This window comes from Ictidomys tridecemlineatus, chromosome 1, assembly GCF_052094955.1.
Source record: "Ictidomys tridecemlineatus isolate mIctTri1 chromosome 1, mIctTri1.hap1, whole genome shotgun sequence".
Lineage (NCBI taxonomy): Eukaryota > Metazoa > Chordata > Mammalia > Rodentia > Sciuridae > Ictidomys > Ictidomys tridecemlineatus.
Window position 1 is genome coordinate 203,768,400 of NC_135477.1, and position 72,089 is coordinate 203,840,488.

A 72,089-nucleotide genomic window follows, 5' to 3' on the forward strand; every position below is an offset into this window, starting at 1 on the left:
TTCTGCTATCTTCTCTGCCAGTGGCCAAATAAAACAGGGCAACAAGAATATAGGAAGTTTATACATTGAACTCTTTTGCAGAGACTCTTTTGCTGACAGTCTTAAAATCAGCCATGGTAAAGATTTCTGGAGAATCCCAGTTAAGACCTTCCTGTGGAGAGAGGGAGTACCACTTCAATGCTTCAGGGTCTGAGCTGTGGTCTTATTAGAAAACCTATGGGTATTCTGGCTGTTCTGGGAAAATCCCGTCTCCCCCCTAGATTGTGACCAGTGCTTCAACTCCTGTTGGACTGGGTGGCATCTTTGGAAATTTTTATACTATGCTGAGCACTCTCTTCAGGTCCTAGGTGTCTTGTTGCTAAATTTAGCAGCCCACTCTTTCTTTCCTTTGTCTTTTTTATCTTGTGAAGAAGAATTAGAATTCTTTGGTTGCCCACTCAACCCCTCCCTACCTCTCCTGATTCTAATTGGTCTGTGGTTCTCTGAACTGTCCTGCTCTGCCCAGGATCTGTTAAGGTATCTGCTTCTATTGCCCCTTGCTGTTTGGATTTTTCTGTGGGTGACCCTCAACTGACCTAAGGTCTGCAGCTTTAATCTTTTTTATTTGACCCCTTATAGTTCTTTTTTGCTTTTTGGTATTGGGGATTAAATATGCCTCACACTTATAGGCAAGCACCCTACCACTGAGCTATGCCCCTAGCACCTAAGTAGAGCTTCTTAATGTTTGTTCTTCTGTATCATTTAGAAAATGAAATAATTTTATTTTACTATATTGTGAAAACAAAGAGTTTATTTTAAAATTCAAGTGATGTAGAAAGATCTCATTAGGAAGTACTCGAGAAAATAATATCTAATGTGATTCTAGTATTAATATTTTCATAGTTAATTTGAGGATATCACCCTGGATTTGTGTTTACCATGCATATATAACACATAAACTTACCTGAATGAACTCACATTTTTTTCCCTGGTATTTTAAAATTTTGATTCTTATTTATTTATTTATTGGCACCAGGAATTGAACCCAGGGGCACCTAACCACTGAGCCACATCCCCAGACAATTTTTAATTTTTTATTTAGAAACAGTGTCTTACCAAGTTGGTAAGGGCCTCATAAATTGTTGAGATGTTAGACCAGGATGCAAGAAAAGACCACTGACTCCAATTAAAATCAAATTAAAGCAAGCTTATTATTTTGACCGGCCGGACTGCCTTTTCCTCCCAAAACGGTGGGAACAAGACAGCAGCCCCACCTTTCCTACAGCCCAGCTTTATAGCCCAGAAAGTTACACAAAAGGGGGGTTACAGATAACAGAACTCCGACAAGCATCACACTAATGGTAGTTTACATTTTTTGCTGGCCCCAACATCAGAATTTATGAGGACCATTAGAGTCTCAGAGAGGGTCGTTGTCTGGCCAGGGAAGGCCAATATTTATGAAGTGTCACTAAAGTTTCAGAGAGGGCTGCTCTCTGGTCAGAGAGCCAGGCATGGGTGAGTTCAAGGCACGGGCAGGCATTCCAAGCAGGTTCAGAATTTGCAGTAATTTATAGTAAAGCCAAAATTAGCTTTTCATGGCTTTGTGGCAAGATGGCTCCCAATTTAATAAAAGATCAGGTTGGGTTTATCAGAGACTGGCACTTAATTCTCAGTCCTCCTGCCTCTGCTCCCCTAGAGGTTGACCTTCAAACATGAGCCTCTGCTCTTGGCCTGTGGGTGACCTTCTATGAATGGCTTTAAAGTCCAGTGTGGAGACAGATGCTGAATCTAGCACAAACTGCTGACCTTTCATTCCCTTGTGAACACAAGGGTGGTGGTACCTCCATCATGTACTTCTTCAGTGGAGTAAAGGGATTATAATTTTAAAATTTTAGCATCAGATTGATCTCTTTTTAGAAGCAAAGGGATGGAAACTATCCTTAAGCCTCAAGGTCTGAGCTGTCTTATTAGAAAACCTGTGGGTGTTCTGGCTGTTCTGGGAACATTCCTTCTCCCCCTAGATTGTGATCTGTGCTTCAACTCCTGTAGGACTTGGGGGCGCATCTGGAAATTTACATTATTTGCATAGAATACTATGCTGAGCACTCCCTTTAGGTCCTCAATATCTTGTTGCTAAATTTAGCAGCCTGCTCTTTCTTTCCTTTGTCTTTTTTGTCTTGTGAAGGAGAATCAGAATTCTTTGGTTGCCCACACAACCCCTCCATACCTCTCCTGACTCTGATCTGTCTGTTGTTCTCTGAACTTTCCTGCTCTGCCCACTGTTTGTTAAGGTATCTGCTTCTATTGCCCCATGCTGTTTGGATTTTTCTGTGGGTGACCCTCAACTGACCTAAGGTCTGCAGCTTTAATCTCCTCCTTGTTGGCCCCTTATAGTTCTTTTTTGCTTTTTGGTATTGGGGATCAAATATGACTCATAATCCTAGGCAAGCACCCTACCACTGAGCTATGCCCCTAGGACCTTAGTAGAGCTTCTTAATGTTTGTGCCTGTGTATCATTTAGAAAATGAAATAATTTTATTTTACTAAATTGTGAAAACAGAGTTTATTTTAAAACTCAAGTCATGCAGAAATGTCTCATTAGGAAGTAGTCATGGAAATCATAGTCTAATGTGACTTCAGTATTAATATTTTCATAGTTAATTTGAGGTTATCACCCTGGATTTGTGTTTACCATGCACATATAACACATAAATTTACCTGAATGAACTCAAATTTTGTTCCCTGGTATTTTAAAATTTTGATTCTTATTTATTTATTTATTGGCACCAATAAATAAATTAAAATTGAAGCCAGGGGCAATTAACTACTGAGCCACATCCCCGGCCATTTTAAAATTTTTATTTAGAGATAGAGTCTTGCAAAGTTGCTTAGGGCCTCACTATGTTGCTGAGGCTAGCTTTGAAATTACAGTCCTGCAGCCTCAGCCTCCAGAGCCATTGGGATTACATGCCTTTGCCTTTGCCTTTGCACCTGGCTTGTTTCCTGCTGCCTTATGTGACAGTTTGTCTTAAGGTTTTTCATATCAGTAAATGGAACTATGAATAACTTAAAAAAAATAGTGGAGCATTTTCTTTCTTTTGTATTTATTTATTTATTTATTTATTTATTTAATTTATGTTTAGTTTTGATGGACATAGTACCTTTATTTTCTTTATTCATTTCTATGTGGTGCTGAGGATGGAACCCAGTGCCTCATATCATGATGGGAGCAGGAGCAGGAGCAGAAGCGCTCCTTCACTGAGAAGGAAGCCCTGGAGCATTTTCAATATTCACAAAAGTTGAGAGATTGTGCTTTTGCCACTTTTCACCTCTTCAATAGTTCTCCATGCATGGCCAGCAAAACCATTGCATTGAATGTTCTATTGTATATCTCTCAATGCTAAGTTTTCACAAATAGTTAAGACTATCAACAGTAATTCATTACTATTGTCACACTGGTGGTGTTTGGATTTCCTTAGTTGTCTCAAAACATGAAAAGTTTGTTTGCCTCATGGTCTAAATAGTTTCCCAAAGACTGAGTGATATTTTTTTTGGATGCACTCTAATTTACTCCACCCTATTGAGGGAGTGGTGATGCCAGAAGTGTACCATTAGTGTGCTGAAACTTATCTCCTAGGGGGAGGACCCTTCCACCTTTTGACCCTGGGGGTGGAGTCCACAACCCAGGATATAGCTGTGGCTATGTAAAGCAAGTCCCAAAGTGATTCTTCCTTTTGTGAGGAGCCTGCAGGAAGGTGTCTTAAGCAATTTGGAAGCAGTCTTAAATCTCCAACATCTACCCCTGCAAAACGGTAAGAAATAAATGGTTGTTTGCAAGGTAGAGATGCGATGGGGTCTTGTTTTATAAGCCTGAATGAGCCAAAGCTCTGATATTTCCTCATAGTAGTCTGCCGTTGTTTGTTTAAACTAGTTTTGCTAATGGGGATTGAGCCTAGGACTACTTTATTGCTGAGCTACATCTCCAAAATATATTTTTAGTTGTCATGAATCTTATTTTACTTTTTTATATGTGGTGCTGAGAATTGAACTCCACATCTCACACATGGTAGGCAAGTGCTCTACCACTGAGCCACAATCCCAGCCCCCTCAGTCTATTTTTGTTATTTATTTTACTTTTTGAGTCAATAGGGTCTCACTGACTTGCTTGAGATTGGCCTAAAATTGGTATCCTCTAGGCTCGTATTTTGGAATACTTGGGATCTACTCAGGCACTAGTTTGCCCACATTATTTGCCCTTATTTAAGCGAGTTTGTGGAATATATTTGTTGAATTGGCCCTAAATCTTCAAAATGAGTTTGTGGAAGTGAAATCGCTGGGTCAGTACCCAAGGTCCAGCAACAGGGTTGAGTCTTTGCATTTCTGTAGGTTCGGTAGGTAGACTTCCTTTGCATTTTGTTCAGCACCTGTGTGGTAGAACATTTTTGTCTTTTTACAGTTTGGGGGGTCCCGGGGTTGGAACCCCAGGGAGATTAATTTCTGAACCACTTTTCCAGGTGGTTTTTTATATTTTATTTAGAGACAGGGTATGGCTAAGTTGCTTAGGGCCTTGCTAAATTGCTGAGACTGGCTTTGAATTTGTACTCCTGCCTCAACATCCTGAGCTCTGCTGAGATTATGGAGTGTGTGCCACCTTGCCCAGCCAGTCTTTTGTTATAATTGATTTTGGTTCTTTTTTTTTTTTTCTGCCAGTACTAGGAATTAGACCCAGAGGTGTTCTACCACTGAGCTTTATCCCTAGCCTTTTAAAATTTTTTAGAGGCAGGCTAGCTTGAAACTTTTCATCCTACTGCCTCACCTCCAAAAGTAGAGTTATTTCATATTTGTTGTTGTTGTTTGTTTTTTTTTTCTGGAAGAGGGTCTTTCTATGTTGTCCTAAAGTTCGGGGTTCAAGTTGTCCTCCTGCCTCAGCTTTCTGAGTAGCTGAGACTACAGGCTGGTACTTTCTGGGTCCAGGTTTAGGTGTTTGTTTTTTATTTTCCTTATGATTTTCATGCAAATAGAGGTTTGACTCTAGTTGGGTGAAGTTTTCATCATTTCAGGAAAGTTTTGCAGTTTTATAATTGTAGAGCTTGCATGAGAGTTAATTCCTAAGTGTTTTATTATATATATTTGAGAGAGAGAGAGAGAGAGAGAGAGAGAGAGAGAATTTTGTAATATTTATCTTTTACTTCTCGGCGGACACAACATCTTTGTTTGTATGTGTTACTGAGGATTTAACCCGGGCTGCATGCATGCCAGGCTTGAGTCACATCCCCAGCCCAGTGTTATATATTTTTAACAATTACTGATTTCTGTGCTGAGGGTATAGGGTGAATGTTGATCCTGTGTGGAAGTCCTGGGTTTTAATGTCTAGTGTTCACCTGCAGTGGCTCGCCAGCCACCCCCCAACCCTTCAACCCCTCATTTGTTCCTAATGAGTTTTCCCCATTGTATTCTAACTGGTTATTTTTTTAATAAAGATATTTGTTTTCTAGTATTTTTATGAGTTAATTAATGATAATATACATGCTCTATTTTTGGCAGAACTGGAGATTAAATTGAGAGATGCACTGATATGTCAGCTTTCCCCCCCCCCTTTTGGGGATTTAGAGGTTAATCGCAGATATTTTTTTCTATGGAGATACATCTCAAACCCTTTTACATTTTTTGAGTTTTTTTTTTTTTTTTTAGTTGTAGTTGGACCCACTGCCTGTATTTTATTTTTATGTGGTGCTGAGGATGGAACTCAGCATCTCGCACCTGCTAGGCAGCAACCCCAGCCCCCCTTTTTACTTTTTAAGACAATGTCTCCCTCAGTGGCTGAAGCTGGCTTAAAACTGGGATTCCTCTTTCCTCAGTTTGAAGAGTTGTTGGGATTAAAGGAGTGTACCACTGTAACCAGCTCGACATTAATTCCCTTGTGTGTGTGTTTGTGAGTGCATCCTGTGTGTGTGTGCGTGCATTGTGTGTGTGTCCTGTGTGTGAGTGTGTGTGAATGAGTGTGTGTGTGTGTTTGATACTGCGGATTCAAACCATGGGAGTTTCAACATTAAGCTACAGCTATGCATTTTGTTGTTGTTGTTGTTTTTCCCTAGTGTTTGAATCCAGGGCTCTTAAGCACTGAGCCACATTTTCAGCCTTTTTGAAATATTTTACTTAGAGACAGGGTCTCACTGAGTTGCTTAGTGCCTTGCTAAGTTGCTGAGGCTGGCTTTGAACTCACAATCCTCCTGCCTCGCCTCTGGAGCCACTGGGATTATAGGTGTACACCACCTTGCCTGGTTTAGCCATGACAATTTTATTGCTTATTTTGGCACAAGGTTTGAATTTCCAGGCTGCTCTCTAACTTTCATTCCTCCTGCCTTAGTGCCTTAGTTTCCCTCTCAGAGACTGAGAGGGAATTATAAATGGTCATCTCTATGCCTGGCTCTCACATTTTCTAATGAAGACTTTTCCTTTAAAGTGTTTATGATAATCAATGGTAATCATATGTATACTAAGTGTATTTGTGATTGGTGCTGGTAGTAATGTTTCCACAGGAGTGTCACTATTGTACATATATCTTTTGTTTGTGAGCTTCTTTATAGTTCTATTATTATTTATTTTGTCTCCAGGAACTAGAAATGAGACCTAGGGGTGATCTACCACTGAGCTTTATCCCTGGCCCTTTTTATTTTTTATTTAGAAGCAGGCCACCCTGCAACTTTTCATCCTACTGCCTTACCTCTGAAGTATTTATTTCATATTTATTGTTGTTGTTTGTTTTCTTTTTCTGGAAAAGGGTCTTTCTATGTTGTCCAGGTTAGCCTTAAAGTTCAGGGCTTAAGTTGACCTCATGTGCCATCTTTCTGAGCAGCTGGGACCATAGGCTGGTACCTTTTGAGTCCAGTTTAGGCATTTGTCTTTGTTTTCCTTATGAATTTTATCCAAATATAGGTTTGACTCCATTTGGGTGAAGTTTTTTTTATCATTTCAGTAAAGTTTTGCAGTTTTATAACTGTAGAGCTTGCATGAGAGTTTATTCCTAGGTGTTACATATTTTTAACAATTGCTGATTTCTGTGCTGAGAGTATAGGTGAATACTGAGCATGTGTGGAGGCCCGGTGTTCATCACCCCCCAACCCTTCAACCCCTCATTCATTCCTAATGAGTTTTCCCCCATTGTGTTCTAACTGGCTATTCTTGTTTATAAAGATATTTGTTTTCTAGCATTTTTATGACTTAATGAATGATAATATACATCCTCTATTTTTGGCAGAACTGGGGATTAAATTGAGAGATTCACTGATGGGCCAGCCTTTTTTTTTTTTATTAGGGATATAGGGGTTGATCACAGATATTTTTCTGCTATGGAGATACATCTCAAAGTCTTTTTATGTTTTTTTAAGTTTTTTCTTTTTCTCTTTTCCAGTTGTAGTTGGACCCACTGTCTTTAATTTATTTATTTTTTTATGTGGTGCTGAGGATGGAATTCAGTGCCTTGCCACAAACCAGCCCCTTTTGTAGTTTTTAAGACAATGTCTTTGTCAGTTGCTGAAGCTGGCCTCAAACTGGGATTCCTGTTTCCTCAGTTTGAAGAGTTGTTTGGATTAAAGGAGTGTATCTCTGTAAGCAGGTGGACATTAATTCCCTTGTGTGTGCTTGTGTGTGTGTGTGTGTATGTGTATGTATTGTGTGTTTTTGACACTGGAGATTCAAACCAGGGAAATTTCACCATTAAGCTATAGCTATGCATTTTTGTTTGTTTGTTTGTTGTTATTTTTCCCTAGGAATTGAATCCAGGGCACTTAAGCACTGAGCCACATCTTCAGCCTTTTTAAAATATTTTATTTAGAGACAGGGTCTCACTGAGTTGTTTAGTGCCTTGCTAAGTTGCTGAGGCTAGCTTAGAACTCACATTCATTCTGCCTCATCCCTGGAGCCTTTGGGGTAACAGGTGTGCACCACCTTGCCTGGTTTAGCCATTACACTTTTTATTGTTTATTTTGGCAGAAGGTCTAAATTCCTAGGCCGCTCTCTAACTTCAGCAACTGAGGGGGGATTATAGATAGTCACCTCTATGCGTGGCTCTCACATTTTGTAATGAAGAGTTTTCCTTTGAAATTGTTTATGATAATAAGTGGTAATCTTATGTATAGTAAGTGTATTGGTGATTGGTGCTGGTAGTAATGTTTCCATAGGAGTGTTTCTATTGTACATATGTCTTTTGTTTGTTTGTTTTGAGGCCTATCCGGTTGTTTGTGAACTGCTTTTTGGTTCGTTTATTTATTTATTTAGGTACTGGAAGTGGACCCAGGGGTGATCTACCACCAAGATTTATCCCTGACCTTTTTTTTTTTTTTTTTTAGATCAGGCTAGTTTGCAACTTTTCATCCTACTGCCTCACCTCTGGAGTAGAGTTATTTCATATTTGTTGTTGTTTGTTTTCTTTTTCTGGAAGAGGGTTTTCCTATATTTTCCAGTGCAGTGTTAAAGTTGGGGGCTCAAAGTGTCCTCCTGTCTCAGCTTTCTGAGAAGCCGGGAGTACAGGCTGGTACATTCTGGGTCCAGGTTTAGGCGTTTGTCTTTTGTTTTCCTCATTTCAGGAAAATTTTGCAGTTTTATAATTGTAGAGCTTGCATAAGAGTTTATTCCTAGGTGTTACATATTTTTAACAATTGCTGATTTCTGTACTGAGGTTGTAGGGTGAATGTTGAGCATGTGTGGATGCCTGGAGTTTAATGCCTAGCATTCACCTGCGTCATCACATCAACCTTCCCCCAACTCTTCAAACCCTCATTTATTCCTAATGAGTTTTTCCCCATTGTGTTCTAATTGGTTATTCTTGTTTATAAAGATATTTGTTTTCTAGCATTCTGATGCCTTTATTTAAAGGATCATAATATTACATGCTCTATTTTTTGCGGAACTGGGGATTAAATTCAGAGCTACTCTCATCGGCCAACTTTTTTTTTAAGTTGGTAGTTTAGGCATTGAATCCAGAGATTCTCTGCCACTGTGCTAAATCCCAAGCCCTTTTTACTTTTTATTTTAAGACAGTGGCTTCCTCAGTTACCAAGGCTGGCTTCAAATTTGGTTCCTCCTTCCTTATTTTGCAGAGTTGCTGGGATTAATTAAAGGAGTGTACCTTTTTAACAGCTGGACATTCACTGTGTTGTGTTTGTGTGTGTGTGTTTGATACTGGGGATTGAACCCAGGGGAATTTAACCACTGAGCCACATCCTCAGCCAGTTTTTTTATTTTTATTTAGAGAGAGGGTCTTGCTGAGTTGCTTAAGGCTTCACTAAATTGCTGACACTGATTTTGAATTTGTGCTCCTCCTGCCTCAGCCTCCCAAGCTCATGTGTGCCACTATGCCAGCCTGTCCAGTTCTTTGTGAACTGCTCTATGGTTTTATTAGTATTATTATTTTTATTATTTTCTGGAACTAGGGAATTGACCCAGGGGTGATCTCCCACTGAGCTTTATCCCTGGCACTTTTCATTTTTTATTTAGAAACAGGCTAGCCTGCAACTTTTCTTCCTTGGCCTCAGCTCCAGAGTAGAGTTATTTCATATTTGTTGCTTGTTTTCTTTCTTTCTTTCTTCTTTCCTTCCTTTTTTCCTTCTTTCTTTCAGAGTGTCTTCCTATGTTGCGCAGGTTTGCGATAAAGTTTGGGGCTCAAGTTGTCCTCCTGTCTCAGCTTTCTGAGCACCTGGGACTACAGGCTGGTATCCCCTGCGTCCAGGTTTAGGCTTTTGTCTTTTGTGTTTTTTTTTTTAATTTTAATATTTATTGTTTAGTTTTCGGCGGACACAACATGTTTGTTTGTATGTGGTGCTGAGGATCGAATCCGGGCTGCACGCATGCCAGGCAAGTGCGCTACAGCTTGAGCCACATCCCCAGCCCTCTTTTGTGTTTCTCATGTTTTTCATCGAAATAGAGGTTTGACTCAAGTTGGGTGATGTTTTTTCTCATTTCAAGAAAGTTTTGCAGTTTTATAATTGTAGAACTTGCATGTGAGTTTATTCCTAAATGGGTGAAACTGGCTTTGAATTGTTAATATTTTTAACAATTGCTGATTTCTGTGCTGAGGTATATGTTCAATGTTGAGCATTCGTGGAGGCCCTGGGTTTAATGTCTAGTGTTCTTGTTCAGGGAGGCACCAACCACCAACCTGTCTATTTCTAATGAATTTTCCCCCATTGTGTTCTAACTGGCTATTCTTGTTTGTAAAGATATTTGTTTACTAGTATTCTTATAACTCAAACAAGAACTTTTAATACTTTTTTAGATTATAGATGGAAACAATATCTCTGTTTTGTTTTTGTATATTTTTATGTGGTGCTGAAGATCAAACCCAGTGCCTCACATAGGCTAGGCAAGGACTCTTTAACTGAGTTACATCCCCAGCCCACATAAGCAATTTAATGAATGATAATATATGTACTCTGGTTTTGGCGGGAGTGGGGGTTAAATTCAGAGCTGCACTCATGGGCCAACATTCTTTTTTTTCTTGTGGGCGTTTAGGGGTAGAACCCAGATATTCTCTGTAACTAAGCTACATTCAAGGCTTTTTTGCTTTCTATTTATTTTATTTTTTTCATATTTTTTTAAATTATAAGTGAACACAATAACTTTATTTCATTTTATGTGGTGCTGAGGATCGAACCCAGTGCCTGACACATGCCAGCTGAGTGCTCTGCCTCTGAGCCGCAGCCCCAGTCCTTTTTTGCTTTATATTTTAAGAAAGTGTCTCCCTCAGTTGCTAAGAATGGTTTCAAACTTTGATTCCTCCTTCCTCAGTTTGCAGAGTTGCTAGAAAAGTGTGTACTTTATAAACAAGTTGGACATTCATTCTTATGTTGGGTGTGTGTGTGTGTGTGTGTGTGTGTGTGTGTGTGTGTGTGTGTTTGACACTGGGGATTGAATCCAGGGGAGTTTTACTACAGAGCTACAGCCATTGAGTTTTTTTGTTTTGTTATGTACAGGTCATTGAACCCCTGGGCACTTAAGAACTGAATCACATCCTCAGCCCTTTTTAAATATTTTTTTACAGACGGTCTCACTGATTTGCTTACTGCCTAGTTAAATGGGTGAAACTGGCTTTGAATTGTTAGTCCTCCTGCCTCAGCTTCTGGAGCCACTGGGACTATAGGTGTGCACTACCTCGCCTGGCTTAGCCACAGCAGATTTTATTGCTTATTCTGGCACAAGGCTTAAATTGCCCAGGCTGCTCACTAACTTTCTGTATTTCTTCCTTATTACCCAAATGACTGAGAGAGAATTACAAATGGTTACCACTGTGCCTGGCTTTCATGTTTTTTGTTTGTTTTTAGTATATATATAGTTGTCAATGGACATTTTTAAAAATTTATTTATTTATAGGTGATGCTGAGAATCCAACCCAGTATCTCAACTGCCAGGCAAGCTCACTACCACTTAGCCACAACCCCAGTCTTCTCCTGTTTTTAATTAAGACTTTTCAAGTGTTTAGAATAATCAGTGGTGATCTTCTGTATAATAAGATGTATTGGTGATCTTTGCTGGTAGTAATGTTTTCACAGGAGTGTAGCTATTGTATGTATATCTTTGTTTGTTTGGTTGGTTTTGGTACTGGAGATTGAACCCAGAAACACTGCATCACATACCCAGCTAGTTTCTTATATTTTATTTAGAGACAGGGTTTTGGTGATTGCTTAGGGCCTCAGTGAGTTGCTTAAGGATTTGGTGAGTTTCTGAGGCTGGGTTTGAACTTGCATTCCTCTTGCCTCAGCATTCCATTCCATGTTTCTGGGATTACAAGGGGCCGGGGCTTTCCATTTTTTTTTTTAATGATTTTGTAGCTTGCTAAAGAACTTTGATTTTTGTCTGTGTTTTAAGGGTTTAGTAAGCAATTGAAGCTTTTATTTAAGCAAGGTATTAAAGCATTTGATAGAGATAGTGGCAGTAGGATTATAAAGAATGTGGAAATTTTATCATCAGCCCATGAGTATGTTAATTTTTCTTGTGAGATGTTTGCCTTCACAAAACTCAGTTGTTTGAGTTTTCATAAAAGGAGTGTGTACTCTTGAGGTCTTAAACCTGAAAAGATACTTGTAAAATGCATACAGAAGCCTTGTTCTGCGATGTAGACAGGTCCTAGTTGAACCATCTGTGTGATCTGAAATTGTTTGTCTTTAATTTACTACGTGTAGATAGTGGAGATCTTCATACCTTAATTTTCTGGACTGGGGGTATATGGGTGCTGTACTAAGGAACTATAGCTCCAGTTATTTTAAATTTTCTTTTGAGACAGGGTCTCACTAAGTTTCCTAGCTGGCCCCAAACTTGTGATCCTCCTGCCTCAGATTCCCACCTCACTGGAATTGCATGCACATACCACGATTCCTGGCTTCCAACCTATTGTTTTATGTATACCATGTATTTAAAACTTGGTAACTTAGTTGGGTGTCGTGGTGCATGCCCATAAACTCAGCAGCTCAGGGTCCTGAAGCAGTAGGATCATGACTTCAAAGCCATGCTTTGCAACTTAGGGATGTCCAAAACAATTGGTGAAACCTCATCTCTAAATAAAACACAAAGTAGGGCTGGGAACGTGGCTCAGTGATTGAAGTCCTCTGGGTTTAATTCCTGTTACCTAAATATATAAGTAATTAAAATTTTCTAGCTTGTTAGGATAGAGAATAGTTTCAAAATTTCAAAATGAAAAGACTAAGAATAGTAATTTACTCATTTACCTTTATATGCTTACTGGTCAAAAAAAAATTATTCTATCATCTTAAGGTACTGAGTAGTGCGCATATCACAAGTTATAGTGAAAACAGCTTTATGCTACTCAACTAATTTGACAGAAGTGTTTGTGAGCATGGCACAGAATTCTTATAGTTTTTGCCACTTTTAGAAATTCTTCCCAGGTCATCAAAGTTGAAAATACAGTGGAATATTGAGCATGAAGAAGAATGCTATGCAATTTGTATTCTCTATGCTTTCATTAAAATTATAATTAAAATTTGAACCTTGTTCAATCATTTACCTCTATGGATTATGAAATTCTGCTGGCAGCCAGTTGTTGTATATGACAGAAATGAGGAGATGATTTGCTGAATCAGAGTTTATTGAAATAGAATGAGAATTGTTGTGTAGGTTTACATGCTCAGAGGGGAGAGAATAATGTGAAAAATCTTCATAGATGAAGTACTTTAACCACATATTAATGGTTTCCAAAATTCTTAAAGCCCACTGTTCAATTAATATGAAAAAAGGCTTTATGAAAAGTAAAGTGTCCTTGAAGCTGAGATTTTTCTGTACAGGAGCAGTTCTTGGAGAAGCCAGCTTGACCACCTTGGTGGACAGTCAGGATAACAGGTAAGGTATCTAATTACTAGTTGATACAGGTGGTATTTGTTGATGAGGCTTCTGAGATTAATTTGCAGCTGATGAGGCCTTGTCACTGCTTGGCTCCAGGCTTTCAGAGAAGTGTCATGGTCTTTCACATGACAGAGGTGGCCCTACCTTAACCTAAGCTCTCAGGGTGTCTGGCAAAACTATGGAGTTGAGATTTTTCTGAAGCTCAGTAGTTTAGATCAGTGGCTGACACATGGAAAGTCTGATGGGACATATAAGGTCTGGCAACACATCATGCTCTAGCAAAGAGGGAAAAGTCTCCAAAACATCAAACATTTAGAAGTATTTAGAAATATTTCATAGTTACATAACGTATGGCCTAGCACCAAAACCAAGCCACCCTCTGCCCTGGTTCCAGGCTCAACCCATGACCAGGTGGATAGAAGATGCCATTATTCTAAGCCTTTGTAATTCTGGAGTCTGAAAAGGCTACCCAGGAGCTTTATGGAGTAATTGGGCAGAGAAAATGATTTCTTAGAAGAAGAACCTGGCTGGCCTGGTGGCCCATGCCTATAATTCTAGTGACTGGGAAGGCTTAAGCAGCAGGTTTGCAAGTTGGAATCCAGCCTCAGCAACTTACAAAATGCTGTTCGAAATTAAAATGGCCACATTGTTGCTCCATGATAGAGTGACCCTGGGTTCCATCCCCAGCACTGCCCTCACCACACCTCTCTAACCAAAAAAAGTGTGGTTGCTCCTGCCTACAGGACTGTGGGGTCCAGAAATAGACAAAGCATTCACTCTGGCTTCTCACATATCACAGCTAGACTTTACAAGATTGGCCCCCTTCCCCATACCTCTTCAAATATATTTTCTAACAACTTTATCTTGTTCCCAAAGTTTGTGATATTGATTAAAATTAACATTCATTATGACATCTTGTTTCCAAAATTAATGTTTTTTTGACCCATGCAGGGCATGTGTTCCCTTCAGTCACCACATGTTCCCCTTACTGAAGTTTGGCTTTGCATATTTTTTTAATATTTTTTTTTAGGTGTAGATGGATACAACAAAATGCTTTTATTTATTTATTTTTTTATGTGGTGGTGAGGATTGAACCAGGTCCTGCTCCTGCTAGGCAAGTGCGCTACTACTGAGCCACAATCCCAGCCCCGAGCTGCATATATTTTATGTTGTTTGTTCCTAAATATTTTATGTCTGTTGTGAAAGGGAGACTTTTTTTTTTTTGGTGGTGCTGGGAATTGAACCCAACATGGTGTGCATGCAAGGTAAGCACTCTATCAACTGAGTTGCATCCCAGCCCTGAAAGGGACTTTTATATGAGGTTATTGCTGATTCAGTGATTTTTCTAATAATTTTCATGAGAATGAGAAATGATGGATTTTCATTTTCTTTTTTTCTTTCTTTTTTATTTTCTACTTTGTGTAATTGGTGCAGGTATCATCAGGTAGTAGAAATGTTCTTCAGTACTCCTGTCTGGTCCCTGAAAACTTGTGTCCTTTAGCTCCACCATGAGATTGGTTATAAAATTCAGTTGTACCTGTGTTAAACTCTTAACTGGGTGTTGACCTTATAAACTCAAGTGGGTGTTGACCTTACAAAATATGTTCCTGAGGCTGTGAGGTTGATATTAGATTCAGGTTAGATTCAGGTTCTTAATGTTTACATTTGTGGTCCTGTCTCTAGCTAACAATGTGGTACCTTTTAATTTTTTTTTCAGGTTCTAAGGATTGAACCCAGTGGTGCTTAACTACCAAGTCACCTACCCAACACTTTTTAATATTTTACATAGAGACAGGGGTCTCAGAAAATTGCTTAGGGCTTCGATAAGTTGCTGAGGCTGGCATTGAACTCACAATCCCCCTGTCTTAGCTTCCTGAGCTGCTGGAATTACAGGTAGGAGCCACCACTCCCAGCCTTGGGCATTATTTTCAGGTTTTTGTGTCACTGTTAGACCTGTTAAAACCTCTGCCATTGTTGTTTCTGCTTGACAGATCCACCCAATCCAATGATGGCATTTTTCTGTGTACTTAAACTTTACTTCATTTAGGACATGGTTTTTTTGTGCATCAAATTTGGCCTACCACATGTTTTTCTAAGTAAGGTTTCACTGGAACACAGTCATGGTTGCTTTCTTGGCACAGGAGCAGAGTTGAGTAGTGGAACACACTGGATGACCTACAAGGCAGAATTATTTACTGGTTGGCCCTCCAAGAAGGCATTTTCTAGTATGTGCATTCCTGTATCCTTCACCTCCACTAGACAAGGTTGTGGCCTGTGTTAGTCAGGTTTTTATCACTAACTACAAAGTTCATGATAAGAAAACTAGTTTCAGAGGTTCAATCTATGGTGGACGTACTCCATTGCTCTGGGCCCAAAATGAAGCAGAATGTCATGGCAGAAGGGCATGATGGAGAAGTGCTGCCCCATTGATGTTGGCCAGGAGACAGAAAGAGGGGAAGGGGAAGAGGCCATAGGGAATATGGACCCATTCCAGATAGGTACCCAGTGACCCACTTCCTTCAATCATACCCCACCTGTGTATGATTACCACCCAATTACTCTATTCAAAATAAGATGAACTGATTTAGGTCACAGCTCTAAGTGTAATCATTTCACCTTTGAATCATTCTGCATTAACAGTTTTCACTTTATGTCCAAATCATAACATGATCCTTTTCAATTAGACTGCGGGGACATTGCTTCAATATTTTCCTTACCAGGAAAACTGCTGCCCTTAAAAGGGTATATGTTCTAGTGGGGGAGAGATTGGCAATAGGAAAGAAATTAGTAGATGGTGCAGTAAGTTACAAAGTTGTGGAGGAGGATTGAGAGGAAGCAGTGGATGGTACATTAGACACTGAGGTTCTTCCTAGGCCTGGCATCCATGAGCTCTTCCATTTGTCTTTCACCTTTGACCCTTCACGTGAAACTAGACTTTTCACACCTACTTCCTGCATCTCCCCAGCTGCAGCCAGTGCCCTTCCTGGTCTCTACAAACTGTGAGTACTGAGGTGAACAACCTGCTGGACAAAGTCCTAGGGTGAGTGCTGCTGAAAATGCACCCAGGGCTGTGTGGGTGGGGGCAAAGAGGGTCTGGAAGAGGGAATTGAAAGGGAATTGCTGTTGGGTGGCCTGGCCCAACAAGCTGCAACAAGATGGACCCTATTTCCTGTGTCCAACCCCTTTGTGGGTCTTTTGGTAATCTGTCTTGCTTTTGAGTTTGAACTTGACCTGTGGACATTGACCGCATGATATTGATATGGGAGTTATAAAAATTTTCATCACTTGTGTGTTTTCAAAAATGATAGAAATAATGGACCCATGTGAGGATTGTAATGGAAATTCAGTAGAAGTAATTTGTAATGTCTGGCACATGGTTAAGTACCAGCAACATTTTCGAAATGAAGTAAAATAGTTGTATTCCATATAGTTATAGTGCTTAGGAACTTGGGTTTTTATGATTGTTAGTAATAGTTGAGTGTTATCTTCTATAAGATGGAAGGGAATGATCAACTTTATTTTCCTCTGAGTATTAACTGAAATGGTTGAATATAGGTTTTTCCAAAAAAAAATGAAGATAAGATGTACTTAAGGAATACATTTGTTATTGGTTCATGTTTTTAGGCACTTGATGGATATTTTCTTACCAGGAGGAACATTTATATTTTCAGTATAAAGATTTCATAGAAAAATAAGCAGAGTGCCTTTATTTTAAAATTAATGGTAATTTCAGTCATGTATTTAAAAAATGAAATACTTTTGTGTTGGTACTTGTCATCAAGTTCCTATAGGTTGACGCCTCCAGGATATTAATTGTGAGGAACAGAGTCTCAGGCAAGTGGTACATTTCTGGTGTTGTAACTAATAATTTTATTAAGTCCATATTTGTGGTTATATGATTGAGGTTTTATATATTTGATAAATATTTTTAAGAATAACTTCAGGGCTGAGGTTGTGGCTCAGCGGCAGAGTGCTTGCCTAGCATGTGTGAGGCACTGGGTTTGATTCTCAGCACCACATATCAATAATTAAAATAAACATCCATTGACAAATAAAAAATATTCTAAAAAAGATGTAAAGATGCTATGTCAGTTTTTCATGGCTGTGATCAAAATAACCTAAACAAGAACAACTTGGAGAAAGAACAGTTTATTTTGGTTCATGGTTTCAGTGGACTCAGTCATGATCAATTAGCACCATTGATCTGGCACCCAAATGAGGCAGAATATCATGGCAGAGGGTATTGTAGAGAAAGCTGCTCAGCTCTTGGCAGTGGGGAACCAAGGTAGAAAAGGAAGGGGCCAAGGACAAATACTGTCCTCAAGGCCAAACCCATAATGACTTACTTCCTCCATTCATGCCCCATATGCCTATACTTTTTACCACCTCACTGTGGTCCCTTCAAATTATTAAGCCAACTAATAGATTAACCCACTGGTAACGTCAGAACTCTCATGAACATTCACCTCTGGAACATGGTGGCATTGCCTTAACCATGGACTTTCCAGATTAAAAACAGTAACAGATTTTATTATTGGTTCTATTTTAGCATAATGTAGTTGTTATAACTGAGTTTCATGATGTAATTTGTTTTATGGCTTTGTATTGTCCAAGTGTCTAGAATATCAGAAGAAACTCAGACTCAATAAAGAGCAGACATGAGGAAGGTTGGTTATTAGGGGCAGGGTTATAGCAGGGGAATTGATCCTATGAAGTCAACACAGGATTGACATGTTCACATCTGAAATGAGAAAGAGCAAATTCACTTGAATTTGTTCTGGTTTGGTGGCCCCATATTGTTGGTGGAATTAGAAGACTAAGGCTCTAGGACTTGTTTTGTTCTTGTGATTAAAAACCAGGGCCTGGTACAAGCTAGGCAAGCAATCACTGATTGACACTCCTAGCTTTAGGCAGCAGGCTGTAAAATTTTAGGCAGCTTTTCTACCTTAGCCTCTCTTTGGAGCACAATAGACAATTTTAATTGTAAGGCATATAAGTAAGAGTAATTTATGTAAAGGAACAAAATGATGCTTGTTCACAGGCATACACTTAAGGTATTGCTCTATGATGTAATGTTTTCTGACAAATGCATCCTGAGGTAATTTTGTCCATATGCAAACATCAGAGTATGTACCCACATAAAGTAAGATGGCTACATCACTAAGCAATCTAGTCTGATGGGACCAACTTATAAACTGATCTTCATTGACTGAAATGTTATGTCATTTGTGACTGTAACTGGGACCACAGAGGTAAACCTTTTGTCAACAGTTCAGTATCAGTATTTTTTATGGGTTTGCATGATTCTCACACAAAAAAATTGAGGTTTGAGCAGAAGACTTGCTCCTGGACGTCTCCTATATCAGACTTTCAGGAAGGGCCAGTTTGACCCATTCATAGCCAGTACCTGATGTGTGAGAATCATGTTACTGAAATGACTAGGAAGAAGCCCTTTCCATCTTGAGGGGCTTTACTGGTGGCCAAGCCGGATGTCCCTGCTTCAGATGGTAAGTCTCCTTCCTTCATATAGTGGTGGGGTGGAATGGGGGTAGGGGGTTGCCTAGAACTTTTGATTTTCTGAGATTGGATTGTCATGGGACTGCTGGGCTCCTGTCACACCTGGGGCTGAACACTGGACACAGCAGCAGAGCTGGAAACATCACAGGCAATCAGGCCTCTCAGCTCTACCATGCAAGTGTGAGAAATAGGGTTATGAGGAAACTCCATAGGCGCAGAGTAGGTATGTGTGCAGGAAATAAGATCCAGCTGAACAGTGCCAGTGTGGGCACCGGATATGGGGATTTGGCTGGGCAATGCAAGTGTTGTGGCCTTTTTTTGGGGAAGCTGCAGATAGATACTCCATAAGCCCCCCCCCATGCCCAGCATCTCTTCCTTTTGGTGTTACTGGCTTTTTACACTTGTTGCCTAGATTTCTTGCTTTGGACCCGTTTAAATTTCTTTTTAATATTCCCTGCACCAGTCCTGTGCCATTTTCCCATTCCCACATGTTTACTGCCTGGTCGTAAAAACTTGGCCTCACAAAATTACTATGTCATTGTGTACAACTTCCATGGCCATAGATTCCCATCCTTATCTAGGTTTCAAGAACCTTTCCTTAGATACATAGTCCTGGGACAGTGCCTGGGCCCCTTAGTAGGGATCATTAAGACATCCTCTTTCTCAGACCTGTGACCATGCTCCAGGACCCCAGACAGCCTGAGGTGGACCTGAACCTTGAGCCTTCCTCCCCCCTGTGCCACCTGATCCACTGTCTCCACTCCCTTCCACCCATCCCCTGGGACTGATGGGGGGGGCTTGGTAACTGGCTTTCCAGACCTGGGCCTGGCTCTTTGCTATAGTCCCAGACCACTAATCTCCAGGACCCTGGCCCTATACCCATCTCTGGATCTCAGGCCCCTTGCTGGTGCCTCCACTTGAACCTTCCCTCTTTAGCCCTGGTGCTGTGGGATCCCTGCACTGCCGGTCCCTCCAGTCAACCTGATTCTCCCCAGCCTGGGCTCCTTAATGGGTCCCTGGTCCCTACCCACCCATACACCAATGTTCATGCTGGCGCTGGCATCCTTTCCACACCCAGGGCCCTCCATTGGCCCTGCTTGGCTCCAGGTCCCTGTCTGGAGGATCTACTCCCCTGGATTGCAGAGGAGTGCAATGGGCTGGCCTCTGAGCCCTCGAGGCTCCCTAGGGGAAACACAGCCCTGCCCCTCGCCTGGGCCCCCTTGGCTTCCCGTAGCCTTACACCTGGCAGTGGACGTGGGCGCTGCGCTGACCTTGGCCTGCGGGATCCCCTCCCTTCCCTCCCCTGCCCTCTTCCCTTGGGGGCTGCCCCTAACCCAAGCCAGCCCTCCCTAACCATGGAGCTTTAAGCTCCAGTCCTGGGGCCTGGCTCCTGTGCCGGGCCCCTGTGCGCGTGTTCGTCGTCGTGTCTCGTGGCATGCTGTGGGGTCGGGTGGCGCCGCTCTGGGTCGTTGGGTCAAACCGGGGGCCCCGTGCTTGGGTCCCCTACCGCACGCACTCCCCTCGGTGCCCCTTACACCCCCCCACCCCACTCTTTTCTCCTTCTCCAGTGTTTGCCATTGTTTCTGATTTGCAAAGGAAGGGAGCATCCAGGAGGGAATGGACATGGGGTTGGGAGTGTTGTGTGGCTCAAATGGAGGCAAATGTAACTGGGGCTTTCTCTCAGTGTCATTCATCTACAGGTCACCTTTTATACCTCCTAGGGCAGCCGGGAGGAATTTTCAGAGAAGGAACCTTAGAATTTCCCCCTGACTGTAGCTCAGGCCAGAAATTCCTCATGTTGTTCCATACTCCTTCATCCACTTCCACACATCCAAGGAAGATCGGGACTAGGGACACTGTATACTCAAGCCAATTGCTCTCTGAGCCTGGACAGAAGAGTAGGAAGAGGCTTCAGCAGACCCCAACATACCTGCTCTGTGTTTAACAGGTGATTAACAGCTGCCTAGGCCAGAAACCTTTCACCCTAGTCTTGACGAGTGGTGGCTGCACTAACTGCATTTAAATAGCCGACAGGTACCCATCATCCTCCAAAATAAGAGAAAGAAAGATGTACCTCAAACTGATATGGGATGTATGGAGAGGAGCTTACCTCAGTATAGAGGTAAGCTCCTCAAAATATGAATCTCCAAATATGATATCACTGGTTATTGGTGAAGACTGCTGCTTCTGCACATGTTGAAGTTTGAACATTAGAGAAGCAGGCCAAGGCAAGCAAATGAAGCAGGGTTTATTTAAAAGACTACTCTTGCGAGGGAGAAAGGGGGCATAGCTGCTATCCTGGTAGCCCAAGAAGCCAGGTGTTCTGCCCTTTTTATATGTCCTAGGCTTCCTTTGATGTTCTCCTTCCCTCCTTATTTTTCTCCTTCCTGTGGTCATGACTAGGCCCAGGAATGCTTGGTGGGATGGCCAAAAGGAGGGAAATAGGTAGGCTGAAGGTGGAAGGGCAGGATGGAGTAGAGGAAAAACACCCTAATAACCTTATAGCTCCTTGTAGGGCAGAGATTTTCCTGAGACTGGTTACTTTGACAACAGGTTGGAGCAGGGGCAGGTTCCTGATAAGATCCCTCAGGGACAGTCTCCCACTTCCCAGACTCACTCAAAATTGGCCTCCTAGATGTGACCTCTTTATTTACTTATCTATACTGATGCCTGTCTAATTCTGGTTTCCACACCCTTAGAAAATCGTTCTTTAGCTCCCAGAGTGCTCCCCAAACTCTAATACCAAAAGGAATCACCTGCTCATACTTTAACAGGAGATTCTGATTCAGTAGGTCTGTGGGGAGCCTGAGAGTGCAGTTCCAGCCTGCTCTCAGGTGAAGGCCTCCCAGCAGGGAACACCTCACAGCAGTCAGTAGACTACAATCCATCATCAATGGGACCCAGGCCCACAGGGCAGAAAGTGGGAAGGCTAAGACAGCCTTATCTGTTTTTCATTCACAAACAGGACCCTGTTGCTGGCTGCTGCAGCACACTTACCACCACTGAAAAGAACAGAAGTGAAGTTATTTGCTTGGTGAGGTGTGAATAGGCGTGGTTGGAATGAACCATTAGGCAGGCAAGACAACACAACCTCTGCCTCTTGATTCTGCTTTGGATCAGTGAGACACACTGGTCTTCAGCACCATGATGCTCCAACTTCCACCCTTTCAAATGTTAGGATATACTCTGGGGTATTGATGTTGCTGGGAAAGAAAGTTTTATTTTAGGTAGTTAAATTTTTTTTAAATCTCAGTAACATTGTTTTCATTTCAGTGGCCTTTAGTGATTAATAAGTACACTCTACGATTTGTCAGGATCTCTTAAGCAATGAGTTAAGATATTTTTTCTATTTTCTAAAAACTTTTTCATAAACCTAGAACATTAATAAACAATGGGAGATCAAGAGTCTGTCTTTTTATATCTAATGACAGTAAAAAAATTGTGCAGATCATTTATTCAAACACTTCTAATTGTTAATCAAATTTAAGTTCCTTCCTTTTTAAAAAAGTTTTTAGTTGCAGATGGACACAATAGCTTTATTTTATTCATTTATTTTTTATGTGGTGCTGAGAATCCAACCCAGTGCCTCACACATGGTAGGCAAGCCCCCTACCACTGAACTACAACCCCTGCCAGTTTTTTCATTCTTGAGAGAAGACCATCTTTTTCATATTTTGCCCTTTGCCTTTCATATTTCCCTCTAGTTTTCTCACTCTGAATAAAACAAGATAAAAGGGATAATGTCAATTTTTCATAAGAAATGATATGCTTTCTATGATAAACCTAATGATAACTCACTTATAGGATTCTGAATGATAGGAGTAGCATATTAGCCAGGGCCCAACTCAGAATCTGGTGCTGGTAAGAGCTTAAGTTTGAAAATGGCAAGACAAAAGTTGGGGCTAAACCTAAAGGCAAATGTCAAAAGAAGGGGCTTTTGTTTTGCCATTCACTGAGGGTTTTGCTCTTCTGCTTTACAACTAACTGACTAAATTCATGAAATAACTACTTACTTATTTTTCTTTTATTTAAAGAGGAGATAAAATGTCATTTAGAAAAATTCTCTGGGCTGAAGCCATACCTCAGTGGTAAAGTGCTTGCTTCACATGTGTGATGCACTGGGTTTAATCCTCTGTACCACATAAAAATACATAGATACTGTGTGTGCATCTACAACTAAATAAATATTTTTAGAAAATCCCTCACAATTACTATAATCCATTAATACAAATCTCATTATGTTATTATAGACCAAAAGAGGCTGATTTAATCTGAAAATCTTCCTAAAGGTCTAGAATATGAAGGGCACAGATGGAAAGTGTGCCTGCACCAAGACACTACTATAGCTGGATATTCCAGGTTCAGTTTGGACACCACTCCACCTTGTACCTTCCAACCCAAACAAGGAAGGTGTGAATCTGCAGGGCTCCTGTGTGGGGCTGGCAGGCCAGGGCAGTGGATCTGAAATAGAAATGGGTTTCAGAGACCAAAAAAGCTGTGGGAATGCCCCTGGGAGACATATGTTGTGTCCAACAGGCTCATCTTCCCTTCTGTACTTTTGCATGCACTGATCTTTTGGGACTAGGACCTCATCTACAGTAGCTTGGGGATGTCAAGTCCTGATAGGTGCTTATACAGAAGCCTCCAATCCTATCCATAAAGGAAGTAATTTCTGTGAGTTTAAGGATCCTTCTCAGCAACCCTCAGGAAAGTGGATTGGTTCTTGCTTGCTCAAGGCTTTCCCAAGGTGGGGAATTTCCCCCCAAATTGTGGTACCTTTCCAGGTAGAACTCAAGTACTACAGAATTCTGCACCTGCTCCCACAGGAGAGAAAAGAATTAGTTTTTTTCATGTTCATTTTTTGTATTGTTTTAAAATGTATCTATTGACATATTTACAACAAACATTGAAGGGGTTCATGTTATATCTTCATTCATACCAAGGGCATTGGTCACTTCCACCAACTTGTCTTCCATCTTCTCCTCAATTCTTCCTAGACCCTAATAATCCTTACTCTACATTCAAGTAAACTTTTTGTTTATAAAATTCTACATTAGAGAGAGAACATGCCATACATGTAGCTCTTTTCATAACACCTTGCTGAAATATGCTTGATTGAATAATAATGCAGAGTTGATGACATTGAAGGGATCATTAAACAGGGGGGCCGGTGTTTCTATAAGACGTAAATATATGTGTGCTTCTGATAATTTTTTAATAATCAATTTCTGGTAATCTTGTAACAGTGGGCCATACCTGTAATCACACCTATTAAGGAACCTGAGGTGGGAGGACTTCAATGTTTAGATAGCCTGGGATATTTAGGAAAGCTCTGTGGCTGAAAGAAAATACCAATAAAGGGGCTCTGGTAGTAAAACATGAAAAATTCTTTTACATAAGGGAGATGTATTAAAGGGCCACAGTTTTGTTCTTCATTTGGTTTATGCTTCTAAGATAATAAGCAGTAAGATCATGAAAGAATGATCAAACCTTTACAAAGGTTATTTGTTGTACTATGTTTCAGGAACTGTTGTTACTTTGCTCATATTTCCTTTTTTCTTCTTCAGTACTGGGAATTGAAGCCAGGTCGCTAGAACAAAGCTACATTTCCAGGCTTTTTATAATTTTGAGAGAGAGTCTCCTTTAGTCCCTCACCTGACTTCAGACTTTTATTCCTTCTACCTCAGCTTCCTAGTTGCTGTGATGACAAGTGTGTGACACAACTATGCTGGACTGACCTATGGTTTCTTAGAATCCTAAGACATAAGTTTCAAAATTAAGAATTTTGTTCTCACTTCACAGATTGAATAATGTCCACCAGCTGTGACTTAAAAATTTTAAATTTATAATCACATTTTAGTCTATTAAATGTTGAGATAAGAATTTAAGTCTGAACCATATTTTTTTTGACATTTGAAGAGTATAGCTTTCCATTCCCCCACCCCACCTCTGTATTCCCCTTAGTCTTTATAATTTAGGAATTCATCAGTAGAGAAACAAAACAGGTAGCTGAGAATTCCAATCAAGAGTGGAGAATTGATTTCCATCTTTTCTCCTAACAGGACTCTCTACAGAGGACTCAATTGCAGCATTGCCTTTGGTGTGATTTTGGATAATGAATTAAGCCTTTGTAGAAGCAAAGGTACATGCCCTGAAGAAGTGCTGTGATAATGGGATTTCACAAACACAAAGAAAACAGAGAATCTGGTGTTTCATAATGAGTAAGCCTTTGTGAAATATTTTAGCCTTAATCTACTTAATCTAATTAATTAATTACTTAATCTAATGAATTACTCATACCAATTAGATTTATTATAATTGCATCCAAGATGATTTGTCTTCTTTTTTCTTTTATTTTTTAATTTTTTCTTCTTAGATATACAGGACAGTAAAGATGATTGCTTTTCTACTGAAGTTCATCAGACCCAACCTTGTGAAGCAATTTGCTGCCAAGAGTACCATCATCATCCAACATAATGAACTCTACTTTGAAATTGTTCATTCAAGTGGGCCATAAATAAATAACAAATGCTGAGCAGCCACTCAATTTTTTCCCTCCTCTTTCAGCCCTGCCACTGCTTCTTCTGATCTAGAGGCCAAAGTCATGGACCAATCACTCCTGTGACAAGCAGGCTCTGGAATCTACAGAGTGACAGTAAGATCCCAGTTGCCTTTGTCACTGAGCTTAGAAGATTCTGGGAAGTGGTTCTCCTTTCTGTCCCCAGCTGGGAGAATTGAGGTGGGAAAGCCTAAAATATAGGCCATGGGGGCTGCTAAATTTGGTCTCCTTCCACCTAGACACTTTCCTAGCGCCCATACACCATAGAACCATCCCTAGTTCTACCTGCCTGCCTTTCCAGAACCGTATGCCTATGACATCAAAGAACTCAAATTCATCCTCAGGAGAGTGCCATGCTGCAAAGCAACCAGACAGTCGCCTGATCTGGCAGCTTCTCTTGGTAAAATCTGTATAGTCCTAGAGACAGGCTTCTCAGAGACATGCAAACTTCTAACCCTGATTCATGACCACTGAGTTCTAGAAGTACTGAGTGTTCAGATTGGTAGATTTTGTTTTTACTTCTGTTCAAGAAAAATGTAAGATGTATCACTTACCAAAGTCTCCTTGTTTACTTTCTAATAGGCAATTGATGTTATTGTACAGGCTCTCATGAATATTTGGTTCTCTTGATCAACAGGAGGCAGAATGAAGAGAGAAGAGAGGATGGAGGAGTGCTGCAAGCAGTAGGAGACAGAGCTCTGATTCTGAGCTGTGCTGTGGACTGGACATCGGAGCCTTAGAGATGGTCTCCTTTGGTGGACAGAGGTATGGAAAGTATCCAGAGAGGGCGATGCAAAGAAGCCCCAAATTTTAGCCTGAAACAAATATATCCAAGTATAGGAAAGAAAGTATGGGATGATAGGAGCTCCTTAGCTGGGAAATGTGTCTCTTTGCACAATATCTGTATCCTCCATCTACCTAAGGAAGGGCCTGGAGTCTTCAGTGTCTAAGACAGCCACAAGGCTGTCCCTGACCAGCACAGCTTCTCAGACACTAGCATCTCTGAGTGGTGTCACTGTGATCCAGTTTAATACCAACCAGGGAGAAGAGGTCCTGGAAGGCAGAATGTCTGCCTCTTGTCCCTGGATCCCTGTGGTAATGAGTTAACCTATATAGAAAATGTACAAATGTCTCTATTTAAACAATGTATTTCTTGATGGAAAGGCTTACACAGAAGAAAACCTATAAAGTATCTAGATGAAATTTTGAAAGACATGTTTTCTTTTACCTGTATATTTTCTCAAAAAAAAATTATATAAAACTAACCTTATAAAAACATCCTAAAAATTTTAAATATTCTTTTTATGGAGAATATGTATTTTTAAGTATTTTTTCTCAGTTTTAGATGGACACAATACTTTTCTTTATTTCTCTTTATGTGGTGCTAAGAATCAAACCCAGGGCCCCACACATGTTAGGTGAGCACTGTATTTCTGAGTCACAACCCCAGCCCAACAGGAAATGTATTATTTTATGTATCCATTTTTCTGGGGTTGTCAAAAGTAAAAGAGATTATAATAAGCTCAAGGCACAAAGTCTAATATAATAGCACGATTGTATTCCTTCAGTCTTTAGGAACCCACACTGAACACAGACAGTTTATGCACAAGGGATAAAGAAAATTAGCAATCCGATCAAAAACCAAAAGCAGATTTCAGACTGAATATCAGAGAATGTCTCTCAAAAATCGCACAGCAACTGGCCCATAGAGAGAGTTTCAGAAATTAGAAAAGACTGGACAGGTAGCCATCAGCACCAGAGTAAACCTCTACAGAGCCACAAAGCCCCTGGCAAATGTCAGAATACTGGGTCATTCCAAGTGTTTTGGGGGAATATGTGCATGCATTACTGCACATTACTATTGGAAAATAAATGCTGCACCCTAAGGAACAATCTGTCAATTATCGGTAAAATTAAGGTCATACACTTTTTATGAAACAGTTTTATTAATCGTCACCTGTACTAGAGAAATTCTCCCACAGGTTCATAGAGACAATTATGTGTGGTTATGGAGACAGCAGCAATACAAATGTCCACTGCATAACAATAGAGAGTTGGGGTGTGCTAAGGCACATCAGAGGCTACTATGTCAGAATTTGAAGCAGCAGATGAAATGTACATAAAAAGATCTTAATAAGTTGCAGATGGGGACTTTGAGTGCAGATTAGTGGGAGAGTGGTTGCCAGCATGCATGAAGTCCTAGAGTCAATACCCAATGATACTTAATAAAATAGTTGAAAGAAAGAAAAAGAAAAAAAAAGGAAATGTTAAAACTTCTTCTAAATACAATTGGGTATGTCCCCTGAAACTTTTTACATCAATTAAAAATATAATCTCCTGAAGAATGAATCAATCCTCTTCCTATAACTTGTTAAAAGTTATGTGTGAAAATGGTTCACTATTGTGTTTATACAAAAAGCTTCACAAAATCTTGCAAATCAAGAGGTTCAAATATTTGTGTTCACTCTTGAAACACAGTGAAACTGTCAAGGCCATCAAGGGTATGCATATCCACGGTCTTAGGAGTATGATCCAGCACCACTGAGTCTGGTCTCTGAAACCAGATAGTCCATATGTGGAGAACTAGCTAGGTGTAGTGACCCTTGCAGGCAATCCGAAAAAAGCAAGAGACTGAGGGAAGAAATACAGATGTTTGAGGCCATCCTAGTAAAGATAGCCAGATCTTGTCCCAAACACAAGATAAAATGGGCTGAGAGAAAGATCTGTGGTAAAGCCTAATATTCAATCACGAGAATCATCGAAAAACTAACAAAAATTAAGTGCAGAATTAGACCAGTGATTTTGAATTTTTTTTTTGCATTTTATTTAGAGACAGAGTCTCACTGAGTTGCTTTGCACCTTGCCCTTGCTAAGGCTGGCTTTGAATTCAACATTCTCCTGCCTTGACCTCCCAAGCTGCTGGGATTACAGAGGTGCACCACCATAGATGGTTAATTTGTCTATGTTTATTTGAAATAGAGAAAGAATTTTTGGAGTGAATTGAAACTTGAAAGAACTAGAGGCTCGCTTCTATCCTACCTCATCCTCGCATCCTTTCCCTAATTCAATCAAAACCAAGGAATTTCAAAAATGCCTTCAGGATTGGTCCCCTTGCACCTTAATCTCATGAGGTTCTTCAATCAATGTATGATGCAAATGAATGTCCCTCCCACATGATTGGGTGTTGCTTCTGAGGTCAACTACTGGACAGAACACTATGAAAAGCTTCAGTCCATACCAGATTGAATGAGTTGGTCCTTTTCCTAGGCCAGGTAAAAACACACCTTGGCATGGTAGGGAAGCTGAAGCTATGGCAGTCTGTCAGTCAACCTGGAGATCATTGACTCTTAGGAGATCTTGTCCAGAGCCCCGCATTCCCCTAGGCTTGAACTCAGATAATTTTTCTTCACTGAGCTGCCACTCCTGCCAGTGCCTCCAGAGCTGCAGAGATGTGAATTTTCCAGTAAGCCAACTGCCTCACTGGGCTTACAAAGAGCAGAGAGCTGTCTTTGGGGAACTGAGGTCGTGCACTAACAGTATGTGTTGTTACACAGGAGCAGGGAGTTGAGATGGACCAGCACCAAGTTCAAGACCATCCAGCAGCCAATGACTAAAACCTCTCAGGAGCTCTAGTCACCTCAAATATCTGCAAACATTATGGTCAGTGGGACCAATGGGTCCTGAACTAACCAGGAGGTGCCAGTGCCTGGACAATTGGACAAACCCACACTCAGGCCTTCTCTTGGAGCCCAGCATGTCCCTAGAAGCTGCTGAAAACAGAGGCTCACATCCCAGAGGAACCCAGAAAGGAAAGGAATCTCATCTTGAGGATGCCTTGGAGTACAATGCCCTTCAGCCAAAGCCCTAGAAGGAACCTGAAATACACCACTGGGGAACTTCATACAGCCCCTGTGGACTCATGCACTGGGACTATGCTCTGCATGCCTAGGCACTTTGAAATCTTGGCTGTGGTAATCATCCCTCAATTTGTTCTTTATCTCTGAAATGATATAAAGGTTCTTGAATAAAAAAAATTCTTTGTGTAATTAATTTGTTAGAGAACTCTTCTTTTATTTTTTTTTATTGGTTGTTCAAATCATTACAAGGCTCTTGACATATCATATTTCAAACATTAGTTTCAAGTGAGTTATGAACTCCCATTTTTACCCCAAATACAGATTGCAGAATCACATCGGTTACACATACACATTTTTACATAATGCCATACTAGTAACTGTTGTATTCTGCTATCTTTCCTATCCTCTACTATCCCCCCTCCCCCCCATTTCTCTTTTTATCCCGTCTACTGTAATTCGTTTCTCTCCTTGTTTTTTTTCCCCCTTTCCCCTCACAACCTCTTATATGTAGTTTTTTATAACAATGAGAGTCTCTTTCCATTTCCATGCAATTCCCCTTTTCTCTCCCTTTCCCTCCCACCTCGTGTCTCTGTTTAATGTTAATATTTTCTTCCTGCTCTTCCTCCCTACTCTATTCTTAGTTGCTCTCATTATATCAAAGAAGACATCTGGTATTTGTTTTTTAGGGATTGGCTAGCTTCACTAAGCATAATCTGTTCTAGTGCCATCCATTTCCCTGCGAATTCCATGATTTTGTCATTTTTTAATGCAGAATAATACTCCATGGTGTATAAATGCCACATTTTTTTAATCCATTCATCCATTGAAGGGCATCTGGGTTGGTTCCACAGTCTAGCTATTGTTAATTGTGCTGCTGTGAACATCGATGTGGCAGTATCCCTGTAGTACGCTCTTTTAAGGTCTTCAGGGAATAGTCCGAGAAGGGCAATAGCTGGATCAAATGTTGGTTCCATTCCCAGCTTTCCCAGGAATCTCCATACTGCTTTCCAAATTGGTCGAACCAATTTGCAGTCCCACCAGCAATGTACAAGAGTACCCTTTTCCCCACATCCTCGCCAGCACTTGTTGTTGTTTGACTTCCTAATAGCTGCCAATCTTACTGGAGTGAGATGGTATCTTAGGGTGGTTTTGATTTGCATTTCTCTGACTGCTAGAGAAGGTGAGCATTTTTTCATGTACTTGTTGATTGATTGTATGTCCTCCTCTGAGAAGTGTCTGTTCAGGTCATTGGCCCATTAGTTGATTGGGTTATTTGTTGTCTTATTGTCTAATTTTTTGAGTTCTTTGTATACTCTGGATATTAGGGCTCTATCTGAAGTGTGAGGGGTAAATATTTGTTCCCATGATGTAGGCTCCCTATTTACTTCTCTTATTGTTTCTCTTGCTGTGAAAAAACTTTTTAGTTTAAGTAAGTCCCATTTGTTGATTCTTGCCATTAACTCTTGTGCTATGGGTGTCCTGTTAAGGAATTTGGAGCCCGACCCCACAATATGTAGATCAGAACCAACTTTTTCTTCTATCATATGCAGAGTCTCTGATTTGATATCCAGGTCCTTGATCCATTTTGAGTTAACTTTTGTGCATGGTGAGAGGAGGGGATTCAGTTTCATTTTGTTGCATATGGATTTCCAGTTTTCCCAACACCATTTGTTGAAGATGCTATCCTTCCTCCATTGCATGCTTTTAGCCCCTTTATCAAATATAAGATAGTTGTAACTTTGTGGATTAGTCTCTGTGTCCTCTATTCTATACCATTGGTCCACCCGCCTGTTCTGGTACCAGTACCATGCTGTTTTTGTTACTATTGCTCTGTAATATAGTTTGAAGTCTGGTATTGCTATACCACCTGATTCACACTTCCTGCTTAGAATTGCTTTTGCTATTCTGGGTCTTTTATTTTTCCATATGAATTTCATGATTGCTTTGTCTATTTCTACAAGCAATACCATTGGGATTTTGATTGGCATTGCATTAAACCTATAGAGAACTTTTGGTAATATCGCCATTTTGATGATGTTAGTTCTGCCTATCCATGAACAGGGTATATTTTTCCATCTCCTAAGATCTTCTTCTACTTCTCTTTTTAGAGTTCTGTAGTTTTCATTGTATAAATCTTTCACCTCTTTTGTTAGGTTGATTCCCAAGTATTTTATTTTTTTTTTAGGATAACGTGAATGGAGTGTTTTCCCTTATTTCCATTTCAGAAGTTTTGTCGCTGATATACAGAAATGCCTTTGATTTGTGTGTGTTGATTTTATATCCTGCCACTTTGCTGAATTCATTTATTAGTTCTAGTAGTTTTTTTGTAGACCCTTTTGGGTCTTCTAGATATATAATCATGTCATCCGCAAATAGTGATAATTTAAGCTCTTCTTTTCCAATTTTTATGCCTTTAATTTCTTTCGTTTGTCTAATTGCTCTGGCCAGTGTTTCGAGAACTATATTGAATAGAAGTGGTGATAGAGGACATCCCTGCCTTGTTCCAGATTTTAGAGGGAATGCCTTCAATTTTTCTCCATTCAGAATGATACTAGCCTGGGGCTTAGCATAGATAGCTTTTACAATGTCAAGGTAAGTTCCTGTTATCCCTAGTTTTTCTAATGTTTTGAACATAAAGGGATGCTGTATTTTGTCGAATGCTTTTTCTGCGTCTATCGAGATGATCATATGGTTCTTATTTTTAAGTCTATTGATATGGTGAATAATATTTATTGATTTCCATATATTGAACTATCCTTGCATCCCAGGGATGAATCCTACTTGATCATGGTGCACAATTTTTTTGATGTGCCTTTGTATCCGATTCGCCAGAATTTTATTGAGGATTTTTGCATCTAGGTTCATCAGAGATATTGGTCTGTAGTTTTCTTTCTTTGATGTGTCTTTGTCTGGCTTCGGAATCAATGTGATGTTGGCCTCATAGAATGAATTTGGAAGAGCTCCCTCTTTTTCTATTTCCTGGAATAACTTGAAAAGTATTGGTATTAATTCTTCTTTAAAGGTTTTGTAAAACTCCGCTGTATACCCATCCGGTCCTGGGCTTTTCTTGGTTGGTAATCTTTTGATTGCTTCTTCAATTTCATCCATTGATATTGGTCTGTTCAAATTGTGTGTGTCCTCCTGACTCAGTCTGGGCAAATCGTATGTCTTAAGGAATTTATCGATGTCTTCACTATCCTCTATTTTATTGGAGTATAGGTTTTCAAAATAATTTCTAATTGTCTTCTGTATTTCTGTAGCATCTGTTGTGATATTGCCTTTTTCATCCCTTATGTTAGTAATTTGATTTCTCTCTCCTCTTCGTTAGCATGGCTAAGGGTCTGTCAATCTTGTTTATTTTTTCAAAGAACCAACTTTTAGTTTTGTTAATTTTTTCAATAGTTTCTTTTGTTTCAATTTCGTTGATTTCCGCTCTGATTTTAATTATTTCTTGCTTTCTGCTACATTTGCTATTGTTTTGCTCTTCCTTTTCTAGGGCTTTGAGATGAAGTGTGAGCTCATTTATTTGTTGGTTTTTCCTTTTTTTGAGGAATGACCTCCAGGCGATGAATTTCCCTCTTAAAACTGCTTTCATTGTGTCCCATAGATTCCGATAGGTTGTGTCTGTATTTTCATTTATCTCTAAGAATTTTTTGATTTCCTCCTTTATGTCTTCTGTAACCCTTTGATCGTTCAGTAACATATTGTTCATTTTCCATGTGATATTGAATTTTCCCTTCCTTCTTTTATCATTGATTTCCAGTTTCATTCCATTATGATCAGATAAAATGCATGGTATTATCTCCACCCCTTTATATTTACTGGCATAATATATGGTCTATTTTTGAGAAGGATCCATGTGCTGCTGAGAAAAAAGTATATCCTCTTGATGATGGTTGATATATTCTATATATGTCAGTTAAGTCTAGGTTATTGATTGTGGTATTGAGTTCTATAGTTTCTTTATTCAACTTTTGTTTGGAGGATCTGTCCAATGGTGAGAGAGGTGTGTTGAAGTCGCCCATAATTATTGTGTTGTGGTGTATTTGATTCTTGACCTTGAGGAGAATTTGTTTTATGAACTTCACAGCACCATTATTAGGTGCATAAATATTGATAATTGTTATATCTTGTTGTTTAATGGTTCCTTTTAACAGAATATAATGTCCTTCCTTATCCCTTTGGATTAATTTAGTCTTGAAGTCGATTTTATTCGATATGAGGATGGCCACACCTGCTTGCTTGGGAGGACCGTGTGCGTGATATATTTTTTCTCAACCTTTCACCTTCAGCCTGTGTATGTCTTTTCCAGTTAGGTGAGTCTCCTGGAGGCAGCATATTGTTGGATTTGTTTTTTTAATCCATGTTACCAGCCTATGTCACTTTATTGGAGTGTTTAAACCATTAATGTTTAGAGTTACTATTGATATATGGTTTGTTCTTCCAGCCATGTTTGATTATTTATCTCTTTTTTTTTTCAATTTAGTTTGTTTCTCCATGATTTGCTTCCTCTCCTGTCTGTCTTTACTGAGGTACTTCCCACTGTTGGCTTTGGTTATTGTTTTTCATTTCTTCCTCGTGGAGTGTTTTGCTCAAGATGCTTTGCAATGCTGGTTTTCTGGCTGCAAATTCTTTTAGTTTTTGTTTATTGTGAAAGATTTTTATTTCGTTGTCGTACCTGAAGCTTAATTTTGCTGGATACAGGATTCTTGGTTGGCATCCATTGTCTTTCAGTGTTTGGAATACGTTGTTCCAGGATCTTCTTGCTTTCAGCGTCTGTGTTGAAAAATCTGTTGTTAACCTTATTGGTTTACCCCTGAATGTAATCTGTCTCCTTTCTCTTGTAGCTTTTAATATTCTCTCTTTGTTCTGTATATTGGATATCTTCATAACAATGTGTCTTGGCGTTGGTCTACTGTGATTTTGTATGCTCGGTGTCCTGTATGCATCTACAATTTGTATATCTGTTTCCTTTTTTATTTCTGGAAAGTTTTCTGTAATTATTTCATTTAGTAAATTACTCATTCCCCTGGTTTCAATTTCTATCCCTTCCTCTATCCCAATGACTCTTAAATTTGGTTTTTTTATATTATCGCATATCTCTTGTATGTTTCTCTCATGATTTTTAACCATCCTATCTGAGTTGGCTAGACTCTTTTCAAGTTGATATATTTTGTCTTCATTATCAGACGTTCTGGCTTCTAGTTGCTCCACTCTATTAGTGATACTCTCATATGAGATTTTAATTTGGTTTATAATTTCCTTCATTTCTAAGATTACTGTATGATTCTTTTTTATAGTCTCTATCTCCTCATATAGATGCTTAACTTCTTCTTTTATCATTTTATATAATTCCTTCTCAATGTGTTCTTTCGCTGCTTGAATTTGCTGTCTTGTGTCCTCTTTAAGGTTCCATTTCATCTGTCTAAGGTGTTCCCTGAGTTCTTTATATGACCACTTTTCTGATGACTCTACGTCGTTCTGAATATTTGGGCTGTCCTGTGTTGTTTGTACTCCTTTTCTTCCTTGCTTTTTCATACTGCTCATTTTGCTTTTTGTTCTGTTTGACTGTTGAGTTACTGTCTACTCCTATAAATTTATTTGATGCTTGGGAGGAAAGGTATTAGCAGGGAAGGGAAGAAATCACCAAAGAGAATGAGAGTAACCAGGTAGAATTCCAGGAAGGGGGAATAAGAGAATTGAAAAGAAATGGAAAGACAGAGGAAGAGAAGAAAGAGAAAGAAAAAATTGAAGATTTAAAAGAATTTAAAAAAATAACAATAGTAATAATAGAGATGAGGATTAAAATTAAAAAATAAAATAAAATAAAATAAAATGAATTTTAAAAACACTTTTTTAAAAAAACAGCAACAACAACAACAACAAAAAAAACCCAACCACAACATCCACCAAAAAAAAAAAAAATTAATAAATGCAGTCTTAGAGTCCGATTCACTATTCTTCCATTAGGTGAAGCTGTGCCCACCAGGCTAAGCTTCTCTTCTTAGTAGGCGGGAGCCTGTCACTGTGCAGCAGCTTTTCCTCCCGGACTGGGCGGGTCTGCTCACCGGTAATGCTCACCACAATACTGGCTACACGCCAGGTCTGCTGCTCCTGTGTGCCCTGTTTTCATGGCCACCTGGGCACACTCTCCCTGTTTGACATTCCCTGGAATCCTAAGTTTGTAGGGCTTGGGGTTGAGGACCCGCGGCGAATTTGCTTGCCCTCTGGTAGTCACGCCCCCGGAAACTGGTGCAAGAGACCTCAGATGTTACCTCTGGTGGGAGCCGTAGCTGGGAGTTCCGTGTGGTGGGTCCCTCGCCACTCCTGATTCCCCCGTGCGGGCAGGGCTGTTCGAAGTGCCCAGTGGTCGGGACTATTTGTCTGTTTGCCGTGTGGTCGGGGCCCTTTGCAGAGCCCAGTGGGCAGGAGTTATTCACAGGAGCGGGGTGGGGGTGGGGGTGCGGGGTCGTGTGGTTTGCATCTCCGAACCGGCTGGGGGTGGGATGGGAGGGTGGGGGTGTTGTTTGTAGCGCCAAACCGCCAGAGGCAGTTCACAGACTCCGGCCTGCGGGCCCAGTCCGGCCGCGGCCATTTGTATGTTCGCTGCAGTTCGCTGTAGTTCGGCAGCGGCCGGCTGGAATGTGTCAAGAACTCTTCTTTTAGATGAACTGAGAATTCTTCTAGTTTCTAATGTGATTGAATTTTTCATGATGAGCCATTCCTGTATTCACTGCTTGTCTATTGATGTGGAGGGGGTGAGTAAAGGGTCAGGATGGGAAGCTGTATAGGTAAGTCTGGGGCAGGAAGGAGCCAATTACCCAGCTCAGATCTGTGGCTGAACTCAATGCCATCTCTGGAGATATGAGGGTAGTGTGCTAACAGAATGTATAGTTGGGTGGCCACTTGATGGTGTCTTTTCAAAACTGAATGTGACCTTCCAGAAGGGGAGAGAGAATAAGCATCAATAAATATCCTTTAAATGGTCTACAGTTAATTTTTTATTAACTAAGAAGGACATCAAAATGAAATCTCTAGTCTTGGGACTTCTGAGTTAACAATCATGGGATCCAAGACATCAGCTCTAGGTCAGACATGTCCAGACAGTGACAGAATCCTGCCCTGGTGGGCTATGTCTAGGTTAAGAGACTTTACAGATTTTCTTTTGAGATCCACCAAAACTGAAAGCTTTTGGGTGGGGTCATATGCCTAATGTCAGTTGGCTCAGGTAGCTTTATCAAATTATCATCAGCAGGGTGCCATGTTGTTTACTAGTAGTCTAAGCTACACAGGAGGCTCAGGCAGGAGCATTGCTTGGGCCCAGGACTTTGAAGCCTCCCTGGAGAACAGAACAAGATCCTGTCTCAAAAGATAAAGACATAAATTATACATTGAGCTCAGCTTGATGGGATGTAATGCCTTCATTAGCATGGACATGGATTTTTAAACTTTCCTGTTCCCTGAAACCCCGTAGGTTTTAGATTGAGGGGATTTGGATTTAGAGGGGCTTAGGTGCTTGGTCTTACTGAACAGTGAGATCAGACTTGTTTGCCTTGCTTTTCTCATCAGCTAAATTGAGTGTCAATTGTCTGTTGCATAGAATAGAAATAGAGGTCAAGAAGAAGTTGGAGTATTTTTGTGGTTCAGATATACAGACAGGATTCCAATAGGATCATCCCTTTTCCTAAAAAGCTAAAATCTAAATCAGCTTTTCTTCCTCTCCCTCTCATGGATTTTCTTGAACCTTGGGGACAACTCGAGGTTTAGCCTCCACAATAAACAAAGGAAGCTAGGTGCAGAGGCCAAGGCCTGTAATCTTAGGGATTTGGAGTCTGAAGCAGAAGGAAAATAAGTTCAAGGGCAGTGACAGCAAAATTAAAAGTCCTTCTCTCTCTCTCTCTCTCTCTCTCTCTCTCTCTCTCTCTCTCTCTCTCACACACACACACACACACACACACATACACACACACACACACACACAAAATGGAGTTGTAGTTGTGTATAGAGATGTATGAAGCTCTTTGTTCACTCACCTGCACCACCAAGGAGGAAAAAAACACCTATAGTGTGTCATGACCACATATGTAACTGTGCAAAAATGATTCCAGACCTTGTGAGATGGTATATTTTACAAATGTAATAGTACTAAATGACATCTTCATTTTTGAGAAACTTTCACTGCTTTACACACACATACACCATGCCTACCAAAATATTGAGCATTTTAATAATGTACTTTCCTTTGGTTTATTTACATAAAACAAAATTAGAAGTCTCAATCTTTATACAACTATGCTTTCAGTATTGAAAATGATGAGACAAACTACATAGCATAGCACAATATAATTTTTTTGTTACAGATGACAGTACAATGACTTTGACATATCATACATTTGAATCAGATGGGATATAATTTCTCATTTTCTGAGTATTCAGATTGCAGAATCCAAATTTTAATATGGGCAAAATAAAGTAATAGATAACAAAAGAACGAAAAACCTGACATTTAAAAGTTTCCCCCCCTCCCTTTGCAACTTGGGATTGAACTTGGGGCACTTTAACACCAAGCTACATCTCCTGCTGTTTTTATATTTGAAGAGAGAGTCACACTATGTTGCTTGTGTGTTTATGATCCTCTTGCTTGAGCCTCCTGAGTAGCTTGAATTAAAGACATTTTAGAGGTTGATAATGGGCAACATTAATAATCAAATATCATTATTGATAATGGGCAACATCAATATTGCATAGAGATAGTACACAACAACCTCTATGGCTGACTTTCTCAATCCCTAACTATTTCAAATTATTACATTTAGATAAATGGTGATTTTTTTTTCAAATTTAGGGCAGGACACTCCTCAGATTATGTTCACATTCATTTTCTATATGGTATTATTTTTCTGAAATATAATCAAATTCTCATGATCTTGAATTAAAACTGATCCATGAAAAAATCTCTGTGGCATATATTTGAGAGAAAGAAGTTACAGTGTGGATTTTACTGTAACATTTTTTGTCACAATGATCCAAGGAGAAGTAGTTTTTATCATTAGGAGCTCTAAGAACATCCATAAAAGTATAGACTCCTTCACAAACTTGCTTCTTAACAATTCATTTGGGCCAAGCAAACTCTGCTTTGTAGTAGGTTTATAACTTGGCCCTCTAGAGTCGGAGCCTTAGCTGCTGTTAACATAAATCAGTAAGATTTCAGGCAGGGCTCACCCATCCACTGTGCAAAGTGACTAGGGCCTTTAAATACATTATGGTCCTACAAAATTGTTTTAATTTCTTTTGAAACTGAAAGAAAAAAATAATTATCATGCATAATATAACACCTGTTATATAACATCAGTATATTTTATAAAACCATAGTGTTTGACAATAATTTTTAATTTAATGTATTGATTAAGTTTTTAGTTCAGGAATGAGTACCTTAAGGCAAAAGAATGCCAAAGGATCAGGTGGGTTTCTGCTAGGGGCAGAGGGCCACAGTATGTGTTCTAATTCCCCAGGCTGAGGAAGGCTCAGTCTTTGATAAGTAGCACAGAGGGAGGCCAAGTGCTTTGGTCTTAGCTGGTGAATGCACCAGGAAGAAGAATTATCTCCTGACTTGACCTCCACTTAACTGTACTATGACACATTTACTTGTCTTAAGTAATGTTTGTATTATTTAAAAGGTTTGTCATTGAATAATGTTTAGTAACTTTTACATCCATCCATAATTTTATAAAGTTCTTATATAATTATCTTTGATATCATTTGCATCCATTTTGCAAACTAAAATCTCATAATATTTTTGTAGTTTTTGTGAGTCTTACTAAATACTTTGCTAGAATATTCATTACTTAAATTTCATTTCACAGATGAAAGATGGCGGCGAAGGGAGTGCATCACCCCAGTGCGCCGCATCACTGAGCCAGTGAAAGAAGATATGAAACGGCTGAAGGATATCTTGTTGGGAATTTCCAGTGAAATTGAGGCGCTACAGAATCTAATAGACAGGTTTCCATCGTGCGAGGTTCGGCAGTGGGAGCTCCATTTCTCCGCACGGAGGGTCGCATAGCCTGATTGCTCCGCGGCGAGTTGTCTGCGGCGTGCGCTAGGGATTGGCAGGGAGCCGGAGTGGGAGAACAGCGAGGAGAGGGAGAACAGCGATACGGATTCGGGGGGGCCCCTGCCAGTGATACATCGGCAGCGCTTGGTGCGGAGTTCCGGCTTGAGACAGAGGAGAGAAGCGGCGGTTCCAGTCACCGGTCTGACCACGGAGGACGGCGGCCTCCATCTTGGAGAGATGATGTAATCATCCCATTGTTCTGCTGATCTCAGCTCATTCAGCTACGGAACAGGTGAATTCAGGCTGGTATTTGCCTTCGTCTAGCAGACAGATTTCTTGCTCAGGATCGGGACTAGGGATCCTGTGGAGAATACTCTTGAATGCTCGTGCCTGGCAAGGCGTGCGCCGGGCACTGAGCAGCGGGACTTGGGTTCCCGGGACTTGGGTTCCTGGGGCTAACTGGGCCCAGGTCTGAGGAATCTGCAGAGACTGCCTGTGAAGGCCAGCTCCGAGTGGAGCGTGCGCTGAGCTTGGGGCGACTGGGTTCTGACTCCCGGGACAGTTTTGGCCTGGGGCTGGGGAACCCCGGGGGTCGCTCACTGGGGCCAGCTCCCAGCGGAGAGAGTGTATCCGGATCGGAAAGGCGGGGTTCTTGCTACCTAAGCTGCTTTGGCCCAAGGCTAGGGAACCGGCGGTGACTGCTTCTCGGCCAGGGTCCTGCTGGGTGCTGTGGGGGCAGAGTGGAGCTTCCACCTGCGCCCAGAGCAGGCCAAGTGACCCGCCGGCGTGGTACCATGAAACCCCAAATGCAGCTGGTGCTGAAGAGAGAAGCCGCCCACGCTTAGAATAGGACCAGCGACCCACTGGCAAGACAGGCCAGGTAGCTTGCCAACGTGGTGGACACGTAACACTGAGGCAGTCGCGTCACACTGGTTGGAGTGGGGTGGAGCAGGGTCGCCGCCCGGGTCCGGAGGGGGCTCAGCGACCCGTTGGAGAGGTAGTCAGGTACCCCCATTGGGAGTGGGGGCTGTGCAGAACTGCGACCCACCGGCCTAGAGGTCTGCCAGCGTGGTAGACACGTCACACCAATTGGAGTGGGGGCACAGCAGAGCCGCCACCCACATCCAGATCAGGACCAACGACCCCAGGGTGTGGTAGTTATGTTACCACAATTGGAGTGGGGTCAGAGCAGAACAGCCACCAGTGCCTGCAGTGGGGGCAGACCTGCGACCAATTAGCGTGGTAGACAGACCACCCTAATTAGGGGAGGAGCACAGCCACTACCCGCCCTGCAAGGGAGACTTACCAACTATACAAGAACAATATAAATAAATAGGAGGTAAATTTCAAAAACACAACAGTTGCACCAAGCAGGAAGAAACGCGAGCAGTATGAAAAGACAAGGAAAGAAAGGTCCACAAGCAATGCAGGTCAACTCAACTTTAGAAGAGGTAATAGCTGCAACAGACGGAATGTCAGATAAAGAGTACAGGATATATATGCTTCAGATGATCTGGAGTCTCAAGGAAGACATGAGACAGCAAAATCAGACAATGAAAGATCACATTGACAAACAAATCCAGGAAGTAAAAGATCAATTTCACAGGGAGATAGAGGTAATAAAAAACAAACAAATTGAAATCCTGGAAATGCAGGAATCATTAAACCAACTTAAAAACTCAATTGAGAATACTAACAGCAGATTAGATCACTTAGAAGAGAGAACATCAGACAATGAAGACAAAGTATTTCAACTGGAAAAGAACATAGACAGCTCAGCAAGTCTGCTAAGAAACGATGAGCAGAACATCCAAGAATTATTGGACAATATCAAAAGACCAAATTTAAGAGTCATTGGGATACAGGAAGGCACAGAGCTCCAAACTAAAGGAATAAACAGACTATTCAGTGAGATTATACAAGAAAACTTCCCAGACTTGAAGAATGAGACAGAATCACAAATCCTAGAAGCCTACAGGACGCCGAATGTGCAAAATCATAAGAGATCCACACCTAGACACATTATAATGAAGATGTCCAACATACAGAATAAGGAGAGAATTTTAAAAGCTGCAAGAGAAAGAAAGCAGATTACATTTAGGGGCAAACCAATCAGGATAACAGCTGATCTCTCAACACAGACCCTGAAAGCTAGAAGATCCTGGAATAACATATTTCAAACACTGAAAGAAAATGGGTTCCAACCAAGAATCGTGTATCCGGCGAAATTAAGCTTCAGGATAGAAGATGAAATTAAAACCTTCCATGATAAACAAAAGTTAAAAGAATTCGCAGCTAGAAAACCATCTCTTCAAAAAATCCTTGGCAAAACATTACAGGAAGAGGAAATGGAAAATAACACTGAAAACCAACAATGGGAGATAGGACAGTAAAGGGGGAAAAATAGTCAAAGAGGATAACAAATCAGGTTTAGAAACATCAATAAACAAATATGGCTAGAAGAACAAATCATATCTCAATAATAACCCTAAATGTTAATGGCTTAAATTCACCAATTAAGAGACACAGGCTAGTAGAATGGATCACAAAAGAAGACCCAACAATATGCTGCCTACAGGAGACGCATCTGATAGAAAAAGATATTCATAGACTGAAGGTGAAAGGTTGGGAAAAATCATACCACTCATATGGAATGCGGAAACAAGCAGGAGTGTCCATACTCATATCTAATAAAATAGATTTCAAACCAAAGTTAATCAAAAGGGATAAAGAAGGACACTTCATACTGCTCAAGGGAACCATACACCAACAAGACATAACAATCATAAATATATATGCCCCAAATAATGGTGCGGCTGTGTTTATCAAGCAAACTCTCCTCAAGTTCAAGAGTCTAATAGACCACCATACAATAATCATGGGAGACTTCAACACACCTCTCTCACCACTGGACAGATCTTACAAACAAAAGTTAAATAAAGAAACTATAGAACTCAATAACACAATTAACAACCTAGACTTAATTGACATATATAGACTATACCACCCCAAATCAAGTAGTTACACTTTTTTCTCAGCAGCACATGGAACCTTCTCAAAAATAGACCATATATTATGTCACAGGGCAACTCTTAGACAATATAAAGGGGTAGAGATAATACCATGCATCTTATCTGATCATAATAGAATAAAACTGAAAATAAACGATAAAAGAATGAAGGAAAAATCAAGCATCACTTGGAAAATGAACAATAGGTTGCTGAATGATCAATGGGTTTTAGAAGACATCAAGGAGGAAATTAAAAAATTCCTAGAGTTAAATGAAAACACAGACACAACATATCGGAATCTATGGGACACATTGAAAGCAGTTCTAAGAGGAAAATTCATTGCTTCGAGTTCATTCCTCAAAAAAAGAAAAAACCAACAAATAAATGATCTCATACTTCATCTCAAAATCCTAGAAAAAGAAGAGCAAAACAACAGCAAAAGAAGTAGAAGTCAAGAAATAATTAAAATCAGAGCTGAAATAAATGAAATTGAAACAAAAGAAACAATTGAAAAAATTGACAGGACTAAAAGTTGGTTCTTTGAAAAAATAAATAAAATTGACAGACCCTTAGCCATGCTAACGAAGAGAAGAAGAGAGAGAACTCAAATTACTAACATACGGGATGAAAAAGGTAATATCACAACAGACACTTCAGAAATACAGAAGATAATCAGAAATTATTTTGAATCCTTATACTCCAATAAAATAGAAGATAGTGAAGGCATAGATAAATTCCTTAACTCTTATGACCTGCCCAGATTGAGTCAGGAGGATATAGACAACCTAAACAGACCAATAACAATAGAGGAAATAGAAGAAACCATCAAAAGATTACCAACTAAGAAAAGCCCAGGACCGGATGGGTATACAGCAGAGTTTTACAAAACCTTTAAAGAGGAACTAACACCAATACTTTTCAAGCTATTTCAGGAAATAGAAAAAGAGGGAGAACTTCCAAATTCATTCTACGAGGCCAACATCACCCTGATTTCGAAACCAGACAAAGACACTTCAAAGAAAGAAAACTACAGACCAATATCTCTAATGAACCTTGACGCAAAAATCCTCAATAAAATTCTGGCGAATCGGATTCAAATACATATCAAAAAAATTATACATCATGATCAAGTAGGATTCATCCCTGGGATGCAAGGCTGGTTCAATATACGGAAATCAATAAATGTTATTCACCACATCAATAGACTTAAAAATAAGAACCATATGATCATCTCGATAGATGCAGAAAAAGCATTCGACAAAGTACAGCATCCCTTTATGTTCAAAACTCTAGAAAAATTAGGGATAACTGGAACATACCTCAACATTGTAAAAGCAATCTATGATAAGCCACAGGCCAGCATCATTCTGAATGGAGAAAAATTGAAGGCATTCCCTCTAAGATCTGGTACAAGACAGGGATGCCCTCTCTCACCACTTCTGTTCAACATAGTCCTCGAAACACTGGCCAGAGCAATTAGACAGACGAAAGAAATTAAAGGCATAAAAATAGGAAAAGAAGAACTTAAATTATCACTATTTGCAGATGATATGATCCTATACCTAGCAGACCCAAAAGGGTCTACAAAGAAGCTATTAGAGCTAATAAATGAATTCAGCAAAGTGGCAGGATATAAGATCAACACGCATAAATCAAAGGCATTCCTGTATATCAGTGACAAATCCTCTGAAACGGAAATGAGGACAACTACTCCATTCACAATATCCCCCCAAAAAATAAAATACTTGGGAACCAACCTAACAAAAGAGGTGAAAGATTTATATAATGAAAATTATAGAACCCTAAAGAAAGATATAAAAGAAGACCTTAGAAGATGGAAAAATATACCCTGCTCATGGATAGGTAGAACTAACATCATCAAAATGGCGATATTACCAAAAGTTCTCTATAAGTTCAATGCAATGCCAATCAAAATCCAAATGGAATTTCTTGTAGAAATAGATAAAAGAATCATGAAATTCATATGGAATAATAAAAAACCCAGAATAGCAAAAACAATGCTAAGCAGGAAGAGTGAATCAGGCGGTATAGTGATACCAGACTTCAAACTATACTACAGAGCAATAGTAACAAAAACAGCATGGTACTGGTACCAAAACAGGCGGGTGGACCAATGGTACAGAATAGAGGACACAGAAACCAATCCACAAAACTACAACTATCTTATATTTGATAAAGGGGCTAAAAGCATGCAATGGAGGAAGGATAGCATCTTCAACAAATGGTGCTGGGAAAACTGGAAATCCATTTGCATCAAAATGAATCTGAATCTCTCGCCATGCACAAAAGTTAACTCAAAATGGATTAAGGAGCTTGATATTAAATCAGAGACATGGCATCTGATAGAAGAAAAAGTTGGTTATGATCTACATACTGTGGGATCGGGCCCCAAATTCCTCAATAGGACACCCATAGCGCAAGAGTTAACAACTAGAATCAACAAATGGGACTTACTCAAACTAAAAAGTTTTTTCTCAGCAAAAGAAACAATAAGAGAGATAAACAGGGAGCCTACATCCTGGGAACAAATCTTTAATCCACACACTTCAGATAGAGCCCTAATAACCAGAATATAGAAAGAACTAAAAAAATTAGACAATAAGATAACAAATAACCCAATCAATAAATGGGCCAAGGACCTGAACAGACAGTTCTCAGAGGAGGACATACAATCAATCAATAAGTACATGAAAAAATGCTCACCATCGCTAGCAGTTAGAGAAATGCAAATCAAAACTACCCTAAGATACCACCTCACTCCAGTAAGATTGGCAGCCATTAGGAAGTCAAACAACAATAAGTGCTGGAGAGGATGCGGGGAAAAGGGCACTCTTGTTCATTGCTGGTGGGACTGCAAATTGGTGCAGCCAATTTGGAAAGCAGTATGGAGATTTCTTGGAAAGCTGGGAATGGAACCACCATTTGACCCAGCTATTCCCCTTCTCGGTCTATTCCCTAAAGACCTAATAAGAGCATGTTACAGAGACACTGCTACAACGATGTTCATAGCAGCACAATTCACTATAGCAAGATTATGGAATCAGCCTAGATGCCCTTCAATAGATGAATGGATAAAAAAAATGTGGCATTTATACACAATGGAGTATTACTCTGCATTAAGGAACGACAAAATCATAGAATTTGGAGGGAAATGGATGGCATTAGAGCAGATTATGCTAAGTGAAGCTAGTCAATCGTTAAAAAACAAATACCAAATGACCCCTTTGATATAAGGGGAGTAAACAAGGACAGGGTAAGGACGAAGAGCTTGAGAAGAAGATTTACATTAAACAGGGATGAGAAAAGGGGAGGGGAGGGGAGGGGAGGGGGGATAGTAGAGAATAGGACAGACAGCAGAATACATCAGACACTAGAAAGGCAATGTGTCAATCAATGGAAGGGTAACTGATGTGAAACAGCAATCTGTATACGGGGTAAAGTTGGGAGTTCATAACCCACTTGAATCAAACTGTGAAAGATGATGTATTAAGAACTGTGTAATGTTTTGAACGACCAACAATAAAAAAAAAATTTCATTTCACTAGAATAATTTCCAGTAGTACAGGAAAGAGAATGAAAGTGGAAGATATGAAATTAGAGAATGATTTTATCAAATATTTTTTATTAAAGGTCCTATACAAAATGTATAAAATTCTGTAGCTTCATTATCTTTGTTTAGAGATGTAAAATCTATGTGATTACATATCAAAAGGGAGCCATGATTTAAATACCATAAAAATTTAGATATATATAAAATTCCTTAATGCTCTCTACCTCTTAGAATTATAAGGATATTTAATATGTCCTAGAACCTCTATGCTGTCTATTTCCTTTGAGATTTTAAGGGTTGCTTTATTCCTAACTAAGTGGATTATTTTTATCTTGTACTATGAAAGAACACTATTTTTTCCTTAATAGAGTTTTTTTTCCTGTGAATAAATCTGTACAATAAATTCCTAAAAGTGGAATTCCTATATCAAAACAGTATATTTAAAATTGTTAAAACACATGGATATGTTGCATACCAAATTCATTCAAACACCAATATTGAGGAACATCTTTCTGCCAACATTATTTAAAAATGTTTATTTAAAATGGTTTTCTTAGTTTCACAAGGACATATTATCTTTGTTTATTTTCAGAACCCTGTGCTTCACATGTGCAAGACAAGTGCTCTGACACTGAGCCAAACCTAGTCCTTTGCCAACATTTTAACAACATGGATTATAATGAACATTCCTTCTCCTTTTTTATATAGCAGGAATCAAATCCTTGAACTCATTCATGCTAGGCAAGTGCTCCACCACTGACCTACATCCCTGGACCCTGTGATGAAAGTTTTTAACTCTTTCTAATATGCCTTTTAAATATGTGTTTCTTTTAATTTCCTGATGTCTAAAATTGGTGAGACTAGGCTCAACATTGCTACTGAAAAGCTAGTAATGTTATGTGTTTCTCTGCGAGAATTTGAAGAGTTCCATAATTTTCATCACTTTTCTAATTGATTTGGAGTGACTGACATTGATAATATGTAATTATCAATAATTAGTACTTTCAAAAGCTTAAAGCATCCCATCTTATGTACTTTATTTCCTCTTTGCCTCATTCACATCCATTTTTTTCTCCCTAATACTCATCCCAATTTGCTCTCTTGCTGAATCTTCAATTATGATTTCAAACATTTCACCTTGAAACATCTCTTCATGGCTCCACTTTGCACCATAACAGCCAAGAACTCTGGATACCCAGTGTCGTCTGAACTCTCCTTTCCAGATTCCAGGTTCACACTGCCCACAAGCATCATTACTTTTTGCTCCAGGAAAAAAAGTCGTGTAGTTTTAAGGTAAGAACACATCAGCTGTCAGATTGGGTGAAACGTAGTGGGGGAGGACATCATTGAATAGAGCTGTAGAATTCCAGGAGAAGAGGTAGCAGGAGAAAAGATTCAGGAACAAAAACTCCCTAGAGGTCCAGGAAGAAGCCAGTGTCTGGAGCTGCATTGGCCATAGAAGTCACAGAGGTCATCCTGGAGCTTGGGATCTATGAAAGTTGTGTGCAGTATCTGAAAAATAGAGAGAGGGGAGAAAGAAGAAAGAGTGGGTGGAGGGAGGGGAAAGGAAAGAGAAGGTGGCAGAAAGGAAGCACTTTGGTCTGAAACAAGAATGCCAAACTAAGAGTGCATGCAAAAAACTCAGGGTGAAATTCCATCCCAGGAGACCAATACCAAGAATAAACACAAACATAACTGTCAATTCAATGGATTAGCCTTTTACACTTGGACTTAAAAACCTAGGGAACTGCCATCTCATGTGTTCATTCAAAATCAAACTGCTTCATTCTCTTATATACTATGGGGTGTAAAGTTTCTAATGCAATTTGAAGTCATCCCTCACTTTTCTTCTTAGTCAAATAGATGCTATAAATACACAACTTATTGAATCCACTTTCTTCCCAGAATTATATACTAGAAGACCTTAGCATATTCTAGCATAACAAAATTATTTGGTTTATGTTTATTACAATTAACTTATTCACTGTTTTGTTTTTTTTCCAGTTAATTCACTGGAGCAAAAATGTAGCTACATTTTGATATTTTGTAAAATATCACTGAGCAACAGTTCTCTGGCTCCCTGAATAATAAATTGATTGTAAAGATAAATCCTGCCAGGTGTCAGGATAGTACAGGCTTGTAATCTCAGTGACCTAGAAGGCTGACACAAGAGGACTACAAATTCAAGACAAGGTAGGTAGGGTGGCACACACCTGTAATCCCAGTGGCTATGGAGGCTGAGCAAGGAGGATTGTGATGTCTAAGCCAACCACAGCAACAATGAGGTGCTAGACAACTCAGTGAGTCCCTTCATGTAAATAAAATACAAAATAACAAAATAGGGCTGGGTATGTGGCTCAGTTGTTGAGTACCCCTAAGTTCAATTGTGGTATTAAAAAAAAATCAAGGAGCTGGGATTGTGGCTCAGTGATAGAGAACTTGCCTAGCATGTGTGAGGCCCTAGGTTTGGTTCTCAGCACCACATACAAACAAATAAAATAAAAAGTTTATAAACACCTAATAAAAATACTTTAAGAAAATTCAAGAGACTGTTCAGCAACTTCATTAGATAATGTCTCAAAACAAAAACTAAAAATTATTGGAGATACATCTTGTAAGGTTGTAAAAAACCAAAGATCCATGATTTCAAGTTCAAATTATAAAAATGCTAGACAAAGTTGGGTCCAAGAAGGCCATCTTTAGTAGCTTACTTTGCAGAACCCCTGGCAGCAGAACACTCTGGGTGGAGTCTTCTGGAGGATCTATGCCAATGGGAGAATACGAAGGCCTAGAGTTTGGAGGTCTAGCTATTGAGGTCTGTTGAATGGCCTCACAATGAGCGCAGTCAAGGGTATAGTAGCAGCTGTGACTCAGACTGGGCAGATTGCCTGCCCTTCCCTGGCTAGTCTTGATCTTCTTCTCTGGCTTCTTGAGTCCTTTGAATCTTTGTTTAATACATTTTATTTATTTATTTATTTGTTTATTTGTTTATTTATTTATATGTGGTGCTGAGGATCAAACCCAGAGCCTCACATATGCTAGGCCAGTGCTCTACCACTGAGCCACAACCCCAGCTCCACTCCATTGAATCTTGACTGCCTGGGCAGACTGTGAGTCCCAAGAAGAAGAAGATTGTAGGTGGGTTTGAAAGGAAGACAGGCAGAGGTAGCAGTTTGTCAACTGTAAGATGTGAAAGCACCTTTTAAATAGTCTTGGGAGATGGCAGGGTAACAAAGGAAGATCATTTCTCATCTGGGTTCTCAAGGCTGCTGTGTATCTACTTGGAGATGCAGTGCGTGTACAATACCCAATACACCAGTGCTCTGGATACCTGGAGACACCACCTAATCATGCTGCCAATAAGCAGAGAAAGAACAATGAGGGAGGGCCCTGTTAGGTTTAGAATTGACCCCTTAGATCTAGACCTGTTCTCTCACCACCCAGTGTTCTGAGCCTCTTCTTTCCCCAACATCCCCAACAGGAGTATACTACAACCAAGAATTTCGCATTGACACAATATTATTGAGGAAACAGAAGAAAAATGCACAAGACCTCTGAAGCCTCAATGGTGGACTAGCAAACAGAAGTGTTACTTCTAGATGATCCCTTCCAAAACGCTCCTCCAAACATGGTTGTAGGAGAAATCTCAGTGCGTCTGGGTCCCAAAGGTTGCAGACTCAAGCAGCCTCAGGGAGTCTTGTGCAGAAGGGCCTGGATCCGCTCCCAGCAGCTTTGGCTTGTCTCCTGAATGCTGATGGGAGCAGGGGGAAGAGGACTCTTACAAGGGTCACCACCAGAGGTCTTGGGCTCTAGACATCCCTCACCCACGCACCTTGAACACAAGAAAACCCCAGCAGGTGGTCGATGGCAAGGCACTTTGAAGACCCCTGACTTTCCTGGGGGCGCCTGGGGCTTCTTCTGGATTGCAGACACAGAGTCCAGGACAGGAAGCTCTGTGCCATGGCGCAAGGTGCTGTGTGCCCAGGGAAAGTCATTTTTCCATCACCAATGCCAGAGAAGATGCGCTTGGGGTGTGAGATGCAGGTTGCAGTGCAAGTCTTGGTAGTCATAGGAAGTATCTGGCGGTTGGATATAGAAGGACAATGACAAGGGCCCAGGACATATTAAGCTCAGGGTTGGAGGCCTCTGTAGCCCAGGTGCCTGGTCTGCAGAATGCGAAGCCTGTGGCACACAGCAGGGAAAGTGCTGCTCCATGGCCTTGTGGGCCTCACACCAGGTACCACCAAGCATGTGGACTCAGCAGGCAGCAGCTTTGTTGTTCTGAAACTCCTCTAGCCTCCAGTGAGTGTCCAACCACACTGGGAACCTGGGTGGTGTTTGCTTTAATCCTGAAAGGAAATCCCATTACAAAGCTCACTTAATGAGATTAACAACAGCAACAATTATCTGTTAGTCTGTGTAATAAGAAGTCTTGCTCCATACAAGACACTGAAAAATGGACATTTATTTTCTGGCTTCAGCAGGGTTGTCAGCACAATACCTAGACTATCACAACTTGGTTTGGTTGTAACCCTTTTCCTTCCTGAACTCTGCCTGTGTGGTAGAATACTTGTCACTAGGAATACTTCCAAAAAGAAATTTAAAATGACAAATGAGTCTTGGGTTTCAGATCTGGTGTTATAATCGGATTGATCTATCACCTCATCCAAAACTCCATCCAATTCATAACTTGAAAAATGAAACCCCAATATTATAATCAGAGAATTTTGGGTTCTTTAGAGTAAGTGAGGCCATAATCCCCCATGAAATGTATTTATGTCCCATACTGGAGATTTTTTCAGCAAAATATTTTACACACATTAGTATCTTCTAAACCCTCAATAGAATAAAGCTAGAAATACATAATAAAAAAGAAGTGAAAATTCACAAATTTGTCAAAAGCAAAAAAGCATATAAAATAATATTCTGATCAAGGAAAAAAGTATAAGATAGAGGAGAAAATACATAGATAACTAATAATCATGAGAACACATTATACCAAAATTTCTGGGATGAAGCAGAAACAGTGACCAGGAAGGTGTATTATTCAGGGCTCTGCAGAGGAACAGAATGAACAGGAAGTATAATTATAAAAAGGGATTGGTTAGATTGGCTTACTTGACCAGAAACTGAATAGTCCCCAATGGCCATCTGCAGGCTTAGAGCTGGAGGAACTAGTAGCTGCACAAGTGACTGAAGCCCCCGAAACAAGAGAGATCAACAGTACTCTCAGAGTCTGAAACAGAAGGCTTCCAGAAACTACTTAGATGATTAATGGCAGAGCTCACTTTGCAGGATTGAAGAAGCGTGAGTCTTATATTCTCAAGTGATGGCAGCAGCAATCAAGAACCCTTCCTAAAAGAATCACACTTGTATCTGCTACTGCTTTCTTGTCCTCCCACCTTTTATTACATTCAATCCACCATGCTATTGGATGGTTCTGACCCACTTTAGGGAGATTCTCCACTTCAGTTGTTATCCCACATGTCAATCATTCCTAAACACACCCTCACTGACACACTCAGAATCTCTTAATCTTTGGTATGTCTTAATCCCATCAAGGTGAATGAATGAAAAATTGTGCGCTATATGTGTAATAGGAATTGTAATGCAGTCTGCTATCATTCATTTTAAAATGTATAAAAAAGGAAATAGATAGCAGAGTAGTGACTGCCAGGGGCCCAAGGATGGCTCGGCTCTGCTCTGGTGAGATGCTGGTCACAGGAGATCAAATTACACTTAGATGGGAGGGATGAGTTTCAAGGATCTAATATACAATATAATGACTACAGTTAATAACAACATACAACAGAATGACTACAGTTGGTAATGTTATATACACATGAAAATGACTGAGACAGTAGATTTTAAGGGTTCTCACTACAAATAAGTATATGAAAGAGTGTATATCTTCAATAGCTTGACTCAGCCATTCTTCAGTATATACATGATTCAAAATATGTTGTATGCCATAAACATGTACAAGTATCATCATCATCAACATCATCATCATCATAATTATCATCATCATCATCATCATCATCATCACCATCATCATCAGGAATTGAACCCCGGGTTGCTTATCCATTGAGTCACATCCCCAAAACATTTTATTTTTCATTTTGAGGGGAACTGGGAAGTTGTTTAGTTTTGTAGATTGATAACTCCTTCCCGAAACTGGAACTCTGTTTAAAGAAAAAGAAAGAAATAGAGATAGGATGAGCAATGAGCACTGCCTACTTCAATTAGCACTGGGCCTGAGAGTGGATAACCATCACCAAACTTCTCCCCATGCCATCTCCCCAGGAGCCATAATACATGGTCTCTGTATTAGCCTGCTTTCTCTGGCTCTAACAAATGACCCAAGAATGGGTACTTTATAACGAGATGAGGTTTATTTAGCTCAGAGTCCAACATTTGGCAGCCCCTGTGATTAACCTTTGGTGAGAGTGCTCACAACATGGTGAATGGCATCATGGTGAGAGGAAATGCAAGGGGTACAGGCTGCATGATGAGAAACTGGGGAGCATGAGTCTTGTTCTTTTTTATAACAAGCCTCTCTCACTGGAACTAATGGGGGCCCATGAGAAGTTTATTACTCCCTTCCAAGGATCTCATCCCCAGTGGCACAATTACCTTCCACTAGGCCACACTTCTTGCAGGTGCTACCAGCTCAACACTGCCACACCCAGGACCAACTCTCCAGCCTATGAACATTTGGAGGACAAACCAGATCCCATCCTCACCAGCTCCAACAAAACCACCATTGTAAAAGCAGGATTTCCCAGTATACAGGTGTGTATGTGAATTCAGGGGAGGGTTGCTCTCAGAGGGCACTGGAAGCAGCTACAGCCCCCATTCTGGAACCACTCTGATGTCACACTTGTAGTCATGGTACTCTGGGTGCCAAGCCAGGAGAAGGAGGGGTTGGCTCTCATTTGTTTGAGAGCAGGCATCAGAGCATGAGTATCTCAAATGCTTTCTGGTCCCCACCCCCACCCCCAACCACATTCTGGCTTTTCTTGAGACATTGGGCTTGTTTGACTGTGACAGCACTGGTCTCTCTGAGCACAATATTCTTCACCTTTCCATGAGTCTCCATGCCAGCTGTCAGGTTTCTCACCAAGAGACAGACAGGAAATAGACAGTGAGAATGCAGAGGCAGGGAAGTGGAGGGAGGCCAGGAGGGGAAGGAGGATATTTAGTTAGAAGCGCAGAGACATGGGGAGCCTGAGGCTTTTAGAGAAGTATGGGAGGTTGATAATGCTGGTGATATTTGGTGAAGAAAATGGGGTCTCTCTCTACCTGGATATTCAGATCTGACCTTAAGGTGTGTGAGACTGACCTCAGGTGAGCAGGGCCTCATGGGGGCTCCGGGTTTTCCCAGATTAGAATTGAGTCTGGCCCTTGTTTCAGATGATGAGCACTGGCCCAAAAAAGAGTGGGCTTTTCCAGTGGCCATGGGTCTTCTCTGCCCCCTCACTATCTACAGCCTCATTTCTATGACTATATCGAACCCAGGCATCTTACACAGAGGTAAGGCCTCAGACCCCTGGAGAGGGATGTGGCACCCAAAGGGCTGGTGCCTACAGGGGTTATTTCTAAAGGGCTGACCCCACCTGTGACCTCAGGATTCCTTCTTATTCTGTCATCATTACTTGGGCCCTGACACTTCACTTCCCAAGTCACTGAAGTGTGAAAAAAACAGAATCCCTGGAGGTTTCCCAGTTGCTTTAGAAGAGAGGCCTAGATAGGCTGGCATGAGAGGCCTACATATTCTTCAAAAACCATGTAGTTCACTCCTCCTACTTCCCATTTCACACAATTCCAAGAACTGATTACTATTCCAAAAGGGGGAGCAACATACAGAGCTCTTGAGGCTGGACAGCCTCTTCTCTTTGACTGCCGCCTACCTGAATTTTCAGCTTGCTCAACAAGGACCAGGATTCCCCTGTTTACTTCCACCCCACATTCTTGTTGCCCAGTGATGCTATGGGTTGCCCTGAGCAGCAGAGTGATACAAGGGCCTCCTCCACTGCCCAAACCTCTTTCCCTGCCTGGCACCTTCGAGCAGGATCCTGAGGCTCCCTACATGGCATGAGTGAATGGCAGGTTATACGAAATGTCGTGGTGTCCCACCTGTTATTTTCAACTCCTGCCCCGAACCTTCCACTGTAAAAGCTGTGACGTCTGTGTGGAAGTGAGTGCTCCTCCTCCCTGTCCACTCACCAACCTGTCCCTAGGCACTTTGACAGGACCAGGAACCTCACATCATGAGTAGGCCAGATGGGAGTATCAGACCATGTTCCCAGAGTGCTTCAAGTGGCTCTCAGCCTCTGTTGGTCACTTATATATGTCATCACCTCTGTGTCTGTAGCTGTCCATGGAGGCTGTCCTTGCTTGCACAGGTGCTGATATGCCAAAGAGGGGAGGTCATCTGTGCTGGGCCTGGTGGAGTTGGGGAGGAAAAGTAGTGACTGTCCTCTCTCCTGGCTTGCTGATACTAGATCCTCAGCCCTTCAAGCTGACTGCTGCCATGTCCTGGGGATCTTTGCCTGTCTTGGTCTGGGTGTCCCAGTTGGAGAGTTTCCTTGGCTCTGAGTGTGTTTCTCTGATGTGCCCATCCTGCTTGGGTTCACAAATGCATATGTCTGGATGGGCGAGGATGTTTTTTCATCTTGATTCAGTTTCTGTAAAAACAGAGGTCCAGAGATGTTATATCCTGCTCCAAGCAACACCAGGCAGGTTTTGTCTCTATACACCTCACTCAGGACAGGTGACCTGATGAGCCATGGGGTCCTAACTGTGCTCTAACCCTGGAAATGCCAGGTTCTTTCTCAGATGGAACCTGTGTGTAGGGCAAGAGCAGGAGGCCTAGAGGGCTTAATTGGGGGAGGCCTCAGGATTAGGGGGTGATGGAGGCCATTCCATAGGGATCCTCAGTCCTGCCTCCTCTCCCCTAAAAGTTTGATCACCATTGCAGGTGTTTGAATAACTGTGTGAGGCATCAAACATCCAGCTTTACCTGCTACTCCTCCTGTCCCTGTGCCTCTACCTGGGTGCCATGCTGGCCACCTGTGTGCTTTTCATCATGCACAGGAGGCACATGGCATTCCTGGACTATACCATGATGTATCCACACAGTCCCAAAGGCCCACAGTGTGAAGAGCTAGTGTGGTGGAGAAGTAGGGGTGAACAGCCAAGAAGGAATGGGGGAGACCAAGGGCAGGGCTAGAGGGAGAAGTCACTTGGGAGGACTTTTGAAGGACATGTGGAGGGCCAGTGGAGTTAGGGATATGGGAGGGTTAGGATGCCTGTGAAGTTAAGAATCTAGGGGGACCACAGAGTAGCATAAAAGAAGTTGAAAAGGAACAGGTGGGAGGACAGTGTGGTGAAGTTAGGGTTCACTTCATTTTACTGGACTAACTGTCCAGTCCAGGGAGTGAGAGTTGGTGGGCGGTGCTAGCTGCGGTGGGAGGGATGGAGGGGATGATGTGGGTTGAAATGCTGGGCCAAGAAGGAGCTATTCCATGGCTTCACTTCTTAGCCTGTGCAAAGCATCCTAGTGGCTGTACCCGCGGGAGCCCTCCTTCTCCCCCTAATTCTGAAGCTGTTCATCAAAGCTGTGGCAGTGGGCAATGCCAGGCGACCCTATGAGAATCAGGTAAGTGGTATGAGTGTTGTGCCCTTGGCTGTGTGGAGGCAACTTGCACCTCTGCAATTATGCATTTTCTGTGCTTTATCTGCAGGCTTGGCCCTGATGGTGCCTCAGGAGTCCTTCCAGACCCATCTATGAAGATTCAGCTTATATATCTCCATACCCTGGAGCTTGCTGGACATTCTCCCTCCTGGGTGCATTGAATTGAAAGCCTACTGTGTGCTGGGTGTACTAGGTGGTAGTTATTTGAGGGATGGGTGTAGAGGTGAGTAAGTACAACATTTACTTGTGTTGATAAACAACCTGCAATCAGAATAACACTGGGAGATACCCAGGAACTCTGTGAGCCAAGGGGTGAGTCCTGAGTGATATAGCAGACTGAAAGAGACTGGGAGTTTGGCAAGACCCAGGCTGTAGAATAGAACATGTCCCTCTCTGTGTCCTTGGTGTGCACTTAGAGAGGAGACAGAAGGGCATTTACTGTGAGAGGTACAATTTTGCAGAAAGGCACAGAAACCTGAAAGTAGGGTGTTAACAGAATGATGAAGAAATGGATCTAGTTCAAGCACAAGGTGGCATGGGCAATGAGTTTGATCCTTTGGGGCTCAAGATTAGAAAGATCATCAAGCATGGGAAGTAGTTTAGAAGGAGTGGAAATCTGGGCAGCATGGTAACATTTTGTAAAAATGTCATTTATTGTTGAATAATTAAAAACAGTAAAATTCACTCTTTTTGTCTATAGTTAGGAATTTTGACTAATGACATTGTATACTCTCCTCCAAGATCAAGGTTAACCAGTTCTATTACCCGAGAGAATCCATTCATCTCTGAGTTCTTGTGGTTTTTCTCTTTCCAGAATCATGTATAAATGGCATTGTAGGCTTTTTAGTCTAGTCATCCATTGAGCATGAAACATTTGTGATCCATATATGTAGTTGCTCATATCAGTAGTTTATTGTCTTTTCTTTCTGCATAGTATTGTTTTTCCCTAGAGATTATTTATACATTCATCTATTGAAGGATTTTTACTTTGTATCTAGTTTTTGGTAGTATTATTTTTGGTTTATTTTGTTTTGTTTTGTACCAGGGATTAAACCCAGAGGTGCTTAACCTCTGAGCAACATTCCTAGCCTCACCCCACCCCACCATTAGGATTCTTATATTTTCTTTCTGAAAAATTTTTAAAATTTTGAGAAAGGGTCTTACTAAGTTGCTTAAAGCCTTGTTAAGTTACTAAGTTACTGAGGCTTTGAACTTGCCAACCTCTTGTCTTATCCTTCCATTCCACTGGGATTACAGGCACAGGCCACTGTGCCCAGCAAGTTTTGGGCAGTTATAAATAAAGCTGCTATAACAACCATTGGTGCAGAGACATGTGGACATAACTTTTCATTATTGTTGGATAAATTGTTAAGAGTGGCATTGCTGAGTCATAAGGTAAACATATGTGGGAATTTTTAGGAAACATCTGCACCATTTCTACTTTCTACCAGCAATGAATGAGATTTCCAGTTGCTTCACATCCTCACTAGATTTTGACACTGTCATTTATTGCTATTCTTTTTGTTTTCAAATTGTAGTCTAATAAATGAGTAGTGGTATCTCATTAGAGCTCCAATCTGTATTTTCCTAATGACTTATGATGTTGAACATATTTTCATGTCTTCTCACCCATGAGTATATTGTTGGTGAAGTGTTTGCTCCAATCTTTTGCCCATTTAAAAAAATGTGTTGTTTTCTTACTGGGTTTCAGGAGTTCTCTATACTGGCTTCAGATCTATGTTTTGCAAATCTTTTCTTGCATTTCATGGCTTATCATTTTATTTTCTTCATAGCATCTTCCAAAGAGCAGGAGTCCTTAGTTTTGCTGTTTTTCCAGCACTGGGGATTGAGTCAGGGGTGCAGGACCACTAAGCTTCTTCCCCAACATTCCTTGTTGTTCCCTCTGATTGGAACCTCATGTCCTGTGTGAGGAACAGTTTCATTACTTTCTTCACCTTCTGTGTTATTTATTTTTCTTTGAGCTTCAACTAGGAATGATAGGAGTGGGCATCTCTGCCATGGTATTCTTTTAGTATGGAAATCACTTGACTAAAGGCTCTTTCAGGAAGACTGGTGGGCAGCATCAGTGGGGAAGGGGAAGCTGAAGACCCTGAGACAGCTGAACAGACAGAGGAGGCTGTCTGCTCATCACCTCCCATCCTTATATTCAGGACCCCACCACTGCCATATATGGTTTCCTCTCCCACCTGTGACTCCTATGCTTGACCCTTTTTCTCAGCCCTGTGGTCTGCCTGTCTTCTCCTCTCTCCAGCTTCTAGTATATCATTGAGTTTGCCTGGCAGCCTTTTCCCTTTCTCTATCATGTGGTTCTTCAATTCCAGGTCAGGCCAGAGGCCATTGGCCTTTCTCCTCTGCTCAGAGAGAGACTCTCCAAGACCAGGATCCTCAAGTCTCAAGGGACCTAAATGTGGTCTGCCCGCTGGCATTCAACAAACAGGGCTACCTTCCATTATTGGCAGCACTAATTTCAGGCACTGACCCCATGCTCCAACTTTCATTCCCACCATACTCCATTCCCTGACTGCAACTCCTCCTGCAGTCACTTGTTTGGTGGTTGGTGGCAAAGACTCTGGTAAAAACCACATAAGTTCAAATTACAGCTCTAGAACTGAACAGCAGGGAGACCTTGGGTATGCTAATTAGCCACTGGGTCACTCAATTTTCCTATCTGTAATAAAAGAGGAAATTGTAGGTTAAATCAGGTAAATCACATAGAACAGTGGCTGGTACCAGAAAGTGCCCTATGTGCTGCTATTACCTCACTACCATTCCTTTCCATGGTCATCTACCTATGTTTCTGCCTCATCTTAAAAGCCATACAAGTCCCACCCTTACCTGTTGTACCTTCTGGGTCTTATTCCCTGAAAGACTTGCCCTTGTTCACTAGCTCACCCTTCACTTCCTGGCCCGGGTCAGTCCAACCCTTGCTGTCAGAATGATGCTCTCATTAATGGCCAAAGCCAACATACCTCTTCAGGCTATTCTTTCTGAACTGGACACAGCCTCTGAAATCAGAAGTAGCTGTCTCAGCACTTAATTCTCTGGGCTTCTCCTCTGAATATACCTGGGTGCTGTGAGCTGCGTTGCCTACATGGTTCTCATGATACTCTCTCTCTCTACTCTACCCTGGCCTTTTCCATGGTTCTCAGGGCCTTGTGTTGCAGCTGACCTCACTGCTCTGAATGTATGCTGGCCATGCTGTTTGCAGGGTGCTTTCCACCCCCGTGCAGTGACTGGACGATGGTTTTTTTTTTTTTTTTTTTTTTTTTTTTGCTACGGGGTATTGAACCCAGGGGCTCTTTATCAGTGACCTACATCCCCAGTCCCTGCTATTTTTTATTGTGAATCAGGGTCTGACTAAGTTGCTGAGCTGGTCTCAAACCTGCCTCATTGACTCAAGTCACTGGGATTATAGATGTGCACCATGGTGCCCAGTTTTAGAAAAGTATTTTTGATGCCCTGAAATACTTCTGATTGGGTGCATCTCAGTGGTAGAGTTTGTGCTTAGCATGTGCAAGGGCCTGAATTCTTCAATCCCAGCACACAAAGAAAAGACACCTGGATAAATGAGTGAACCAATAAACAGAAGAATCAACATTTGGGGATAGAAGGAAAGAGAGAAAGGAACAGAGAAGCCTGATGCCCTGATCCCCCAGGATAAGGGGAAGAAGGAGAGGCAGCAGGAAGTTGGTCAGAAGATGTGGCAAGAAGAAGATGCTGTTGGATTTTGGTCCTGTGGAGTGTGAGGGTGTTTAAGACACAGAATTGAAGCAGGAGTCCCAGGAGTGGAGCCTGTGAGAGACGCTGGTCTGTGTGCCTCAGAGCTGTTGGATTCCAGTTGTGTGATAGGGTTCCATGTGGGGGGAGGAAGGTATTCACATTTACTGATCAGCTCTTAAGAATTTATTATCATTCCTTGAAACATTTTCTATACCTTATGCACAATCAATATTTTCTATACATTATATATATATTGTAATCAAAATTTTTTCTCTAGGTTTAAAAATTCTGTAATTTTTAAAATAATCTGCCATTATTAATTTATTTCTTCTGGTACTAGGGATTGAACTCAGGGGTGCTTTACCACCAAAGTTGCATCCACAACCTTGCTATATTTTGTTTTCTGATCGGGTGTCACTAAATTGTTGAGGTCCTTTCTAAGTTGTTGAGCCTGGCATTGAACTTGTGATGCTCCAAGTCACTGGGATTACAGGTGTGCGCCACTGCATCTGGTGGTATATTAATTTCTTAAGTGCTGTGAACACCTTAAAAGAGGCATAACCTCATAAAGGACATGATTCATGTTGCTTTTTGGACATATTCCAGAACTGTTCTGATGTGGAATCATCTTTCCTTCTGGTGGAGAAAAGTATTGAAGATCAAAGTCTTCATATGTTTGCCATGGGAGAATTGGGGGTCGATAGAGGTGCTTCTGGGCCACTTTCCATTATAACAGAGTGTTTGCTAGCTGAAGCTCTTGAAGTTGGGATGAAACTCAACCTGGTCTGGAAGGAGGAGGGGTTGAGGCTGATGGATGGACTCAGCAGAAGAAGAAAGTGGAATAAGGAAGAGAAGATGCCAGTCAGTGTCCAGGGAAGGAAATGACCTTTGAGCTTGACCTTTCCTGCTTTGTATAATGAAGGCCTGCAGCCCATGTTTTCCTGGAAAATCTGATTTTTTCACTAGGAAAATATGTCTGGGTATCCTCCACTGCCACTGCTCTCCCAGATGGTGAAATTCAGTTAAGGTAGATTTTTAGAAAAAAATCAAGATTCAGAGAGTAAAGGAGGAGCAGGGTGGTGACACCATCTTTGGATCAGTTGAGCAGAACAGCACTAGAAAGATCTTAAAAGGTACATGGAAGAACATGGTGAGAGGACAGTTGTGGCCAATGGAGACAGAATAAGGATCCTGCAAAGGGAGGCACAAGGGGATGAGGAACCCTGAGAAGGCAGGAGAGGTGGGTGCTGGGTCAGAACTGTATGGGGAGAGCTACTTACAAGTGGGTCTAGGGAGGTCACTCTTCCTAGGAGCCTCAGAATGCAGGAGGGCCTGGGTCACTCACTCTTGGGCACCCCTGTACCTAGAGCCTGGCCTCAGGCCCAGGTTGAGCCCTGGCTTACCTGACCAACTTAGGGAGAGTCACTGGGAGATGATCTTATGTAGTCCTTCTGATTCTGAGCTCCTCTTCCCTTCCTCATCTCCCTCCATAATGATAATACATTTGACCAGGGCTTTACCAGGAACTGTTCCATCATAATATGTGCTCCCCTGTGACCCAAGTGAGTTGGTAAACCAAGGGCTCAAGTGGTGGACCCTGCCTGGGGCTGGTGGGGTGGGGTGAAGCTAGATCTTTTTACCTGGTCTCTGACCCCAGCTCCCAGGCCCTGACACTCACTGTTTCCATCCTTTGGGGTTTTCTCCAGGGTGCTCTAGAAGTTTCTGGGAATTTCACTCTTCCTTGTCGTTGTAGGTTCTTGCCCCAAGAAATGTGGTAGAGGGGAATGGCAGCCTGGATAAGGCTCCTGGATGAGAGCCCTTGGCTCTGTGCTTTTCTAGCTGAGGGGTGAGAGTGGTAAAGGAGACCAGGCCAAGGTGGGTAGTGACTCCTTGCATTTGGTCTGTTGCTTCGCAGGTACATGTTGGAGGCTGAATGCCTTAAAGTGGAGCAGGGTACCAACTGGGGGCCAATGGATGTGCACTACTCAGCACACCATCTTACAGAACTTCCTGGGCCCAGGTCTGCAACTCAGGTCTCCTCAAGGAGGGGCAAGTCTGCACCCTTACAGGAGGTGAGGAGTATTGGGTGTGCTTTGAAACATGGGGGTCTGTGTGTGGCACATGTGTTGGGGGAAGCCCCTGATGTCAGGCTGGCCCTGAAGCTGAAGCACTTGGGGCATAACAGTGGGATTATGGACCTGGAGGATGCAGGGTCCAGGTTACAGGGCTTCAGAGCACACTAAGGTGACCCTGGAAAGAGAAAGAAAAGACTGAAACACTAACTTTCTAATTGGCTTTGGGCCAGTCCTTACATTTTTGGTTCCCAGTTTTCTCAGCTATTAATGAGGACTGAGACTACTCCAATAGTTTGTTTTAAAGAAAATTCTGTGTTTTTTTTATATTTATGTATGTGTGTGTGTGTGTGTGTGTGTGTGTGTGTGTATTAGTTGTAGATGGACACATATATTTATTTTATTTGTTTGTTTTTATATTGTGCCAAGAATTGAACCTAGTTCCTCATGCATGCTAGGCAAGCACTCTACCACTGGGCCACAACCCCAGCACCCCCAGATTTACCTTTTATTGGAATTTTTTTCACCTATGATATGAAACATTTAGTGTGGAGCATTAGAAGTGCAATGGGATGGGTCACCAACAGTGCCCCCCCATGGTCTCTTGCAGTGATGTGGTTCCAGCCCTTTCTTGTCCTGCCTCTAGGCACCCAGAGACTTGAATGTGATCTGTGGGATGAAGATTAGGGAGAGCCCCCATGTACTGACTCTGTGTTTAGCTTACCATTAGCTCAGTGATGTATTGGTAGGCTTTCAGGGGAGGCTTGGCCTCCCATTCTCCCTTCACACCCAGCAATGCCAGGACACTCACAGAAGTTCATCTCCTGAGCCACATGTGGGGGATTTGTGCCTGAGCCCTCACTCACTCTCCTGAAAAGAGTGCTAAGACCCCCACACCTGTTATATACTCATATTTTTTTCTGCTTCTTATGGCTGCTGTGCTGTCTGTCCTAGGTTCAGAGAAGTGGGTTTTCTGGGCATGAGTGGAGGCTCAGAGGGGCTGGGATAGCTCCCTCCTGGAAGGGAAGATCCTTGCACTCTGGAGACTCAAGCTCAGGAACTCAAGCTCAACACTGCCTGACTCTTTGACCTTGGGCAAAACATTCAACATGTCTCTCACTCTAAAAATGTGGCAACAGTAACAATCATAGACCTGGCTGGCTTCCTGGCAAGGGCTGAAGAGGGGCAGATGCCTACCAGCCTGGATAATACCAAGTGCACCTCAAACTATTTCATAAAATAGGATGGGAACTTGTTTATTATTAGTCCTAATAGGCTAGTATATTAGTCATAAATTGCAAAGTTTCAGTTAAACATGAGTAAGTTTTGGAGATATAGTGGTCAATATGGTTGTTGCAGTTAATTTACTGCATACTTGAAAACTAATAATAGAGTTTGGTACAGGGGTGCACATCTATAAGTTCAGCTACTCAAGAGGCTGAGGCAGGAGGATCACAAGTCAAGGATCAGTAACTGAAAGATAATTGTTTTATGTCTCAAAATAAAAAATAAAAACAACTAAAAATCATAGGACTGTAGTTCAATGGTAACACACTCCTGGATTCAATCCACAGAGGTGGAGAAGGAAAGAAAAATTGACAATCAGTTTTGTGGTTTTTATGTTTTTTTGAGGTGGAGTCCCGGTGTATTGGCCAGGCCAGTCCTGAACTCCTGAGGTCAATGTAGTGCTCCTATGTCAATGTGCTGAGTGCTGGAAGGCAGGTGTGCACCACTGGACTGGCTAGAAAAGAGATTGTAAACTGGGTTTGGTGGCACATGACTAATTCTAGCAACTCAGGAAATTGAAGCAGCAGGATCACATGCTTTAGGCCAGCCTCTGCAATTTAGCAAGACTGTAACCCAAAATAAGAAGAGCTAGGGATAAAGCTAAGTGGTAGGATGTCCTTGGGGTCAATGCCCCAGTTCTGGGGGAGGGATATACATACATACATGCATACATACATACATACATACATACATATTCTATCATATAGAAGGATTTGGAGAGGTTAGATTTCTGCTTTGGGGCTAATATGAATAAGCATGGAAACTCTTGTCCTTGATCATGCTAGGCATTGAGTCACACCAGAGACCTTACATTTAAATTTAGGTTATTTTCTCCCTGTTAGTTATTGAAGCACCCCACTTTTATCTTTTTTTTCCCATTCTCTTTGGGGGTCTTGTGGGGCTTTCTGTGATGCTCAGACTGGTCCCAAATTTGTAGGTTCAAGTGATTCTCCTGCTGCTTCTTTCTGATCAGGTGGGACAACAGGTACATACCACCATACCTGGCTGTATAATTTCATATTGATAAGACCTTTTACATGTGACAGGAAACCCAGAATAAAAAACAGCAACTTAAGATGACTGGGCATAGTGTCATAAGCCTATCATCCAAGCAGCTCAGGAGCCTGAGGCAGAAGGAACTTAAGTTTGAGACCAGCCTGGGCAGTTTAACAAGACTCTATCTCAAAGTCAAAAGGGTTGTAAATGTAGCTCAGTGGTATAATGATCCTGGCTTCAATATCTTGTACTGCCAAAAACAAAGAATAAAAACATTAGAGTTGTGGCTCAATGGTAGAATACTTTCCTAGCATGCACAAAGCCCTGGGTTCTATCCTCAGTACCACATAAAAATAAGTAAAACGAAGGTATTGTGTCCATCTATAACTAAATATTTTTTTTTTAAAAAAAGAATAAACTTTAAAGCTGGGCTTGGTGACACATGCCTGTAGTTCCAGCTACTCTGCAGACCCATACACAAAGATCACTTGAGTCCATGATTTTGAGATAAGCCTGTGAAAAAACAGTGAGACCTTATGTCTCAAGAAAAAAAAACACTAAAATAATAATAATAATAATAATAATAATAATAATAATAATAATAATTGTAAAGCCAAGCACTGTGTTCACCCCTGTAATCCCAGAGTCTCCAGAGGTTTAGGTAGGAGGATGCAGGTGTTGGGATCTTAACAAGACTCTTGTCTCCAAATTTAAAAAAGGGTTGTGGGATGGGGATGAAGCTCAGTGGTAAAGCACCCCTGGATTCAGTCCAGGAGATGGGGGAGGAAATGACTCCATAATGTTAAAATCTTGGGACTAGATGTGTAACTTGTAGTGTGTTTAGCTTACACTTAGCAGCTTGAGGCCCTGGTTTAATCTCAAACACCAAGAAAACAATAAAAACAATTTAAAAAACTTTATGTATATTTCCCAAATCACAAATAAAAATGTAAGTTTCGCCTGTATACCTTTTGACCCAGAAATGTAATTTTTAGCATATGTGTCCTAGGGAAACAATAGAACAGCATATATTAAGAGTTTTGTCCCATTATTTAGATAGCAAAATGTAGCAAAAACTTAACTCAAATATTATTAGTGGTAAATTGGTTAAAATGTGGCATGACCATTTAATGTACTACTTGGTTATTTTAAATGAATTTAAGGGTAAAAAACTGTCATGTATTGCTGGGATCAGTGGAGCATGACTATAATTCCAGCAGCTTGTGAAGCTGACTTAAGAGGTTTGCAAATTCAAAGCCAGACTCAGCAACTAAGGGAGGAACTAAGCAATTTAGTGAGACCCTGTCTTAAAAAAATATAAAGGCTGAGGATGTGGCTTGGTAGTTGAGTGCCCCTGAGTTCAATCCCTGGTACCCCTTCCCCTCTCTCCCCCCCAAAAAGATATGAAACAGTAAACACTGTATAAGGTGGCTTCCTGGTTTAGAAACCCTAAATTTTTATTTCCTGAAATGCTGAAGTTGGAATGGGCCTGCTACCCTGTGTTCTGTATTGGTCTAAAGCCTATACCAGAACCAGACATAAGCAAGCATCATTCTTCCTCTTTGCTGTTACCTGACTTTTGCTCTTAGCTTAAGTCTTTTAAATTATGAGCTACTCTGGTGGGTGATTAACAGGAGGAAATACAAGTTTGACACTTCTGTCCCTCTCCCCAAAAAAACCCAGCACTCCATTCCTAGTACTCCGTTTTGAACATTCCTGTTCATTTGCAAAATAGATATGGAAACATAGAATTCTAGAAAGCTAGACCATTTAGAATTTAGTCAAATCTAAAATTATGTGTATTGGTTTGTTTTATGTATGCTTGACATTAATCTCTGAAAACTGATTTATTAGAGCAATTGAAACCACAACTAATTTCTGAATTTCTCTTTGTTAGGGCATGCCAGAGCAGTGGGCATGATTTCAACACAGTGAAGCAGAAACATCTAAGCTTTACTCCCCCTGGTAAGACATCAGACAGTGGTAAAACACTGAATCACATAGAAACTTGTGAAGCACTGATAGATGAAAAGATCATTTCTGGAAAAATAAAAGGCTAAGCTATATTGTCCCTACTTTCTCCTACATAGAAATTGCTTTTTGTCAACTGTCTGAATGGCTCTTGAACATCTTCTGGAACCTGAGGATTACTTTGATCTCATAGTTTTGTTAGAAATTAAATTGGATGTTTTATATTATTTCATATTTCTTATACATTATAATTAAACATGGTAGTGGGACTGACACTTGTTCCAAGTTGTTGTATTTACTTGGGGTGTTTTCTCTTCTTACTGCCTTAAATGTTTTTCAGCTTAGAAGGAAAAAGTTCAATTTATAGACATGTTTATGCTGGAAATAAGTTTATTGTCAGTGGCATAGAAGGAGGTTTTGCTTTATAACTGCATAGACATTGAAATAAAAAAAAATATTGCAAGGCTCTCTAGTTGTCTTTTCAGTTTTGAAGAACGTCAGCAAGATCCCTTAAAGTGTTCTTCCTGTGTCACAGGCAACTCAGTGAGGGTCTCTATTGTCTGCTCAATTTTAAAACCTAAAATTTATACTAAAAAATCCATTAATTAGATATAATTTTATTTCTAGAAACTTAAAGGTAATAACCAAAAATTAAAGTCTACAAAGATTTTCTAAAGGGTATTGGTTAGGTCAAATGGTGGTTCCATTTCCAGCTTTCCAAAAAATCTCATACTGCTTTCCAAATTGGGCGCAACAATTTGCAGTCCCACCAGCAATGTACAAGTGTACCCTTTCCCCCACATCCTCGTCAGCACTTGTTGTTGTTTGACTTCCTAATGGCTGCCAATCTTACTGGAGTGAGATGGTATCTTAGGGTGGTTTTGATTTGCATTTCTCTGACTGCTAGAGATGGTGAGAATTTTTTCATGTACTTGTTGATTGATTGTATGTCCTCCTCTGAGAAGTGTCTGTTCAGGTCCTTGGCCCATTTGTTGATTGGGTTATTTGTTATTTTATTGTCTAATTTTTTGAGTTCTTTGTATACTCTGGATATTAGGGCTCTATCTGAAGTGTGAGGAGTAAAGATTTCTTCCCAAAATGTAGGCTCCCTATTTACCTCTAGCTATTCCCCTTCTTGGTCTATTCCCTAAAGACCTAAAAAAAAGAATACTACAGGGACACTGCTACCTCAATGTTCATAACAGCACAATTCACAATAGCAAAACTGTGGAACCAACCTAGATGCCCTTCAATAGACGAATGACTAAAAAAATGTGGCATTTATACACAATGGAATATTACTCTGCATTAAAAAATGACAAAATCATATAATTTGGAGGGAAATGTATGGCATTAGAGCAGATTATGCTAAGTGAAGCTAGCCAATCCCTAAAAAACAAATGCCAAATGTCTTCTTTGATATAAGGAGAGTAACTAAGAACAGAGTAGAGACGAAGAGCATGAGAAGAAGATTAACATTAAACAGAATGAGAGGTGGGAGGGAAAGGGAGAGAGAAGGGAAATTGAATGGAAATGGAAGGAGACCCTCAGGGGTATACAAAATTACATACAAGAGGAAGTGAGGGGAAAGGGAAAAAATACAAGGGGGAGAAATGAATTACAGTAGAGGGGGTAGAGAGAGAAGAGGAAAGGGAAGGGGAGGCGAGGGGGGATAGTAGAGGATAGGAAAGGCAGCAGAATACAACAGACGCTAGTATGTCAATATGTAAATCAATGGATGTGTAACTGATGTGATTCTGCAATCTGTACATGGGGTAAGAATGAGAGTTTATAAGCCACTTGAATCAAAGTGTAAAATATGATATATCAAGAACTATGTAATATTTTGAACAAACAATAAAATTTTTAAAAAAGGTATTGATTAAATTATGAAAACACCCATATTAAGGCACTATCAATTGAGCCATTAGAATAATGTTATGATCAGATATTAGGAATGATGAAGCTGGCATATAGTTTTAAATTTCATTGATTTTTCTTTTTCTTTCTTTCTGTTTCCTTTTTTTCTTTTTCTTTTTTCTTTTCATTTGCTTCATTTAACTTAAATTGTTCTTTTGGCTTTGGCCTCTAAAAGCTAGATTACTGAATTTAGCTCCCTTTTCTTCTCTCATCTGTGTATTTAATGTTATAAATTCCCCTAAGTGCTCTAAATGCTTACACAGTGCTTTGGATAAGTTGTGAAATTAAAATACATTGTATTTTTTCATTTCAATTCAAAATATTTAAAAAATTTTCTCGAGACTATTTTTACTCATGTGTTATTTATAAATGTGTTATTGAATTCCCAAATATTTGAGCATTTTTCAGTTCTCCTTCTATTAGTGATTTTTAGCTTAATTTCATTGTGATATAAAAATATGTTTTATTTTATTTCTAATGTCTTAAATTTATTGATGACTCTTTTATGGCACAGGACATGGTGGACCTTTCAGAATTTTATGTAAACTTGAAAAGAATGTGTACTCTATTCTTTTGGAGTAGATTATTTTAGAAATGCCAATAAGATCAAGTTGATTGACAGCGCCACTCAGGTCAACTATATCCTTATTGATTTTCTGCTTTCTTCATCTATTAAGCCCTGAGAGATGTGTTTGGAAGTCTGCAACCTTAGGAGTAAATTTTGTCAATTTCTCCTTGAGTTATATCAGTTTTAGTGTCACATATTTAGATGTCTGTTGTTAAATGCTTACATATTTAGAATTGTTATGTCTTCTTGGAGTTTGTCCCACTTTATCCCTGATAATGTTCCATATTCTGAAATGTACTTTATATAAAATTAATAAAGCTATTGCAGATTTCCCATTGATTAGTTCCTATAGTGCATCTCTGTTCATATTTTGGCTGTAATTGTATCTGAATCTTCTTAATCAAAGTGGTTTTTTTATGGACAATATATGGTAGAGTCTTGTTTCTTTATTCAGTTTGAAACTTTTTTTTAATTGTCATTTTATACTAGTCACATTTTAAGTGATTATTGGTAGAGTTGGAGTAGTATTTAATGTATTTATATCTGCTTTCTCCATTTTGCATTTGTTCTTTATGCATTTTTCCACTTTTCTGGTTATACTTAGTATTTTATGTGATTTTGTATTATCCACTCTCTTAGAAAGAGGAGGTCATAAAAAGTTCTTCAGAAAGCTAATATTGAGTTACCGTATAAACTAGCTCTACTACTACTAGATATATATCCAAGAGAATTAGAAGCATATGTCCAGGGCAAGAGTTGTGGATAAGTAGAAGCATGCTTGCCTTGCATGTGTGGGGCACTGATTTCCAATCTCAGCACCACATCAAAGCAGAAAATTAAATAAAAATAAATAAATTAATAAAAAGCATATGTCAATGGAGTGGGAGATGTAGCTCAATGGTAGAGTGCCTAGAAGGCCCTGGGTCAGTTCACAGCACTAACAACAACAACAAAAAAGGCAATAAAAGCACATATTCACACAAAACATTTACAAAGTGTTCATTGCAGTGTTATTTAAAATAACAAAAATTGGAAACAATGCAATTACCTTTCATCTGATGAAAAGTGGAATATTATTTGGCCATAAAAGGGAAGGAAGTTCTAATACATGTACACCAAAGACCCTTGAATATGTTCTACTAAGGAAAACAGGTGAAATAGCAGAGAAAATTGGATTTGCATATGATTCCCTGATGCTTTTTGCCCCTTTGCCTGATTCCAGTTTAAGTAAGCTGTTAAAGTAGTTTTGACAGTAGATCTATTTAGAACACTTTCCAGAGCCATTTTCGAAACACTTTTGTTTTATATATTCATTTAGCCAATATTGAATTTAGTCCCTGCCTTGTGCAAGGCACTATTCAATTTGCTGCCTAGAGAACCCATAAAAATTCCTGCCCTGTAGAACCTACATTCTACTAGAAGGAGAGAAACTATAAAGGAAATAAGAATAATACCTTAAGCAATGGACTCTTTAGGTGATGGACTGGCAGGAGAGTGAGAGTCAGAGGGTTGTTTTCAAAGGGTTCCTTACCTAGGGAAGAGCATGGCAAGCAGAAAAGCATAACAAGCATGGAAAGCCCTGAGGAAGGAATGTTCCTAGTGTAGTGAAAGATCTTGAAGGGCTTTAGCAGAGTCACAGTGCACTGAGCAAGCAGTAGGTGGTGAGGGTCAGTGAATGAGGCCCTATGTAGTGCTTTGTAGGGCTTCTGGATTCCACTCTAAAATGGGGAAACCAGTTGAAAGTTTTGAGCAGAGGTATAAAATGGTCTTACTTAAATATTAAGAGGCTCACTCTGGTCAATTTATTCAGAAGAGATTCTCAAGGAAGGCCAAGGCAGAAGCAGGAAGACCAATTAGAATGCTGTTGCAATAATTCAGGTGAGAAATGACAGAAATGTAGACAAGAATGGTATCAATAGAAGTGATAAAAAAACAATAATCATATTCTGGATGTATTTTGAAAGGAGCATCTATGTAAAGAAGAGTTGAGGGTAGTTCTAAGAGTTATGGCCTAAGAATGGGAATGAAGAAATTGAAGTGTCTCTTAGTTGAGATGGGAAGGACTTCAAGATGGGTAGAGGGGTTGGGGTGGTAATTGGGAGTTTAGTAGTGAGCATTTTAATGTGTTTTAGACATTTTAAAGTTAGGACACCTAGTAAGATGTTCAAGTGGATATATTGATGAGGCTGTTGGGTATGCAAGCCTGGGATCCAAGTTAGAGAGATAAAATTGAAGCTTCTTAGCTACAGATGTTTCCTAAAGCTGCAAGGCAAGATGAGGTCACAGAGTCAAGTGGGAATAAATGGACAGAAATTTACTTTGCACCCTGCCACAGTTCATAACTAAGAGTTGATGAGGAATACCAGCAAGGAGACCAAGAAAGAATGGAAGGAAAGACAGGGAAAAAGATATGCCCTGAAATCTATAGGCAAAAAGTGACGGAGAGATCTGCTTGGCAGAAACCACAGTTATATCAATAAAGATGAAGACTGAGACTTCATCAATTAAAATATAGTGTTGGTGAAAACTTGAAGAATGGGAACATCTACTTTTTGTTAAAATAAAGTAACTAGGACTATTTTAGTCCTTCTTGCTGAAAATGACCTCAAGAAACTAGATTATAGGAAACAGTGGTTTTCAAGATGCTGTGTCAGACATTGAATGAAAGATAGTGATGTCAGAAAGTAACAACTGAAATGAACCCTACAACTGCCCCAATTTCTAGGCCATGTGCAGAGAGGCATAACACAGATGGGACATTGCTGGAGAAGCTGAGAAAATAGAAAATATGGACACTCTCGAGCTCTGGGGAGAGCCCCCCTTATGAATTCAACAAAAAGCCACTTATGAATTCATGCGAAGATCCACTGTAAAGACTGAGATATAATTGTCTGATGAGATTGGCAAGAACTGGGCTGAGGTGTAGTTCAGTGTCAGAGTGCTTGCCTAGCATGCACAAGGCTCTTGGTTCAACCTCCATCAGTAGGAACAAACCCTGGGGCTGGGTGTGATGGTTCACGCCTATAGTCCCAGGTAATTGGAACACTGAGGATCACTTGAGCTCAAGTCTGGGCAACATGGTGAGACCCCCAAGCTCAGAAGAACAAGATCAGAAAGAGTAGTGTCTGCCACGTGTGTAGGGTTTGGAGGAGTGCCTGTTTCTATCAGCTACCATAAAAAATTCTTATCACTCACAAGATATTGAGAAGAGTCATAATTGTCTTATCTCAATGATAGAAAATAATTATCCTTAAACACTGTTTCAGTTCCACTTAACAAATCTTACAAATGAGACACAAATAGCTGAAAACTGTATCCCAGAACAAAGCTCAAGAATATTTATAGAGCCATAATCACAACCATGGTTCTACTTATGCCTCAGAAGAGGCTTGTCCTCAGTGTCCTCTGCTGTGGATCTGATTAGACCCTAGTGAATCTGGCTAAATCCTATATGTCATCAACTATCAGTAGATAAGAGGTGATAATAGATGGGCTGGTCATCAATGAGCTTGCTACTGTCCATTCCCTGGGCTCAATATGGAAAACACATTGGCCTGCAGGTAAAGCAGTCACATGGGCATAGTTATAATAGGTAACCTGGAGGAGAGAGTGAGAGCTGTATACCAGGTTCTCATAAGATACCATGAATCTAAAAAGATTGCCACTTGTATCAGAGCCTTTACTGGAGATGAAGAAACATGGCCCCAAACAAAGCAGATTCTCATGGAAAATGTCCACAAGCTAAAGGCAGATAAGACCTATGAGAATCCTGACTGACCTTGGTGAGTGCCACCTTTTTAAAGAGCACCTCATGGCCAAGAAAGGAGGAGGAGATCATCAAGACTTTCCAAAGAGGATGAAGCCCAGAAGTAAAGCTCTACCTTCATTGTAGCCTCTAGAGTACACAGATCTTCCCTTCAAATAAAAGAAGCCTTG

The 72,089-nt window shown here is 40.6% G+C and overlaps 1 long non-coding RNA gene across 6 annotated transcripts; it reads left to right on the plus strand.

Moving 5' to 3' along the window:
• Positions 1 to 3,678: 3,678 nt before the first annotated feature.
• On the plus strand, positions 3,679 to 29,451 carry LOC144364919 (uncharacterized). Of its 6 annotated transcripts, none has more exons than XR_013423059.1 (8): positions 3,679 to 3,791; positions 13,272 to 13,326; positions 15,047 to 15,222; positions 16,203 to 16,369; positions 24,909 to 25,067; positions 25,223 to 25,501; positions 26,043 to 26,170; positions 28,960 to 29,451. It is a non-coding gene; the product is annotated as an uncharacterized LOC144364919 (long non-coding RNA). The 6 variants fall into 6 exon arrangements; XR_013423066.1 differs by having other exon boundaries at positions 25,414 to 25,501; XR_013423061.1 differs by having other exon boundaries at positions 16,203 to 16,328.
• The last annotated feature ends 42,638 nt before the right edge of the window (positions 29,452 to 72,089 follow it).